Here is a 72,089-nt window from a genome sequence, read left to right as displayed (position 1 = left end):
ACAAACTCAGGGTTATGCTGTTTAATGCTAGGAGGCTAAATTAGAAAATGCACTCACATGAAGCACTTCTCACCCTGGAAGACACTGATGTCTACATAGTCAGAGACATGGTTCAAGGCCTCAGAGAGTACCCTAGCCATGCAGGGTTGTAATGCCTTCCAGACATTCAAACCACACAACAAATGTGAAAAAAACAAGGGAGGAAGAGTATCCATGTTCATTAAAGACAAATACACCTCTAGACTGGTTAAACAGTACGACTCCCTAGAGTTACTCCAAGTCCAATTAACTGTAGAAAAGATCCCCCTCCACGTCATTGTTAGCTATAGGCCCCCCACCATGATCCATGAAAATCACACAGCCTACCTGAACCTATATGAGTCACTCTCATTACAGCCAAATACCCTGGTCATGGGTGATGTTAGCTATTTTTCCATCAATTGGGTAACATATATGAGCACAAACACGCTTGCCCAAATGTTCCTGGAGTTTGTTAACACAAGTGCTCTGGAGAAGATAATCAGCACCCCCACAAGGAGCTCTAACATCCTTGACACTCCCACAAGGAGCTCTAACATCCTTGACATAGTGCTTACCAACTTAAGGATGTCTACACCACCCCATGTGCGAAGCCCTACCTGTTAAATCCAATCATAAATCAGTCTTGTTTGAAGTAACGATTGTACCTGACCCACCCTCACGAGCAAAACGGTTAAAAAATTTCTCCAAAGCAAACTATAGCCTACTGAGCGATGGCATCAATAGTTTCAGATCTCCTGCCAGCACTGACAACAATGACCCCTATACTGAGGTGTACACAGATGTCCTATATAAGCACCTATATAAATGTATAGACTCAAGATCCTCATAGAAAAATAAGCCACCCTGCTGGGCACCCAGCATAAATAGGTTATACAATAAGAGAAAGAAACTGCAGTCAAAAAACAAGAGGGAACAGTCCCAGCAAAGGAAGAACTCCCCTCCAAAGCATAAACAAGCAGATTAGGCATCTTGTAAAGTCATCTAAAGCTAATTATGAAACTAAATTAGCATCCCTAGCTAAGGAAAACCACAAAGCATTCTTTCGCTACATCTGAAATCTATAAGGGAAGGCCCAGCTTTATGCCAAACTAGCTGTGGATGGTAAAACTTATACTGAACCTGAGGACATCACCAACCTGCTAGCAGACAGGTTTGGTGAAGACTTCACTCCTCTGTCCCCACCAGTCATACCCCATATCATACCTGACACCACTCCTCTGCCAATATCTCCAGAGAAGAGGTCATAGCTGCACTCTCCAAGACCAAAACACAGCCTCTATGGGACTGGGCAATGGTCTAAAACAGGAGTTAGCAGAACCACTGAGCAAGCTCTTCAGTCTCAGTCTAAGCACTGACTTTGTCCCAGCTGAGTGGAAAACAGCAACTGTAATCCCCTTGTACAAAAAGGGACCCTCAACCAAACCTGGGAACTATAGACCCATAAGCCTAACCAGCCTTATATGCAAGGTCATGGAGAGATTCATCATGGACCTTATCAACAAGGATCTAGGTGACCCTCAAACTCTTGATCCGACCCAGTTTGCTTCATTAAGGGCAGATCTTGCCTGCTAAAACTGGTGGACTTCTTTAAGAATGTCATCAAGGCCCTGGATGAAGGCAAAATAGTTCACACTACCTGTCTCAACCTAGCCAAGGCCTTTGGCACAATCCCTCACTCAGGCATCATTGAGAAACTCACCTAGCTGGGTATTAACCCTTATGTCACTAGATGGGTTGCCAGCTGGCTCACAAACAGAAAACATACAGTCAGAAGTGGGGATGCTAACTCTACTAGCAGACCTGTTACCAGTGGTGTTCCACAGGGATCTGTCCTAGGCCCCCTACTGTTTGGTATCTATTTTTTCAGAAGTCCAGGTGAAAAAAGATGGCCTATGGCTTACCAAGTTTGTTGATGACTTCAAACTGGGTGCAATCATTGAATCCGCCAAAGATGTCAACATACTACAAAATGGGCTTACATAGACAAACAACTACTGTCAAAGCAACCGACTTAAACTAAATGCATAAAAAAATGTGTTATCATCCCCTTCGGTAAATGAGAAACCCCTGCTAATTACAACATTAATAATACGCTCCTAAGTTCAAACACAGTGGTGAGAGATTTAGGAATGCAAGTTGATAGCAGCCTTAATTTTGATCATCAGGTGTCCACAGTAGTAAGGAAGGCCTTCTATGTTGCATACCTCATAAGCAAGGGTATAGCATCCAAAGCTAAGGAGGTTATAACTCCCCTATACTCAGCTCTCATCAGACCAATAACAGAGTAACAATGCTCCCTTCTGTATGTACCTCACCAGACATCTGCGGCAACTGGAGAGACCTCAGAGGTTTCTCATCAAGAAAATTCAGGGCCTACAGTACATGACCTACACAGGCAGACTAAAGGCCCTATCACTTTACTCAGTATGGTATAGACTGCTTAGCGGTGCCTTGTGCCTGACCTACATAGCAGTCTCAGATTCTGCCTTGATGAAGCTGTCTCCCAGAGGTTGCTACTCCTCTGGAACAAATGCCCAAATTCATGTAAAACAAAGCTCCTCAATGACCTTATTTAAGCGTAACATGACAATTGAATGGTAAACCGTAAATTTACACTAGGGGTTTCAACTATGTCCTTCTTAGACAGGGGCAGCTGGTGCTGATCTTAGATTCACGTGCAAAGATAGACTACATCTTGGTCCCTAAGGGAATATTGGTATAACATGGCTAGGCTTGTACAGGCCTTAGTGCCAATAGATAGTAACCTCCTATGATCCTTGTGTTAATCATTTAACATGTCAGATAATTTACATTATTACTTATAAAAATATTCAATACATCAAAAAATGACAGAAACTAAAAATAATTAATTCTAATTATGTCAGATACAGTGAACACACAAAATGACAAGCCAGAACCTGAAAGAAGCTCCATTCTTAGACAGATGCAGGAACTTCCCACCAAGTTCAGAATGAAAGGAAATAATATAAAACCTGTAAAAAAACCTTCCCTTCTAAGCCAATATAATTAGGTTGAGAACCTTTAAGAAAAAAAAAAAAAAAAACAAAATCTACATTTATAGTGCAAACAAAAATCTCAGTTATGATAAATACACTCCTGCATTCCCAATTCTATCTGCCCTAAAGAAGGCAGACTAACACCAGAAATGAAAAATACACAAAAGTTATACATATTCGCTTACATAAAAAGCAACATGCTTAAATCAGAGAATGAAGGAGAAATATTACCCAAAGTCCTCTGCCACCCCCTGAATGATCAGGAGATCCAGTACTTACAAAATATATTGAAGGCCAAGAAACTATTCACAAAACATCCTGATTCAGTCACCCAGGCAGATGTACTCTGGTGCCAAATGATTCAAAGCCCCCACCTAAAAAAACACAACAACAACCAGAAACAAATAACCTAAACCAGACTCTTAACTAAAGTCTGCTAACCTTAGCCAAACTGTCAGTCACTCAAAAAAAATATATAATATAAATCAATCAATCAAAATAACAAAATCCCCAAACCCCACTGCCTAAAATATACACAAGTGATGATAAAAAAGTACTTTTATAGACTTTTGCCTATGAAAAATTAGCCACAATCCTCTACATTTTCAATTGAATGGGAAAAAAACCATAAAATAATAAATACTCAAAACAGCTGAATAAACTGGATATAGGGAGGTTAGGAATATAGTAACATGTTTTGAGCACACAAACTTTACTCATGTGGGATAAATCATCCAAACCCTCCACTTTCCCTCTTCACCATGTTTTATTAATTTAGCTGACCTTTGCATATCCCATACTCTCACACACACACACACACACACACACACACACACACACACACACACACATGCACACATGCGCACGTGCACACACGCACACGCACGCATCCACACAGAGTACATTCATAGAGATTCACTGAGTGTTTAAGATAATGTGTCATATGTGTGGGTAGCTGCTGATAGTTTAATGTGGATTGTGATTTACTACAAAATGATACACAAATCTTTTCCAGCAGAGATCACTTTAAGCAAACTGAGAATCAGGCAAATTATGCACGATTAAGAAAACCTACAATAAAGTTAAGAATGGAGTTATTGTTTTCGCTGAGTTCTACAAGTGCAACAAATGTAAATATTGAAGTGCTAGACCTACTGCACTAATCACAAGCATATCTGTATAGTGGCATTCATGGATATCAAATATAGCTCTCTTCTATAATAAAGAACAATGACCTAAACTGTACTGTCGAATCAACATAAGCTGTTGTCACCTCCCTCGATTCAATTTCACTCTCCTGCCTTCTTCAACAGTGATGTCTGACTGCTGCAGGTCTTTAATCACACAATCCAGTTAGATCTTTCCTGGATACCCTCATTTCCAATTGATTTCTTCCTGTCTCTCCCAAATCTTATTCATTAAATCATATTATGCTTTCTAGCACATGTGCCTAAACCACTGTAATCTCATATCTTCTCTATGATTGGAGCTATTTTTGCTTCTGCTATGATGTCTTCATTTTTTTATTTATCTCACACTGTGCATCCTACCACATCTCAAGCACTTCATCTCCATCACCTCTACTTTCCTCAGCTGCACTGCCTTTATTGCTGTGGTTTCTGTGCCATACAGAATTAGTGGTTGTGCCACTGTTTTGTACATTTTCAGCTTCTTTGGCAATCTTCTGTCACACACCACTCCAATAAATCTATGCTGATTGCTACAGCCCCTCTAATTCTAGCTTTGTCCTTCTCATTCAGACTTATGTTCTTCTCAACCATTCCTCCCAGATACTTGAAGCTGTTGGTTAACCTGTTCTATTTTTTTCTCTTCTATCTCAGTTTTCAGCTTCTTCAGATTTCCCGTGTTTTTTGCCATCACAAGTGTCTTGTCTTTACTCAGTTTCATTCCATGTGCCATCAGTTTTGCATACCATTTCCCTATCATATGTTGAAGTTCCAGCTCAGAGTCTGCTTGTAATCCCATATCATCTGCATACAACTGCTTTGTTGATCTTTCCCGTCTGACTTGTTTGCTAATGTAGTTTATCACTAGTATGAGCAATGTTGGGCTCAGAGTTGAACCCTGGTGCACACCTTCTCCCTCTGGGAACCCCTCTGCAAGTCTAAACACAGTTCGTACTTGTATCATTACAACCTTCTACATAGTCTGCACTAATTCTAGCAATGATTCTGTGACTTTTCACTGCAAAACTTTCCCCTCTGCAAGGCACCAGAGAGCTAGGCAATCAGCCTCTCCTCCTCTGATCTTACCAAATCATCCAATAGAACTACGAACGCTAAGTTTCAATTTTACTACTGCATTTATTGCATTGACTGTATTTCACACCAGCTGCTCCTTTTACTTATTTAAGAAAATATCTGTTCTGCTTTCATTCTATTGCTATATTTAATTTAGGAAAAAAACTGTGCTGTTTTTATTTTGTTGACTATTTAATTTAAGAAGAAAAAGTATTTTACTTTTATTCTGTTGTTGCACTTTTGTTGGCTGTAGTATAGATTGGATTCAGACCCACTGAATCTAGTTCTGTTTGGTTCTGTTTGAGGACTGAGCACTAAAAATCAGGACATCTTCTTTAGGACAGTGACTTTAGTCAGTCTGTGTAAGGCACATGCTGGAGTCCTTTGATCTTCTTTGTTAGAAACCTCTGAGGTTTCTCCAATTGCTGCAGGTGCCTTGTACGGTACATGTCAAACAGATCATTATACTCAGTTATGGGCTTGATTAGTGATGAGTATAGAGGGTTATAACCTCCTTTGCTCTAGAGGTGATGCCTTTACTAATCAAGTGTGCTACGTAGAAAGCCTTCCTTCAGAGTGATGTGATAAGCGTTACTGAGCATGCGTTAGATACGAATGGGATGTATGGATAGAAGAACACTGATAACAGGTGGAAATGATTAATTATATGTGAGTATAAAGTTATTTAAATGTTTTAAACAAAATTGTTCTTTGTTAATGGTCTGAAGAAGCCACCGGTTTGATGGTGAAAGAGCTTACCATTTTATATTCTGTTTTAAATAAAAGTTATATGGTTTTTGAGCCGTACGTTTGGCGACCACTTTATCTCATATATTTTTGCTTAACGGCTATATTCTCTGGTCGAGGATTTATCTGCTTAGTATTCTGCTGCTTTTTCTCTCTCTTTTTTTTCTTTTTTTCTCGTTTTTTTTAAACATAAAATTAAATTTCAAATGCGCTTCCCAAACACTTTAATTTTCTACAATAACAATGTGAAGTTTACTGTAGATTCACCTAAAGAGGCAAAAGCCACATTCCTCAAATGTTTTGGCAAAGCTCTGGAACCATGAACCTTCCTCTTGATGTGCAAAATGCCTTGTATATATCCAGGTTCTAGTGTTTTTTTTATCACACTTTCCCCCTTATATTAAAATAAGATCTCTGCTCCGATAATTATAAATATTAAATAACTGGAAGTGCACCCTCTAGCTGAGGGAGGAAGTCCAGGACGGAAGATATAGAAGATGTTGCATGGCAGGAGCTATTTTAAGCTACAACTTCCTGAGCCAGCACTTAACGTCACCTATGATTTCCTCCTGACAGCAGCATGACTAAGGGTTACTGAAGATGACTAGAGTACGAGCCATATCTCATCAAGGTAAGAGTTAACATTTTTAATTCATGCCCCCTTACCATATTGATGCATACCAACACAGACCGTGAAGCTTGCTTGTGAAGCTAGCTTATATACTACAATCTCTTTGACTAGTGACATTGATCAGAACCAGAGCAAAAAACTTATTTTATGTGACTCTAATGTACCGCTCTCATCCATGGAAGTCATTTTTGGTTGCCTGATCAATTGAGACATAAAATCTCACTTGTTAATGTGTTTAGTGTTTGGAGGGTCTACAAAAGGCTATAAAACAAGCAACAACCTACCAGTGTGGGTGCCTTTTGTGGCCTTTCAGTAAATTTTAAAGGTAGAGCTTATGCCTTTACTGGTCTGATTTTTAAGACATTTCTGCTAAACGTTCGTTCTGTTAGGAGAGGGCGATAAAAGCTGGAGAAGACATATCTTATATACATAGTTGTTTGGCTAGTTACTTTAGATATGGGCTGTGTTGGGTATGGAGAAAGACAGGACACATAGGACTGTAATTATTACTATGGGAACAGAATCTTTGAGACTACGTGAGGTCAGTACACTCCACAAGGATTTGTAGCCAGCTACCCCTATTCTCTAGCTAGTCAGGCATATTAAAGCAGCTAGAGACCTCTTATTTATCCATAAAACTGCCTCTATGGAAATGACATGAAGAGACCATAGCTGTAAATCTTCAGGATGTTATTTGAACTAACATATATATTGCCTTGAATATTTTGTAGTGAAACCATTGCTGCTCTTAATATTTTCAACAGAAGGATCGGGGGAAATATCTGTGTTTATTATCTTACTGTGGTGCATTTCTTGTAGTTATGTTCCTAGTTGTGATATAAGCTATTGAGCTATACTAACACCGGAACAGCACATCTGAACTTACTCTATATATCTTAAACTTTTTAGGTGATAACAGTGTCCAGAGAGAGACCATAAAGAATACATGTGTTTTACATTATACCAAGGCTTGATTAACACACCTTTGAATGTAATATCTATATCTTGTGTTCTGCAGGAGATAAGAATCGTCTTAGACAGATCAAATGAGATTGGTTGTGTTGTGTTAGCCAATGTGACCTCAAATGAAGCTTTAGTTTTAACAGACTTTTTCATACCATACTTTATTGAATTTCATAAAAGAACACTCTAGTTCTCCGCTCACTATGAATATGTTGCAAGGTTATCTCTGCTTGTGTTCAACTCAGGGCCATTGGAAATTTATAACTTTATTTATAAGCTATTATAATAAATTTAATTTAACAAAGGCTCTGAGAGACTTCAGTGTAGTTACGTTTTAGACTATATCGAGGCTAATGTGTAGGCTGAACTCTTACAACCCCTCAATATCCTAGTTATTATGATGTGAAGCCAGGATGTGGAGAATTTAAATCGTCCATTCTCAAGGTCTTCAAGCTGGATGACATGTCTTGTGCATGGCTTCCAGTTCATCATATAATTAATATTCTTTTAACTCCCTTAGTTTATTTTTCCCTAAATTAAGAACAGTCTTAGTGATAATACTTAATCCAGCAAATATGAATATTAGACAAGCGAAAGGAAAGCTACACTTCATTCAGACTTGGCAACATATGCATCCAGGGAGCTAGTGGACATTGTAAGTAGGGTATAGGATGACTACTCTCGGAGTAGATATAGCAATGTATATTAGTTCTTGGTTAATTAGGACAACATTCACAGGTTACACTCTTTATCTGTCATCATCTTATATTTTCTGAGTTTGTCTTGTAACCTTTCTTTTTCAAGCTCTTTCAAACAAGAAGGATAGGTGGATAGGCACAGGATTAGGTCTGAAAGAGCTATGTGCTACTAAACTAGGAATTGCTTTTAATTTACTTATAGAGAATGATATTGGAGCTTACAGAAAATTCAAGTTCTTCAAACCAAAGTTGATAATACATATGTTACAGTTTAAATTCTAGGGATGTGGACAATAGAGTCATGGAACATGAGAGTCCTACAAGAATTGTTGATGCGCCTAATTTTCAAATCTGAAGTGAATGTATGTTTGATTCAAGAAACACATATGGTTAAAGAGGACTGGAGGGGGGACTTAAATAAAAAATGGATAAAGAATATCATTGCAGATGGAGACAGTGCTAACTCTAAAGGAGTGGCAATTATAATACAAAAATAATTTCAGGAATCAATCATAGAATGTAAATCTGATCCAAATCAGTAGATGGTGTTTTGTCACAGCCCCAGGTCCCATTGATTGGAAGGCAATCCTGTTTCTCAATGTATATGGCCCATATCAAAGACAACAAGATTTTATTTTGGAAATATACAACATACTATGTAAGTTCCCAGATCATCTCTATATTGTGGGAGGAGACTGAAATGCAGTTTTTGACCTGGGACTGGACAGTACCAGCATTCCAGTCTCACAAAACCTGCAAGCATTGACCGCCATAGCTGAACTTATCTCAGACTTCTACCTTATTGATTCTATTTCCTTCAGAGATGACCTCAAAATAAGTAATATATATACATACTACTCTAAATGTCACAAGTCCTGGTCAAGGTTAGATTTCTTTCTCATTTCAGAGGCTCTGATAAAAGAGAAAGTTAAGTATTCCTCTGAACCCAGGTATTTTTAAGATTATTCAAAAATAACACTGAAATTAAACCTGTTAGATATATCATCAAGAAGTATAAATAGGGGCAATTGGTCTTTGCATGATAATTTACAACTTAAATCAGATGTAATGCAAGAGGTGCTAGATTTACTAACTGAATTAGAGGAGAACATAGAGAACACTAATATACCATATGATATCCAATGGGCAGCCCGTAAGACAAAGCTTAGATGGATACTAATTCAAAAAGCCTCTTACTATAAGAAAAGGGCAAAAGATAAAGAAAATAAACTAGTGGCGGAACTTAAGGAGCTAGAAAAGAGGTATCAGCTGAACAAAGAATCTAACCTAGAGAAATTAATAAACACCACACAAATACAATTATTTGAACTTCATCAGCATAACTACTCTCTTCATGAACTAAGGTCCATAGCCAAATACTCTGAGTGGACGCAAGTTCTGTCTAAAACTTTGGCATGGTTAATTGAAAATAGGCAGGAAGCCTCTAGGATATCATTACTTAAATACCAAGATAAGATTTACAAATCAGATTCACAAATAATAGAAATATTTCATCAAATATATTCAGGGATTTATGGGATGGAAGTTCAACAAATCCCTATGGTAGAAATTGAGGGATTCTTTAAAAATCTCACATTCCCTAAATTAAGCAAATTCCAAGTAGAGATACCCAATGCCCCACTTAAACAGCAGGAAAAAATTGAAGCCATTGAAAACTTAAAATCAGGTAAAGCCCCAGGCCCAGATGGATATACTCCAGATGTTTATAAAATTTTCAATCAAAAATTGTCATCTATTCTTTTAAAAGTCTACAACTACATTAAACTAAGGGGTATAACTGATCGATATCTAAATAACTCTAAAATAATCTTTACCCCCAAAAACAGCTTAGATAAATCTAACCTGAAAAAAGACCAATATCCCTGACTAATGTGGATGTTAAGATTCTATCTTCACTACTAGCTGAGAGACTTAAAAAAAGTTATGCCCTCCATTCTATCCCCTGAGCAATCAGGATTCATGTGTAATAGACATACATGGGACAATACTCTTAACTCTAGACTCTATAATTCATCTCACCAAAAATGAAAGGAAACCAAGATATGCATTAGTATTAGATGCCTGTAAAGCATTCGACAGACTCAACTGGAACTTCCTATTTTTGGTTTTATCCCAATTCAACATCCTCAAAGAATTTATTAATTTAATAAATTCATTATGCAACAACTCATATACATGTCTTTACATTAACAAAACACTATCAAAACCCATAAAAATAGCTAATGGAATGAGGCAGGGATGCCATCTCTCCCCTCACCTCTTTAATTTATTAATTGAACCCTTCTTTCTCTACATCTCGCAAAGAACTTATCAGTCAATCTCCAGATTCCTGAACACCAAAGTAACTTTATCCACCTTTGCAGATGACTTAAATATATAATTTGGACACCCAAGTATGGACCTTAGGAAAATAGTTACATCGATAAATGAATTCTCGAGGATATCAAACTATAGAGTCAACCAAAAGAAATCTCCCATTAAACCATAAAATGTCTCTTTCCAGATCTCTCCTTTAAAGTAGCTTATTCTTTCAAATATCTAGGGATAATTTATGAGCATAACCACTCATCCATGTATCAGAATAACCTACTTAAAGTATGGTCAAATATTACACAGGATCTTCATAGATGGCAACAATTGAAACTCTCCATGCTGTCTAAAGCAGCAATCATCACGATGAATATCCTATCTAAATTATTAAATCATTTTAATGCTTCAAATTTTGTCATTCCAAACAACTTTTTTCTAACAGTTGATAAAGAACTAGCCAAATTCTTTTGGTATCCCAAATCAGTTAGAATAAGCTATATAAAATTATCCTATCCCAAAGAAAAAGGGGGTCTCAATCTACTGGACTTTCAGCTTTATTACTGGATCATCTGTGCGACTAGAATAATTTCAATTTCGAACTTTGGTCCAAAGAAAATACATCTGGTCCCCAGCATGGGTTAAAATTTGGCACAAACATCTGATAGACAATAACATTAATCCCAAAGCCCTCCCATACATTTCTCCAATAAACCTTAGGAACATCAATTTAAGTAATATTCTTAAGCAGAGACTAAAAATCTTTCAAGATCTAATAAAATCCCTCAAACTGGACAAGGCCTTACCATTTCTCCAACCTATCCATATGAACCCTAACATTAAAATTAACAATAAACTGTTAAATTTCATAGATTACCCTTTAATAAAGCACTGTATGGTGTGGTATATCTATAAACTTAGATAGAAATTGTTGCAAGACCTACAAAACATCTTAAATGTGACTAATAAATACACTATTATACTACGCCAGATCAGAGAGCTACTATTAACACTAACCAAAGAAGTGGCCTCTAATGAAGATGAGTTAACCGAATAAGTTGCTACCACTGAAAGTCTTTCAAGTAAGAAAATAATGTTATCAAATACTTACAAACTGGTTAATACCATTAAATATGAATCTCTACTGTTATTCTCTAAATACTGGGACCAACAGGGAAGTGAACTCAAAGAAGAACAGAAACTTAAATCAACTGAATCCACCACTAAACTATCCCCACTTAAAAAACTTGTCTACACCCAATTAATGATTAACAATAATACGTACTATACTCCTTTAATCTTGAATAAGTTTGATACTAAAGTTTCCCCATCCTGCCTATGCTGTTCCTTTCCTCAAGCTGACCTCCTACATGTCTTCTTATGGTTCTCTAAACATGCGCATAAACTTTGGTGCTCTCTAAAGGTGTGCTTAGAGAAAATGGGTTATCAAAAGTCGACCCTATCTTGGTAGCTAGCTATCCTTCATATTACAAAGTTCGAGTTTTCAGAATTGAAGTATCATGTCCTAATTACCATGTGTCTGCTAACTAAACTGTATATAACAAAAAATGGCTAGATCATACCAAACTTTCTTGGAATGAATTTAGAAATATGGCAACTAAATACATTACTACTCAAAAGATTATTATTAGAAATATAAAAAAACAAGTCTATTACCAGATATTCCGGAAACTCATCTTCAAACATATTTTAGATGATTAGATGTAGGCCAGAAAAGAACATCCATTTGATTTTATGTTTGTACTCAATAAGATTCAAATAACCACTCTATATTGTCTTCCTCTGCTTGCTTATTCTCCACAATTGCATATCTTCTCCATGCTCACAATGTTATAATGGCTTTTAAGTGCTTTTTTGGTTCCTCTTTCCTTAGAGTTTGGTAGCACTGTATGTAAATAGTGTATTTAGTTACTTTGAGAGTTGATTGTTTTCTAGCAGTTATATTGGAATCACACCTGTTATTTTTTTCTGATTCATTCAAATGTCAGATTGCACTTTGTATGTTCCTGTGCAGAAAATAATAAAAATTTTATTGAAAAAAAAAAGTTTTTGAAGGAGTTACAATCCTAAATCCACAGAATCCACTCATTCTTTCTTTGAAGAAATAGGGGTTTCCTGACTTGATTGTGAAATGGATTTCTCAGCAGCATGTGAGCCCCTATCTAAGCATGTCTGGAAAGTAGTAAAGACAAGAGCTTATTAAATCTGTCTTTAAGGGAAAGGGGAGTAGGACACACATGGAGTCATATAGACCCTTAAGTCTACTTTCATGTTGTGGAAAAATAATGGATAAGGTAATATTGGATAAATTATTGCCAGAATTGGATAGGTTGGGACTTGAAGCCATATATCAGCATGCATATGCTAAAACCATATCTATTACCACCTGTAACATGATGTTCTATAACAATATAATAACAGCTATGAATAAAAAAATGTACTGTGATATAATTTATATAGATTTAACTTCAGCATTTGACAGGGTCATACACAAAACACTGATCAATAAATTAGAGCAACTAGTTATTGATGTACTCTTGTTTAATCTGAGCTGAACTGAGGTGGGCTACCAGCCACAACTCTGAGATGAGATACCAGATGACTAGAATCTTCTGAGCTTCTCAAAAACAATAAGTTGACTGTTTTTTTTTTGCTTGATAATACTATTTACTACACTTTTTATTATGTCTTGCTTATTTAATACTGTTTTTTTTTAATACCGTAAACTAAACTGCATTGTTTGTACTGCATTTGTCTGCTTTACTGTGCCTGTTAAAATGTATTTTGTTGCTGTTTTTTACTGTTTACAAAGCTTTTTTTTGCTGTTTTCACAGTTTGTAAGTAATTGTTGCTACTTTTCACTGCTTGCAAAGCATCTGTTTGGTTTGTTCTGTTTTCCCGCCAAGCAGTGTCTTAAATAACTGATTTGTTTGCTGTTTAAAATATTCTTTAATGTCTCTTTGCTGTTTTTTCTACTGTTTAAAACATTTTTTAGTGTCTCACTGATGTTTTTCTGCTGTTTAGAATATTTCTTTAGTGTTTCCATCTAAATTAGGGTAGCCAGTAGCTGAAACATAGTCCAGATACAGGTTTGCTGCATCAGAGCCTGTTTTTTAGTGGCTGTTGTATTATGGGCACATTTTCCAGCCATCTTTGATTGGAAGGGGCCCTTCTGCACCCTTGTAAGAGAAGTGTGTTGATTGGAACCTGTCTGGTGAAGGATGAATGGTCTAGGGCTTGAAGTAAGCACCCTCATTGGTTCTTTTATGTTTTTCTAAATGTTTTAAAGTTTTTAGCTTCTGGTATTTAAGCCCCGAGTTTGAGAGGATTTCTGCTTGTTTAATCTGAGCTAAACTGAAGTGGACTACCAGCGACAACTCTGAGCTGAGATGCCAGATGACTAGAGGCTTCTGAGCTTCCCAGAATCTATAAGTTGTCTGTTTTGTTGCTTGATTATACTATTTACTGCATGTTTTATTGTGGTCTGCTTATTTAATACTATATTTTAATACTGTAAACTAAACTAAACTGTTTGTACTGCATTTGTCTGTCTTATTATGCCTGCCAAATCATATTGTGTTGCTGTTTTCACTGTTTGCAAAGCGTTTTTGCTATTTTCTCTATTTGCAAAGTAATTGTTGCTACGTTTCACTGCTTGCAAACCATCCTTTCTTTTTATTTTGTTTTCCCACCAGCAGTGTCTTAAATAACTGATTTGTTTGCTGTTTAAAACATATTTTAGTGTCTCCTTGCTGTCTTTCTACTGTTTATAACATGTTTAGTGTCTTACTGCTGTTTAAAACTTTTTTTAGTGTTCCTGTCTAAATTAGGGTAGCTAGTAGCTGTAGCATAGTCCAGATACAGGTTTGCTGCATCTGGGTCTGTTTGTAGTGGGTGTTGTATTCTGAGCACATTTTCCAAACCATCATTGATTGGAGGGGGCCCTTCTGTACCCTTGTGAGAGAAGTGTGCTGATTGAAACCTGTCTGGTGAAGGGTGATTGGTCTAGGGCTTTTAGTAAGTACCCTCATTGGTTCTCTTGAGTTTTTCAAAGGTTTTCTTTTTACGTTTTTAGCTTCTGGTATTTAAACCCTGAGTTTGAGAGTGCTTCTGCTTGTTTGTGCATTATGCAGCACCACCCACTGCTGCACAATTGTGTGTCATAGCCAGACAGATAATTTCAACAATTTTTCCCTTAGATACAGCTGTAGTACATTAGTGTAGGCTTCATCTTTAGTCCATCTATGGTCTAAGAAATATTTCTAGTGAGCTGTGACCCATTTAACCACCAGCCAAAAACCCCATCAGAAATACCCATCTACGGTGCACCTTCTAGATCAGTCCTGAAAGCAGCCCCTTTGTGATAACAGTTCTTCAAACCTAGCATTATGGACAGTTGGACTGCCCTTGTTTCTCCTGCCAGCCTTGTTGACTTGGGTCTTCTGAGACAGTGTAGCAACTTCCTTATGTACACTGACAGCCCTCTACTAATAACTCACGCTTATACAGAGTGTGAGAGATGTATCTACACCAAGAATCTTGAATACCTGCTCTCTTGCACTCGAAATAGTAACACTAATGAGGTTGTCAACTCATCCACCACTACTCATGCACATAGGACCACTACTCATACACATAGCATGCAACCAACACATAAATCAACATATGCGGAGGTTCTTTCAAAAAACTTAGTGAAACACCAGAGACCTCCAAAACAAAAGACTGCTACAGCTAACAGAATTACCACAGCACCCATGATATGCAATAACACTAGTATCTCACCTGCCAAGCCCTTAATGTGTAACACTCAAAAAATACATTTTCTTGTCATTGGAGACTCCATAGTGAGACACATGGATATCCCACTCACCAGGTTAGATAAAGAGAAAGTCACCGTCAGCTGCCTGTCTGGTTCCAGGATTTGTAAGATCACACATACACTCAAGTCTCTCGACAACAAGTACCATTATGACTCTGTCATAGCTCATGTTGGAGTGAATGACCTGAGATGTACCTCACTTGGCTATATGAAGAGAGAAATGATTGAGCTCTCTGAGTATGTTTCCCAGGCAGATATGTCCTTAGCCTTGAGCAGCATATTACCCTCACCTAGAATGATGCCACAATATAAATAAAAAATTATCAATTTCAATAATTGGCTTAGTTTTTGGTGTCATTCAAAGGGGATCCAGTTTCTGTCAGCCTGTGATAATATGGTCGACAAACCTCACTGCCTTGCCAGAGATGGTTTGCACCTAGCACCACTAGGCTTTTGGTTGCTGGCAAAGGTTTTTGCCTCCCCTATAGTGCCTTTTTTAGGCAAGGTCTCAAAAACAAAATTGCCGATGTGCAAATTGCCAACCGTAACAAAATAAGGGTTATGCTGTTAAATGCTAAGAGCTTAAACCAAAAACTGCACACCCTGGAAGCACTTCTATGATTAGAGGATGTAGATATTTGTGCAGTCGCAGAAACCTGGTTCAAGGCCTCAGACAGTACCCCGGCTCTGGAAGGCTACAATGCCTTCCACAACTTCAGACTGTAAAATGAATGTATGAGAACTGAAGGAAGCTGTGTTTTTATCTATATTAGGGACTAGTTAGACTGGACAACTCCATGGAGTTACTCCAAGTTCAGATTACTGTGGGTAAAACCCCCATTCAAGTCATAGCTAGTTATAGATCCCCCTTCATGGATCATGATGTGCATAAGGCTTACTTGACCAAACTGGGCTAGATCTAAATACTGTAAAACACTTTGGTCATGGGGAATTTCAATTATCCTACCAGTAACTGGGAAACCTATTCTAGTGCTAACTCACAAGCGCAAAAGTTCCTTGACTTTCTTAACTCAAATGCCCTGGAACAAATTGTTCAAACCCCAATAAGAGGAACAAGCATACTACATCTGGTTCTCACTAACATGACAAACAGATGCACCACTGCAACTATCGGACCATCATTAGTCAAATCTGACCACAAATCAGTCATCTTTAACTGGCACTAACACCAGAACTCACAAAGGGTGAAGTCAGAATAAAAAACTTCACCATAGCAAACCATATCTTCCTAGGGGAAGGTATAAATGACTTCCAAGCCCCACCCATGGTTGGAAGTGGTAACTACACCAAAGTTTACACTAAAGCCCTGTACAATCACTTGTATAAGTGTATAGACTCAGCTGTTCCAGTAAGAATCAAAGCCAGAGTCCCAAGTAAAAACAAGCTGCCCTGGTGAACATCCAGCATCAACAAACTTTATAAATGCAAAATGTTGCTGTCTAAGAAATCTAAGGCAAAGCCCCCAAAATGGAAAAGCACTCTCCTCAGCCTCAACAGACAAATAAGACATGTCAAATCCTCTAAGGGTAACTTTGAGAAATATTTAGCAATCATATCCAAGGATAACCATAACACCTTTTACAGCTACGTACGTAGCCTAAAAGTAGCACCCAAACATGTGCTGAACTAGTGACTAATGATATCAAACACACTGATCCTGCAGTGATAGCAAACCTGCTAGTGGACACATTTGGTGAAAATGTCACTCCCTTATCCCTCCAAACCTATCACAAACCTTGCCCCAACTTCCTCCCACCTTACATATCCAAAGAGCAGGTTATTAAAAGTCTTGTCTAAGGCAAAAAACACAGCCTCTATGGGACCAGACAGCATCCCAGGCTGTCTTCTAAACAAACTAAAACATGAACTAGCATCACCAATAAGTACCCAATTCAATAACAACATAACCATAGGCTTTGTTCTTGCAGAATGGAGAACAGCAACAGTTATTCCCCTCCACAAAGGTGGCTTAGCAACAGACCCAGGGAATTATAGACCCAGAAGTCTGACCAGCCTCATCTATAAAGCCATGGAATGTATCATCATGGACCTCATAAATAACGACATAGGTGACCCCCAAACCCTGGATCTGACCCAATTCACCTTTGTCAAGGGCAGATCCTGCCTGTTAAACCTGTGGATTTCTTCAAAAATGTGACCAGGGCCATTGACGAGGGCAAATTTGTGCATACAACTTACCTCGACTTGGCAAAAGCCTTTGACACAATCCCACGCTCAGGCATTACCAATAAACTTAGCAAACTGAATGTAAACCCCTTTGTTGTAAAATGATTTGTCAACTGGCGTGGGTGACTCCACATCAACCAGCAGACCTATCACCAGTGGGGTGCCACAAGGGTCAGTTCTGGGCCCCCAGGTCTATTTTACTTTATCAAACATTCATTCCCACAAATATCTATATATCGACCCCTTTACATTGAACATCCATTCATCGAATGTTAAACGCAGTGAATGTTTTTTATAGGGAAGGGAGTTAGTTTGGCTGTCATTGGAAATTTGCCCTTTCTCCCACTGTAGTGCAATCTCAGAGTTGGTATATATAAGTAGGGGGGTGTGGGGTGTATCCCACCACACTAGGTGTGTGGGGGTGCAGCCCCTCACCTTGTTAGGTTTGAAATAATATAGTGTGTATGACAATCACTGTGGTGAACAATTATCTCCATTCCCTATAAAAACTGTTTGCGGATTTTAACATTCATTGAATGGATGCTGGATGTAAAGGGGTTGAATGACTAGGTATTCATAGGAATGAATGTTTGATGAAGTAATATAGACCTGGGCCCCCTACTGTTTGGTATATACTTCTCAGAAGTTCAGTCCAAAACTAAGGGGCTGTGGTTGACCAAGTTTGTGAATGACTGCAAACTGGGTGCAATTACTGAATCCCCAAATTATGTTATTATACTTTAGGAGGGTCTTACGCAGACCAATGACTGGTGTCTTAGTCATGGCCTCAAACTTAATGCAAAGAAATGCATCCTCATTCCCTTTGGTAAAAATAATGTCCTTTCACACTATCAAATTAACAACAATATCCTATATACCAATGAAGTGGTAAGGGATCTGGGATCACAAGTAGACTGCTCCCCTAACTTTTCTGAGCAGTAGTATTTATTCAGATAAAAATCTCTCTTAGCACTGCAGCAACTTTACTACTATAGGTAGGAGATAACTATGTAAGAAGGTAGCTAAATTATGTGTAAACAAATTTTTGTAAAAAAATTGGGTAAATGTTTTGTAATGATATAATTACTTTAGTTATTTTATTGAATAATTGGGGAAATTGTTTTGTATAAAAAGGATGTGTGTTATTTGTGTTTTTTATACTCTGAAAAGGCTTTTTAGCCAAAGTGCTAACAGAGATTTTATCTGAATAAAATACTATTGTTTAGAAAACTGCTTGGTGGATTCCTGGTCGTGTGTGATCTGTTGTTGCTGCATCTGATATTTGGTTCTACTGTGGTCTCTAACTGCAACCTTAACTTTGACCACCATGTGTCTACTGCAGTAAGGAAGTTTTTCTACATAGCACACTTGATTAATAAAGGTATTGCTTCTAGAGCAAAGGAGGTTATAACCCCTCTATAGATGGCACTAATCAGGCCCATAATCAAGTATAAGGCCCCATACACCATACAAAGCACTTGCAGCAACTGGATAGAATTCAGAGGTTTTGAACTAAGAAGATCAAAGGACTCCAGCACATGCCTTACACAGACCGACTAAAGTCCCTGTCACTATACTCAGTATCATATAGACTTCTTAGGGGAGACTTATGAGTGGCTTACAGAGCAATCTCCGACCCAAACCTAATGAATTTGCTGCACATCCATAAATCAAACTGGACTAGAGTTATCCATTCCAGGAACCTAAATATGGCCTGCAACTTGAATAGGAAGTGCTGAAGGGACAGACCATGTGTCTGCTAACTAAACTGTATATAACAAAAAATGGCTAGATCATACCAAACTTTCTTGGAATGAATTTAGAAATATGGCAACTAAATACATTACTACTCAAAAGATTATTATTAGAAATATAAAAAAACAAGTCTATTACCAGATATTCCGGAAACTCATCTTCAAACATATTTTAGATGATTAGATGTAGGCCAGAAAAGAACATCCATTTGATTTTATGTTTGTACTCAATAAGATTCAAATAACCACTCTATATTGTCTTCCTCTGCTTGCTTATTCTCCACAATTGCATATCTTCTCCATGCTCACAATGTTATAATGGCTTTTAAGTGCTTTTTTGGTTCCTCTTTCTTTAGAGTTTGGTAGCACTGTATGTAAATAGTGTATTTAGTTACTTTGAGAGTTGATTGTTTTCTAGCAGTTATATTGGAATTACACCTGTTATTTTTTTCTGATTCATTCAAATGTCAGTTTGCACTTTGTATGTTCCTGTGCAGAAAATAATAAAAATTTTATTGAAAAAAAAAAGTTTTTGAAGGAGTTACAATCCTAAATCCACAGAATTCACTCATTCTTTCTTTGAAGAAATAGGGGTTTCCTGACTTGATTGTGAAATGGATTTCTCAGCAGCATGTGAGCCCCTATCTAAGCATGTCTGGAAAGTAGTAAAGACAAGAGCTTATTAAATCTGTCTTTAAGGGAAAGGGGAGTAGGACACACATGGAGTCATATAGACCCTTAAGTCTACTTTCATGTTGTGGAAAAATAATGGATAAGGTAATATTGGATAAGTTATTGCCAGAATTGGATAGGTTGGGACTTGAAGCCATATATCAGCATGCATATGCTAAAACCATATCTATTACCACCTGTAACATGATGTTCTATAACAATATAATAACAGCTATGAATAAAAAAATGTACTGTGATATAATTTATATAGATTTAACTTCAGCATTTTACAGGGTCATACACAAGACACTGATCAATAAATTAGAGCAACTAGATATTGATGTACTCTTGTTTAATCTGAGCTGAACTGAGGTGGGCTACCAGCCACAACTCTGAGATGACATACCAGATGACTAGAATCTTCTGAGCTTCTCAAAAACGATAAGTTGACTGGTTTTTTTTTTGCTTGATAATACTATTTACTACACTTTTTATTGTGTCTTGCTTATTTAATACTGTTTTTTTTAATACCGTAAACTAAACTGCATTGTTTGTGCTGCATTTGTCTGCTTTACTGTGCCTGTTAAAATGTATTTTGTTGCTGTTTTTTACTGTTTACAAAGCTTTTTTTTTGCTGTTTTCACAGTTTGTAAGTAATTGTTGCTACTTTTCACTGCTTGCAAAGCATCTGTTTGGTTTGTTTTGTTTTCCCGCCAAGCAGTGTCTTAAATAACTGATTTGTTTGCTGTTTAAAATATTCTTTAATGTCTCTTTGCTGTTTTTTCTACTGTTTAAAACATTTTTAGTGTCTCACTGATGTTTTTCTGCTATTTAGAATATTTCTTTAGTGTTTCCATCTAAATTAGGGTAGCTAGTAGCTGAAGCATAGTCCAGATACAGGTTTGCTGCATCAGAGCCTGTTTTTTAGTGGCTGTTGTATTATGGGCACATTTTCCAGCCATCTTTGATTGGAAGGGGCCCTTCTGCACCCTTGTAAGAGAAGTGTGTTGATTGGAACCTGTCTGGTGAAGGATGAATGGTCTAGGGCTTGGAGTAAGCACCCTCATTGGTTCTTTTATGTTTTTCTAAATTTTTTTAAGTTTTTAGCTTCTGGTATTTAAGCCCCAAGTTTGAGAGGATTTCTGCTTGTTTAATCTGAGCTGAACTGAAGTGGACTACCAGCAACAACTCTGAGCTGAGATGCCAGATGACTAGAGGCTTCTGAGCTTCCCAAAATCTATAAGTTGTCTGTTTTGTTGCTTGATTATACTATTTACTGCATGTTTTATTGTGTTCTGCTTATTTAATACTATATTTTAATACCGTAAACTAAACTAAACTGTTTGCACTGCATTTGTCTGTCTTATTATGCCTGCCAAATCATATTGTGTTGCTGTTTTCACTGTTTGCAAAACGTTTTTGCTATTTTCTCTATTTGCAAAGTAATTGTTGCTACGTTTCACTGCTTGCAAACCATCCTTTCTTTTTATTTTGTTTTCCCACCAGCAGTGTCTTAAATAACTGATTTGTTTGCTGTTTAAAACATATTTTAGTGTCTCCTTGCTGTCTTTCTACTGTTTATAACATGTTTAGTGTCTTACTGCTGTTTAAAACTTTTTTTAGTGTTCCTGTCTAAATTAGGGTAGCTAGTAGCTGTAGCATAGTCCAGATACAGGTTTGCTGCATCTGGGTCTGTTTGTAGTGGGTGTTGTATTCTGAGCACATTTTCCAAACCATCATTGATTGGAGGGGGCCCTTCTGTACCCTTGTGAGAGAAGTGTGCTGATTGAAACCTGTCTGGTGAAGGGTGATTGGTCTAGGGCTTGGAGTAAGTACCCTCATTGGTTCTCTTGAGTTTTTGAAAGGTTTTCTTTTTAAGTTTTTAGCTTCTGGTATTTAAACCCTGAGTTTGAGAGGGCATCTGCTTGTTTGTGCATTATGCAGCACCGCCCACTGCCGCACAATTGTGTGTCATAGCCAGACAGATAATTTCAACAATTTTTCCCTTAGATACAGCTGTAGTACATTAGTGTAGGCTTCATCTTTAGTCCATCTATGGTCTAAGAAATATTTCTAGTGAGCTGTGACCCATTTAACCACCAGCCAAAAACCCCATTAGAAATACCCATCTATGGTGCACCTTCTAGATCAGTCCTGAAAGCAGCCCCTTTGTGATAACAGTTCTTCAAACCTAGCATTATGGACAGTTGGACTACCCTTGTTTCTCCTGCCAGCCTTGTTGACTTGGGACTTCTGAGGCAGTGTAGCAACTTCCTTATGTACACTGACAGCCCTCTACTAATAACTCACGCTTATACAGAGTGTGAGAGATATATCTACACCAAGAATCTTGAATCCCTGCTCTCTTGCACTTGAAATAGTAACACTAATGAGGTTGTCAACTCATCCACCACTACTCATGCACATAGGACCACTACTCATACACATAGCATGCAACCAACACATAAATCAACATATGCGGAGGTTCTTTCAAAAAACTTAGTGAAACACCAGAGACCTCCAAAACAAAAGACTGCTACAGCTAACAGAATTCCCACAGCACTCATGATACACAACAACACCAGCATCTTACCTGCCAAGCCCTTAATGCGTAACACTCAAAAAATACATTTTCTTGTCATTGGAGACTCCATAGTGAGACACATGGATATCCCACTCACCAGGTTAGTTAAAGAGAAAGTCACCGTCAGCTGCCTGTCTGGTTCCAGGATTTGTACGATCACACATACACTCAAGTCTCTCGACAACAAGTACCATTATGACTCTGTCATAGCTCATGTTGGAGTGAATGACCTGAGATGTACCTCACTTGGCTATATGAAGAGAGAAATGATTGAGCTCTCTGAGTATGTTTCCCAGGCAGATATGTCCTTAGCCTTGAGCAGCATATTACCCTCACCTAGAATGATGCCACAATATAAATAAAAAATTATCAATTTCAATAATTGGCTTAGTTTTTGGTGTCATTCAAAGGGGATCCAGTTTCTGTCAGCCTGTGATAATATGGTCGACAAACCTCACTGCCTTGCCAGAGATGGTTTGCACCTAGCACCACTAGGCTTTTGGTTGCTGGCAAAGGTTTTTGCCTCCCTATAGTGCCTTTTTAGGCAAGGTCTCAAAAACAAAATTGCCGATGTGCAAATTGCCAACCGTAACAAAATAAGGGTTATGCTGTTAAATGCTAAGAGCTTAAACCAAAAACTGCACACCCTGGAAGCACTTCTATGATTAGAGGATGTAGATATTTGTGCAGTCGCAGAAACCTGGTTCAAGGCCTCAGACAGTACCCCGGCTCTGGAAGGCTACAATGCCTTCCACAACTTCAGACTGTAAAATGAATGTATGAGAACTGAAGGAAGCTGTGTTTTTATCTATATTAGGGACTAGTTAGACTGGACAACTCCATGGAGTTACTCCAAGTTCAGATTACTGTGGGTAAAACCCCCATTCAAGTCATAGCTAGTTATAGATCCCCCTTCATGGATCATGATGTGCATAAGGCTTACTTGACCAAACTGGGCTAGATCTAAATACTGTAAAACACTTTGGTCATGGGGAATTTCAATTATCCTACCAGTAACTGGGAAACCTATTCTAGTGCTAACTCACAAGCGCAAAAGTTCCTTGACTTTCTTAACTCAAATGCCCTGGAACAAATTGTTCAAACCCCAATAAGAGGAACAAGCATACTACATCTGGTTCTCACTAACATGACAAACAGATGCACCACTGCAACTATCGGACCATCATTAGTCAAATCTGACCACAAATCAGTCATCTTTAACTGGCACTAACACCAGAACTCACAAAGGGTGAAGTCAGAATAAAAAACTTCACCAAAGCAAACCATATCTTCCTAGGGGAAGGTATAAATGACTTCCAAGCCCCACCCATGGTTGGAAGTGGTAACTACACCAAAGTTTACACTAAAGTCCTGTACAATCACTTGTATAAGTGTATAGACTCAGCTGTTCCAGTAAGAATCAAAGCCAGAGTCCCAATTAAAAACAAGCTGCCCTGGTGAACATCCAGCATCAACAAACTTTATAAATGCAAAATGTTACTGTCTAAGAAATCTAAGGCAAAGCCCCCAAAATGGAAAAGCACTCTCCTCAGCCTCAACAGACAAATAAGACATGTCAAATCCTCTAAGGGTAACTTTGAGAAATATTTAGCAATCATATCCAAGGATAACCATAACACCTTTTACAGCTACGTACGTAGCCTAAAAGTAGCACCCAAACATGTGCTGAACTAGTGACTAATGATATCAAACACACTGATCCTACAGTGATAGCAAACCTGCTAGTGGACACATTTGGTGAAAATGTCACTCCCTTATCCCCTCCAAACCTATCACAAACCTTGCCCCCAACTTCCTCCCACCTTACATATCTGAAGAGCAGGTTATTAAAAGTCTTGTCTAAGGCAAAAAACACAGCCTCTATGGGACCAGACAGCATCCCAGGCTGTCTTCTAAACAAACTAAAACATGAACTAGCATCACCAATAAGTACCCAATTCAATAACAACATAACCATAGGCTTTGTTCTTGCAGAATGGAGAACAGCAACAGTTATTCCCCTCCACAAAGGTGGCTTAGCAACAGACCCAGGGAATTATAGACCCAGAAGTCTGACCAGCCTCATCTATAAAGCCATGGAATGTATCATCATGGACCTCATAAATAACGACATAGGTGACCCCCAAACCCTGGATCTGACCCAATTCACCTTTGTCAAGGGCAGATCCTGCCTGTTAAACCTGTGGATTTCTTCAAAAATGTGACCAGGGCCATTGACGAGGGCAAATTTGTGCATACAACTTACCTCGACTTGGCAAAAGCCTTTGACACAATCCCACGCTCAGGCATTACCAATAAACTTAGCAAACTGAATGTAAACCCCTTTGTTGTAAAATGATTTGTCAACTGGCGTGGGTGACTCTACATCAACCAGCAGACCTATCACCAGTGGGGTGCCACAAGGGTCAGTTCTGGGCCCCCAGGTCTATTTTACTTTATCAAACATTCATTCCCACAAATATCTATATATCGACCCCTTTACATTGAACATCCATTCATCGAATGTTAAACGTAGTGAATGTTTTTTATAGGGAAGGGAGTTAGTTTGGCTGTCATTGGAAATTTGCCCTTTCTCCCACTGTAGTGCAATCTCAGAGTTGGTATATATATATATAAGTAGGGGGTGTGGGGTGTATCCCACCACACTAGGTGTGTGGGGGTGCAGCCCCTCACCTTGTTAGGTTTGAAATAATGTAGTTTGTATGACAATCACTGTGGTGAACAATTATCTCCCTTCCCTATAAAAACTGTTTGCTGATTTTAACATTCATTGAATGGATGCTCGATGTAAAGGGGTCGAATGACTAGGTATTCATAGGAATGAATGTTCGATGAAGTAATATAGACCCGGGCCCCCTACTGTTTGGTATATACTTCTCAGAAGTTCAGTCCAAAACTAAGGGGCTGTGGTTGACCAAGTTTGTGAATGACTGCAAACTGGGTGCAATTACTGAATCCCCAAATTATGTTATTATACTTTAGGAGGGTCTTACGCAGACCAATGACTGGTGTCTTAGTCATGGCCTCAAACATAATGCAAAGAAATGCATCCTCATTCCCTTTGGTAAAAATAATGTCCCTTCACACTATCAAATTAACAACAATATCCTATATACCAATGAAGTGGTAAGGGATCTGGGATCACAAGTATACTGCTCCCCTAACTTTTCTGAGCAGTAGTATTTATTCAGATAAAAATCTCTCTTAGCACTGCAGCAACTTTACTACTATAGGTAGGAGATAACTATGTAAGAAGGTAGCTAAATTATGTGTAAACAAATTTTTGTAAAAAAATTGGGTAAATGTTTTGTAATGATATAATTACTTTAGTTATTTTATTGAATAATTGGGGAAATTGTTTTGTATAAAAAGGATGTGTGTTATTTGTGTTTTTTATACTCTGAAAAGGCTTTTTAGCCAAAGTGCTAACAGAGATTTTATCTGAATAAAATACTATTGTTTAGAAAACTGCTTGGTGGATTCCTGGTCGTGTGTGATCTGTTGTTGCTGCATCTGATATTTGGTTCTACTGTGGTCTCTAACTGCAACCTTAACTTTGACCACCATGTGTCTACTGCAGTAAGGAAGTTTTTCTACATAGCACACTTGATTAATAAAGGTATTGCTTCTAGAGCAAAGGAGGTTATAACCCCTCTATAGATGGCACTAATCAGGCCCATAATCAAGTATAAGGCCCCATACACCATACAAAGCACTTGCAGCAACTGGATAGAATTCAGAGGTTTTGAACTAAGAAGATCAAAGGACTCCAGCACATGCCTTACACAGACCGACTAAAGTCCCTGTCACTATACTCAGTATCATATAGACTTCTTAGGGGAGACTTATGAGTGGCTTACAGAGCAATCTCCGACCCAAACCTAATGAATTTGCTGCACATCCATAAATCAAACTGGACTAGAGTTATCCATTCCAGGAACCTAAATATGGCCTGCAACTTGAATAGGAAGTGCTGAAGGGACAGACTTGTCTCCCAGTGACTGCCATATCTTTGGAATAGGCTGCCAATTCATGTAAAGCAAAGCACCTCTATGACATTGTTCTAAAGGGGCCTAGATGAGTGGATGGGACACCATAAATTGTTATGGGAGATAGTGCCCACAACCCTCCTGGACATGGGCAGTCATTACCAAATACAATCCTGGGTATTGACTAGAGGGGTTCCTATTATATAATCAAAGATGCAATCCTTTGAATGTGTCTTGACTGAACTTGAAAGCACGAAACAGCAAAATAGCGAAACGGCATATAAGTGATTTCTTTCCCTGGGAAACTCTGTTACTTTGCCATTTTTGTCACTGTAGTGCAATCTCAGAGTTAGTATATTTAAGTGGAGTGTGTGTGGTGGACATAGCCCCCCACATCAGGGGGTGTGGGAGGTGAAGCCCCCCACTTTATGTAATGTTTTGATGTCTTTATTTATTTATTTATTTTTGTGGAACAGCGATTTTTTTTCCCCTGGGGAAAAAATCGCTGTTCCAAGTGTTCGGGGTTGATACATCAGTGGTCGCTTTTTTAAGCCTTCAATGATTTAGTATAGACCCGACTAGAGTATCTCTGGTATTACATTGGGATGAAAAGGCTAGTCTTGAAATGACCTCTGGGTTGATAGACTAGTAACCTCCTATGATCCTATGATCTTGATAAGATGGATAGCTGCATGACTTACAAATAGGACAAGGCAAATATCGTTGGACAGCTGAAATACTTGGTTACAGTCAGCATGTTCCACAGGGCTCTATCCTAGGCTGTTACTTGTTTAGATTATATCATTCAGATCTAACTTTTTCATCTGAGGTGTTCTACAGTGTATATGCAGATCACCTGAAACTGGGTAAACTGATTATATGTGTTACAGATAAGGTATGTCTGCAAAAGAACTTGACTAAATTGACCATTTGGGCACAGGAGACTAATATGCTAATAAATACATCAAAAACTAAGCATGTGAAGTTTGGGAGACAAATCTAAAGGTGAATGTTTAATACAGCATACAGTGATTGCAACTGTAAAGGACCTGGATATCCGGGTAGATCCTGCTTTGAGGTTTTCCAATCGTATCAACCAATTGGTTAATGATAATTTTAGAACTGTGTGTTGTATAAAAAGATTTATAAGGTCTAGGAAATCAAAAATGATGAAGTCATTGTTTGTTAGTTACATTAGACCCAAACTTGAGCATGGAATAACAATATGGAAACCCTATAAGAAAACAAGCATGAGTAAACTAGAAAAAGTACAGCAGATATATACCAAGGGCATCCATGGATGTGAACATTGAAGTTATTTTGAAAGACTAAACTATCTGAATATGTACAGTGTCTCTTATGGGGCATTTAGGGAAAACTATGCCTGGAATGTTTGGGGTTATCAAAAAGTACTAGAGAATCATCAGATAACCTATGTAGAAGATTCTATAGGAATGAGAAGTGCACTAATTGGTTCTCTGACAGAGTAGCTGATGCTCGGAACAGACTACCAAATTACATTAAAGCAAGTACTAAGCTAAATATTTTTAAGAACAGCCTGTACACTTATTATTGGAACAAATGTTTGGTATATTGGCAGGCTAGAAGGCCTTTAATGCCTGTGCTTGAAATATTTGTATGCATGTATGTATGTATCTATGCATGCATTTTTATCAGACAAGAAGTATTGTTAGCTTCAGATTTTACAGTATAGATCTTAATTAATTCACTTATCACAACATAGATGTTAAACAGATTGCACTATATTGACCTGAAAAATTGTCAAAACTCTAGGATCAAATATTCAATATGCACTAAGCTTTAGGGAAGCATTTATGTATAACCAAAGCTAATTCATTTGAACCTACAGCATTTCCACTTTCTTAAGTATGTATTTTTTGAGTACAAGTAAATGACTGGGGGCCAACCAAGATGGAGTCATTAAGTAAAATAAAGGAAAACATATTGTAATAGTGTTGACTAACTGAAGTAGGTTTAAGCAGTGAGGTTTTAATATTCCTCCAGATGTTAAAACTATATTACATATAAATTTACTGGAAAAGCTACAAGTAGGTTGCAGATACATTGTTACTCAGGGCTGTGGCTAGGTTGTCTGGGTTGTTTGGCACCCTGTGCTGTTCACCAAACTACTGGCCCCTCAACTCAAAGCTGAGGTCCAAAAAAGTCTACTCAATTAAAGTTAAGAACCAAAAATGAATCTGTAGCAAGCTGCTTGTACAAAAGTAACAAGTCACTTACTACACTTACAATTAACACACACAATCTATGCATGCAGTTCAAGTATTGTTGTTCATTTCTGAATTTAGATACAACACCATCAGGACCTTCCAATCATACCCCTAACACAGTTCCAATATCTTGTTCCTGGGGCAGTTACCCTCTTTGTCCTGTCCAAGTTATGCCTACTTATTGCTAAACATTACTGCATATACTTAGGGCAGAATTAATTAAATTCAGTTCAGTTAAAGCTGTCCCACCAAATTATGACTTTAGAACAATATGTTGCAGCTCACTTTGAAATATCTGTGCACCAAAATGGTATGACATACATGTAACTATCTAAGAGGCATCAGTATTAAAAATCACATTTTTAGCATAACAGCTAATAATTATGAATTGGATTTAATTACAAATTCATAAGACATCATATGGTATACAGTGACAGCAAATCTTTAGAATTGTCACTATGTTAATTTCCAGCCACACTGTAATGTACAGTAAATGCCTGGATGTAGCTGTGCTTAGTAAATATAGGGATTATGAGGGTACCAGTGTGCAGAAGAGTAAGACTATGAGTTATAACAAGCCCCATTTTGTAGTCCAGGATTTGAGTTCCTCAACCTTTATTTGCCTACAGTATGATGCTAAGCAAGTCACTTAAGTAAATAATGCTTTTGTGATGTGATTGATTGAGGCTATGAGCCTATCACTGTAGATCACTGCAATGCCCTTGTTAAAAAATATAGATAGATAGATAGATAGATAGATAGATAGATAGATAGATAGAGAGCTAGATAGACAGATAGATAGATAGATAGATAGACAGATAGATAGATAGATAGATAGATAGATAGATAGATAGATAGATAGATAGATAGATACAGACATACGAATGTGCCTATGTGCTTTTATAAGTGTTTTGTATGTGGAATATGCCTTTATAATGTGCAAAGTCAAAATACACAGCCTCTGTAAAAGTCAGAAAATAAGATATCATGATTCCTTCATCTGAGCTTACCTAATGTACTCCAGTGCTTCACCCTCATTAAATGCAAATGACTTTCAGTAGAGGACACAGTCTCTTCCTACACAGTATGCTAAGCTTTAAATTACTGAATAAATATTATTCTCGTCCACTTAAACAATGGTTCCAATTCCAAAACAATTATTGCCTCAGAAATATTAATATTAATCGCCTTATCAGGTCTCACTACACTTTAGCAACACTGAAAGGTCATATTAAAAAACAGGACCAGAATACTGGAACAAAATACTTCAGGGCATCGTGTGCATCACATCACTACAAGATTTCAGAAAATCTGTACAAAAACACATCACAAAAATCAACCCAATATCACTTCTCTGACAGTCATGGCTGATTTCCTATTACACAGCACAAGCTTCACTGTCATCATTACAAGCATATTTCTATCTGCCTTATTGCAACAATTAATTCTTTGCTCTCCATTTTTCAATCACACTCCTTATTCTTATGGCTTGACTCTGCACTGATTATCCCTTCCCCACCCTCCCCATCTTCCGACTTATTCCTTAATACTTACCAATTTTTTCTTTGTTCTCGTCCCTCTAACCTCCTCTATTTTATTACGTGCCAGCATGCCATATTACCCACCATTTCTGCTACTTACCTTATACCATTTCTGCTACTTACCATATAACCTTACTCATTCTCTTTACTTTTAATTTCAAAATTCTACCTGTTGTGCTTTTCAGTTATGCTTCTACTATAATTACATTGTTTGCACGTTTTGTATTCACTTTATTGCAGATACTGTAAACAATGGGTCATTGTTTGTTTTACTATGCCTATTGTAATTTCATATCTGTTTATTGTAAATTACTCTATTTCATTGGCTTTGTGGCCCTGAGGGTCGTTGGACCAATATTTCTACATTGGTTAACACATGTATGTATGCATATCTGTATAAATAAATAAAGAGATTTATGTTGGTAAAATTCTCACAGCACCTTAATTAGTCAATCAGTTGTAATGGGAAGTCAGTTGCCTATTTAATGCTATACTTATTGATGTGAATTCAGGAAGTTAATTCTTTATCCCGAGATGCATTTTGGGTCAGAGATGAGGACTATGGCCAAAAGATTCATTGAGTTCAATGGCCTAGTCAATGCTAGTCAGGGCTCATTGTAGATGTAGCCTGAGATAAACTAGGGTGAAGACTTTTTTGTGTTTAATGAAACAGAAAGGAGGGACATGACAGAGTGTGCAATTGTGATTTAACTGAGCCCCTTCAGAAGATTGAAAGCTCAAAAGACTGAAAATCAAAATACCTAAAACTCAAAATACTGAAAATGGAATTTGCCCTTTCTCCAATGTTGTGCATTTTTGGAGTTGGTATATATAATTAGCAGGGGGTGTGGTGGTACAGTCCCCCACATAAGGGGTGCAGGGAGGCTTTCCCCCTGCATTAAAAATATTTTCAATATTTTGAGTTTTAGATATTTTGATTTTAAGTCTTTTGAACTTTCAATCTTCTGACGTAAACATGACTTAGCCTTAGGACAGAGAAGCTGATAGTGTACTAATTACAAGGACTAAAAAGCCTTTTATGAAGGTAGTTTTCAGACTGTATAAACACTATACCAAGTTTTGGTACAATAAATCTGTTTTTTATTTTATTTTATTTTTTTACAAATGGAAGCTTACAATACTTTGTTAGGTTTCCAATGTTAAATAAAATACACATATCTATGTGTGTGTCTGTGTGTGTGTGTGTGTGTGTGTGTGTGTGTGTGTGTGGATGTACACTTACATGGTGACATGTACATTAAAGCAGTAAAAATTCACCTATGTGAAATTACTTGTGCTGTAAATGTTACCGGATTGTTTGCAAATTGGGTATAGACAGTTAATTCTGTAAGTTGCTAGTTGAACACATTATCAGTGCCCAGTGCCACAAACTTGGATTGTGTCAAGCAGATAAAAAGAAGGCAAATGGCACACTGCAAATGTATACTATAGATAATTCTTGACCCATTGTGTTTTTATGATGAGCTGCAGCTTGTCAAATGGAATAGGAATCGAGATTTACCAGTACAAACAGCCGTCACCCATAACTGATACAGGAGTCCCATACACCCCAACCCAGGTCCAGGCACACCATTCGTCCCAGACCCCAGTCAGCCCAGTCCCCTACTCTACAGACAAAAACCTCTCTCCTTTTTCTTAACCTAAATGTAGGAAGTATTCTTAATGAGGTCCATGACCTTTATCCCCTATTAACCCTGTATAAACCAGATATTGTCTTACTAACTAAGACATGGCTAAAAACAGAAAACCACAATAATGAGATTGCAGCTCCAGGGTATAATATCATTCATAAAGCTAGAGCATGCAAAAGGGGTGGGGGGTAGCTATAATGTTCAAAAACCACCTTATCCTTGAACAACTTGATATTAATATTCCAGACTTTAACAATGCAGAACTCATCACTGCCAACTTAAATCTGAACCCCACGAAACACATACATATCACTACCTCCTACATCCCCCAAGAAAACAATATTACAATCATGGAAAACCTACTAGAATGGATCTCAAACTCCCTGCCTCAGGAAAATATCCTGCTAGGTGACTTTAACATTGATTGGCTTAACTGTTCTAGCCACAATCCATCCACCCACATTAACCTCCACGAGTTTACCCAACTTATCACATCCCCAATCAGAAAAGGCAAAATATCCAAATGCTCGTCCATATTGGACTGGATTCTTACATCTCACCCTTCCATCACATTCCAAGCTGGCTGTCTGCTGGACATACTCAGTGACCACCGACCAACCTACCTTTTGAGAACCAAAACTCCCCAAATGGGCCAGAAAACGCTAAGAGATTACAGGAACAAAAACAACTTTAACCCTAATGACTTTATCAACAACTTAAAATGTTGCAATTGGACTCCTCTAAAACAATTATCTCTTGAAGATGCTGTAAAATACTTTAATACAACTTTTTTACAAATATTAAACCATCATGCTCTCTCTCTCTAGAACCACTAGAATAAAAGCTAATTATGCCCCCTGGCTTACTAAACCTACCAGCTCTTTTCTCAAAGAAAGGTGAAAGAGCATGGGTACAATTCCACAAAAACAAAACCCAAACAAAACTACTTAGAACTTTGTACCTAAGCCAAAAAGCTCATTAAAGTAGACAAAATTAGCTATTACCTAAATCTACAGGAAAACATACTAAAAATTCTCAAAAATTCTGGGTTGCAATAAACTCTATACTGCAATCAGGAAAAACTGCTACCCCTACACCTATAAAAGGAAACAACCAAGATAACATCCCCACTCAGTTTAACAGATGCTTTACTGAAACAATCCAGGCCCTAGCTAATAACCAAATTAATGCCAGTCACCTTACCCCAACAACCACACAAACTAACACTGAAACAAAAGATAATATCTCCCACATTAGCTATCAGCCAGTGTCTATCAAAACCATTCTAAAACTCCTCCAGAAACTTAAATCAACCACCCTGGCTGCTGATAATCTACCAGCAGAATACTTCTAGATAGCAACAGTAGCTGTAGCTTATCCTGCTGTAATCCTCATTAATAGATCTATTTCAGAATGTAAAGTACCCTCTATATGGAAAACCTCCCATATCATACCACTACACAAAGGAGGCAACTCCTTTGAAATCAATAACTATCATCCTATTGATATTTTATCTCCCTTATCAAAAATACTAGAAAGAGTCATACACACTCAGCTCATGGACTACCTTCAAAAAAACAATCTGCTATCTAAAAATTAACATGGCTTCAGACCCTTTCATAGCATTACCACCGCATTTATCTCCTTCACTAATACTGTTAGCCACCACAGAAATAATGGAAAACTAGTCTCAGTCATATTTTTAGACCTGTCTAAAGCTTTCGATATGGTAAACCACAATAAACTCCTCAATACACTATCTACCCTAAACCTGTCTCCTCTATCACATGGTATCACATGGGTAAGAACTATCTATCACATCGTCAGCAGGCAGTAAAATGGTAGAACCAACTATCCTCTCTACTGCCAGTATCCTTAGGAGTCCCTCAAGGCTCCATCCTAGGCCCATTGCTCTTCTCTCTATTCATCAACCAACTCTCATCCTCCGCACCCAAGGTCTCAGTTATTCAATACGCAGATGACACCACCATCATATGTGCAGCCCCCACACTAGCTGACCTCCACTCCCAAACACAAGCCTGCTTTTCATTAGCTGAATTTTGGTTTACTAACCACCAGCTTATTCTTAACCCAAATAAAATGAAATTACTCCATTTCAGCCCATATAGATCCTTCTCCCCAACTGATAAATTTACTATAATCTCCAATAACAAAACTATGATCACCCCAACCACCCACACCAAACTCTTAGGCATTGAAACAGACAACCACCTAAGATTTACTTGCACATTGCCCAAACTATCAAGAAAGTTCACAAAAAAACTAGGACTGCTCTATCGCAACAAGCAATTTCTCTTAAAGCACTCTAAAACCACAATAGCAAGGACACATATACTATCCACCCTCCTCTATGCATCCCCAGCTCTAACTAACCTTCATAAAGCCAACCTAAACAAATTAGAATCCTGTTATAATAAGATAGCAAGATTTGCTAATGAATCGTCATGTAGAACACATCACTGTGATTCTCTCAAAAAGGTAAACTGGTTGGAGCTCCCTCTGCTACTTCAACTTGATCAATTGTCACTAGCACACAAGTTATACTAGCCCTCTGACAAAACCCCAGCTCTCCAAAATCTCATACTTCCTTGTACCACAATAAGAACCTTGAGATCTAGCACCCAAAACCTCCTAGAAGTCACCAAACATAATAATCTCTCTTGACAGTCTACCTCATGAACAACTGGTTATGCTCTTGTGTCACCCCTGGGTAAAAAGGGCATACATTCAATCATTCATAACGTAACCATATGTCAAATCTTGTTACTCACCATGTTAAAATACAGCCATGAACCATCCATCTTCAGTCTCTGTTTCAGGTGCAACCTTAACATATTGAATTTATATGCGTACTAAAATACTGCATGTTGAAAAATGTGTCATGCCTCAAAACTGTTGAATAGTGTCATGAACTTTTAACTATGTACTGTCTGAAAGCTATTAATACTGTTCTGCCTGACCTGTCTGTATTTATTAGGCTGACTATGTATTTAATCTGGAGCTTTTCTCCCCGGGCCTCTGCTAAAAATGGGCATGTCCAATCGGACTTTCCCAGTAAACAAACGTAAATAAATAATAAATAAACTAATACACTAAACACAGATTACCTATTTGTTTTACAACTCAAGATCCTTCTTTTATATCAGTCCAATTTACTCAATCAAGCAGGTTGAAAGACCACGTGTTGTTAAATATTTAAATTGCATCTTTCCAAACTTATCACAGCAGACCCAAATGGTGTGGCTGTAGGCTGAAGCTGCATTTTTCTATGCTACTGAAACTTATGCATGAAGTAACCTAAGAAAATTTCACACTTTTTATGAACTTGAAATAAAAGAAAAATATGATTATTGTTTACATATAACTTATTTTATTCAGTATATGTGAACCACATATTTTATAATTATTATGCATATCAATTATATATTTTATAACATCATGTAAAAATAATGTTCTTATATGGCCGTGCAACTCTGATTGTTTTAAAACAAAGAAGCAAAAAAAAAAAAAAAAAAAAACGGGAAAGTGTGGTGGGCATTTTTTTTAGAAATCCTGCAAGAAAGATGACATGCAAATAATCTGGTGATTGTGATTATTATTGTTTTCCTTTGAGAAAAAAATGGATTGCATTTTAAAACCATTGATTTAAAAATTTAAAATACACTTTCAGATGCTTATTTTAAAATGCTAGGCCTAAACTAATACTCAGGAGTTGTGAAGGTGTTCCTGTCATGACCAATTTGCATATATTTAAATTTTTTACAAAATCATTTAGTTGAGGTAAAAGGAACATTATTTATTCAAATAAGAAAGCAGCAGGAAGATATAACTCAAAACTGAGAAAAATAAACAATTTTAGAAAGCCAAAATGATATTTTACTAGTTAAATATTTATTGGTAGTTTATCAGTCCCTTTATGGACCTGCTAGGTGTTCTGGATTTTTCTGTTGCTGAAACAAACAGCTACCATGCTAATGTTTATGATAGCCTCTAGAACTTCACTTCTTTTACTTTTAAATTTTTTTAAATGACTTCCTGTTTCGATAGCTATTGTACATGATTTTAACTTCATTTTGTCCAGGCAGGAGAATAAGACTGAATTTTACATTCTTGCTCTTTTTTATGACACTTTAATGAAGGACTTGACTTCTGATGGGAAGGGGATACTCATTCCATAATCTTGGAAGATGTATAAAACATATATTATTTATTTTGTATTACTGTTGTTTATTTTATTAGGTTCCTTAATCTGCTGTTTAGAAGAAAGAATGTTGCAAAATTCAGAAGGGAAGCTACCCACTTAATAAACCCAAACTATTCCATACCAAACATAAATGGTTGTTTTTGCTGGGCAGTATGTGTATATTAACACCCTGCTGGAAAACTTTCATTCTCCAGTAGAGAATAGATGTACATTTTGACCATTATCCAAATACAATTAATAATTTTGTCATTTTTATGATTTTTCTATTCATTCATTTATTTATTTCCTAAAGATAATTTAGATTCATTTACCAGTTCTCATTATGCTACATTTCCCAATATTAAAATTATTAGGGATATGTGTTTTCTTTAGACCATCTTGGAAAATTCAGTATCATTTAAAGAAGCACTTATGTGACCAACTTTGCAGTCATTAGCTTATTGTTTACTCACTTTCAATTCCCAGGTTTACATCTGAGAATCGTAAGATTGTAGGAGAATACTAGCCCAATGAACCTAAAGGTCCTTTTTTAAGCCTAGCCATGCTTTGCAGAAATATTAGACATGCATTGATCCCTTTGGTTTGTGTGTGTGTGTGTGTGTGTGTGTGTGTGTGTGTGTGTGCGTGTGTGTGACTGTGTGTGTGTGTGTGTGTGTGTGTGTGTGTGTGTGTGTGTGTGTGTGTGTGTGTGTGTGTGTGACTGTGTGTGTGTGTGTGTGTGTGTGTGTGTCTGTATGTGTGTGTTTGTCTTTGAGGGGGATTATAAAACTTAGGCATTAGTAGTAAAGCATTTACAAGCTTAGTCTTAGCTTAGGTGCCAGTTCCGGTGTGCATTTATGATTGTTTATTCACTGATGGAAGTTTCACCTGAAAAAGTGCAGGGAAGAACTTTGTTTCACATGGATGGGAAGCCTTTTCCAGAGAAGAGATAGCCTCAGAGACATATATCTGTCACTTCAGCATATCTGTTTTGGCTGCAAGTATGGCTTGGGTGTTTCTGATGATATTTGCTTTGTGGACATGCAGCAGATCCATAAAGGCTGAATCAGAAGATGCTTTATAGGCCAGGCATAGGTCACCTCTAAGCAGCCTGTAGGAGAATGAGTATAAGGGGAAGGGTTTAATGCAGTCTGCATAGGTCTTGCTTTCTAAACTGTGTATTCTTTTTGTGAAAAACCTGTGTGGATAGTCTAGTTGTTGCATATGCCTGGTCAGATACATGCCAAAGGGTGCATTGTACTCAATCATTCATCTTTTGAGTGCAGAGTATAATGGAACAGTGAGATCACTGGACCAGAATGAATGACATACTTTTGCTTATAGACTGAGCAACATAGAATGAGTTCCTTACTGCTGTAGACACATAATGGTCAAAGGCTAAGTCACTGTCTGCATGCATTCCAAATCTCTGACTACGGGTCTACTGTTAGGGATGTATTATCAATTGGAGTGGCTGTTTTGCCGAAAGATACTATTATACACTTCTTGGCATTATGTTTAACAGTGTGACTCTGGCACCAGTTTTTAGTCTGTGTGAGGTCTTGTTGTAAGGTATTTGTGTTTTTTTATTTTTATTTATTTATTTTTAACAAGAAACATTTTGATTGAATTATCACTTATGATATAGGCAATTTGATATTTATATAAATGAAAACAAACCATGCTGACATATTTTCAGTGGCAAACATTATACGTCACATATGATCTACTATATAGTCATAGTTATTGGAACATTACATAGCTCATTCACTTCCTGCTTTCCGTCAAACTTCAGTCCTCCTCTATAACCTTATTCTGCATGTATTCTTCCCAGAACTCCCATTTTTTTTCTGTGTAATTTGCTCCTACCCTTTTCTAAAGGTCCCACTTTGAGTTATTTTATCTCTATTACTATATTCAGTACTTCTAGAGTCAGGGGTGCAGGCAGCTGTTGAAAGCTGGAGGGAGCAGAGGGCAAGAAGGGCATATGATGATCTAAAAGCGAAATTTTTAAGACTATTTACTATCATGACAGAAGCCAGCCAATGTTAATCTAGTTTAGCATTCTGAGCAATCCACTGATATGATTTTAAAGAATTGATAATGGAGAAATTAGCTGGCAACAGGAGTCAAATAATTTGACTTCTACATGTTATTTGGTTGCTGTAGTACTTGACTGGCATTATAGAGAAAAAAAACTGCAATTGCTTTGTAACTAGTAACTTAGTAAATCTGGTTCTGACTGTAGTCCCAAAAGCAATCCATACACTTTATATTGTGCGTTGAAAATATGCAAGCTCTTGAACTTCTAAAATGTGGATATTTCCAGATTCACAATAAAGAGTACATTGGGCTCACAGTTCTGTGGTCCGACATGAACAAACTTCAAAGCCTTATCTTATTTTTTTTGGAATGTAGAAATAAAAGCTGGACAGAATGAATGCTACACACACACACACACACACACACACACACACACACACACACACACACACACACACACACACACACACACACACACACACACACACACACACACACACACACACACACACACACACACACGCACACGCACACACACAACACATGCTATTGCTACTTAATTCACGATTGTGAAAGTTTTTCAGTCCAGTGATTTCTATCTCCACTGAAAGAAGCAATACTGAAATAAAATGCAAACTTACACACAAACATGTGGAAACAAAGAAGTCAACCACCATCTGTTGAAGTAATTAGTGTCTCAGCAGAACTCCATAGCTACATTGTTCAGGATGCCCATGTCTATCAGGCTGGCCAGAGAGATGATGGGAAACTGCTTGTCTATGATAGCAGGTTCACTGCCAGCTATGCCTGTCGATAATAATTTTAGATTCCAAACACGGTGTCCTGGGAAGTCATTTTTGGATCATTTACTCTTTCATTCTGTAAGTGTGATTTGCACAATTATTGCATGTTTCCCCAAAATCTTGTCTGACTGCTGCCATATCACATTTGTAAATGAGGTGGTGCCTTCTATATATATATATATATATATATATATATATATATATATATATATATATATATATATATATATATATATATATATATATATATATATATATAAATGTTATGGGTTCAAGTTTCCTCAGGGCTGTGTGCTTTAGTCTCTTTTATTCTTGCATTTTGCAAGTGTGGGTCACACAACTACTATGTGTTTCCCAGAAGGCTTTTGGTTGACTGATGCTGCTGTAAAAGAAATGCTTGAACTGGACAGATAATGAAGGATGTGAGTTCATGTTTCCTCTGGACTGTGTGTTTTAGTCTCTTTTACTTTTTCATTCTGCAAGTGTGGGTCATACAACTACTATGCATTTCCCAGAAGGTTTTTGGTTGACTGCTGCTACTGTAAATGAAATGCTTGAACCAGACAAATAATGAGAGATGTGGGTTCAAATTCCCTCTGGGTTGTATGCATTTTGCCTTGTTCATTATTTACTTCTGCACGTGTAGGATATACAGGTACTGTGCTTTTCCCTGAAGGCATTTGGCTCCCTGTCTGCTACTGTAGCCCTACCTACAAATGAAGTGTATTCCATAAAATAAGTGATGAAGATTATGGGTTCAAGCCCTCTCTGGATTGTATACATTTTGCCCCATTTATTCTTTTGCTTTGCAAGTGTGGGACACACAACTACTGTGTGTTTCCCAAAATGAGTTTAACTGACTGCTACTGGCATGTAGGTTAAGCACTTTAAGTAAAATAAGTGATGAAGGGTGTGGGGCCAGCTCCTCTACAAGTTACAGGCACATCATTGTTAAAGTAGGGTGGTTGTTTATTTATTTATTCATTCATCCATTCCTGGTCTTTTTGGTATAATACAGATAAAGGGATCAGATTCTGATGATGATGATAATGATGATGATAATGTACCTTCATTTGCTCAATGTCTTTGTTCTTTTATTTCCCCCCACCCATGTATGTGCATTTTTTTTAAATTTAACATTTGTATGCAGCAGCACACAGACTGGAGCCCCTGGCACCACCCAGTCCTGTGATACTACCAACCAGTGTTTCTTACATCACTGCCAGCAACAACACTGCCTGTTGTGTCCCAGCTGCTGCACTCAAATGTACCCCAACCACACCCTCAGCAACAGCACCACTGTCTTTCCTTTGTGGCTCTGATGCCTTTTTTCACTTACTAGGCTAATGACCTTTGTGGATCTTAAGAAGTCTAACCTTACATTCCCATGGTAGTTTTTAGCCTTTATATTTTGTGTACAAATAACCCAGAGATGGGCTGAATGAGAATATGCTGGAAGATTTACATGTTGCTCATATCCATGAGAGACAGGGGTGCTACATTTGGGTGAATTTGTGGTTACCCATCCATACATCCAAAATAGACTGGAATACAGCTCCATAGAAGTGGAATTTAAGTAGATCTTTATCTACATTTTTTTCAAATAATACAGCATTTAAATTGATTTATTTGTATTGCATTAAATACTATCTAGTTAGAAGTTGTGGCTCTGTTTTTTCAGTTAATGCGTGTTAGAATTTAGTGCTTGTTAGAATTCCTGCATAGCCAGTGATAAGTGGGGTAGTTTCACTTCATTGATATTCGATTTCTGCCTTATATAAGTGGTACATTTTGGATTATTTTCTGCTTAAACTCTGAGCTTTGGCCAGCTAAGACCTACCTGCAATCAACTGGACTTATAAGTGAATTTAAGTAAACCTTTATCTGCACTTTTTTCAAATAATACTGCATTTAAATTGATTTATTTGTCTTGCATTGAATACAATCTAGCCGAAAGTTGTGGCTCTGTTTTTTTCAGTTAGTTCCCCACCTGTCCTCCCTGTTTTTATTTTGGTGTTAATCTTGATGGCTTTGAAACTGCCTACCCCTCTTGTAAATTTGCATTTGGATACTCCTCCTGGGCCCATCTCATTTGCTCACTCAAAAAAAAAATGCACTTTATTCATCTGCTTTTACTGTATTTGTGTTTCTTCCTACTTTATTACTTTATTTTGCGTCATCTTAAAAGTACTCAATTGTATTTATTACTGCTTGACTGCTTAACTATCATTCTAAGGCTTTTGGTTTAAACACTTGGGCTTCAGACCAGTTGTTTTACACTAAGAAGGTTTCTGGTCTGCACTGTTGTGGCAGGAAAGGTAGCTTACATCCTTCTAAGTTGGGAACTGCTGATTGAAGGCTCAGTGTCTGTTATTCTAAAAGTGTATTACTTCTGGTTTAAGCACTTGGGCTTCAGTCCAGTTATTTTACATTAAGAAGGTTTGTGGTCTGCACTCTTGTGGGAGGAGAGGCTGGACTCTGCCCTTCTGAGCTGGGAATTTCTGGTTAAAGGCTTACAGTGCCTGCATATTTCAACTGTTTCTTACTGAAATTGGTGCACCTTGTTTGCTGTAGCATAGACTAGATCTAGGGCTGATGAATCTACCTTTGTTTGTATAACTTGAGCACTAATCCAGGCCTTCCTTTTTGGAAAACGTTCCCCTGCACCCCAGTGGCAGGAGTGTGCAGTTAGAACTTGTCTGATTGAAGACTACAGGAACAGGGCTCAGTTTTGAGATTTTTTTTACTGGTTAATTGGGTAATTTGTTTAAAAGCCTTTTCTGATTGCTTGCAGTCATCTAAAGCTGTTTTAATTGTATTTTTTACTATTTGTAGTTGTTTAAAGTTGTTTTAAGTGTATTCTTTACTGTTTTTGCCTTAACTTTTCAAAAAAAAAAAGTCCTTGTTTCCCACCTTTCTAAGCTGGTATAGTCCAGTTTTCAGGCTAGTGCTGAATTCGGGGCTGTGTTACAAGTTTCTGAGTTGCCCATACCTTACTTGGATAGAAGGAGGTTTCTCTGTTCACCTGCGAGAGAGGGAGCTTTGAGCAGCCATCTGTCCCTGGAGGAGTGGTTCCAGCCCAGAAGTTAGTAGTTTATAGGCCATTTTGGGCTCATTTCTATCTCTTTCATTTCCCTGCTGTAAAAACCACATTTGCATGGTTTTGCACATCCGGGGAGTGCCAGTTAGCTAGGACTAAATTATTCCCAGCTCCACCAAGTCTCCTCTTCAGTTTTTCCCTTGAAAGTAGTCTAACTCTCAACCTAAGCACTTAAAAAGCATCCTACAGTCCAGCACTAGCTCAGACTTAATAGCAAGCACTAATATATCCCGACACTTGATTGCCCAGCAGGGCAAGGCTCATTATTCACCCTTCACCAGCCAAGTGACTAAGCAGCTCACCCTACTATTCAGGCATGACCAAAGGGCAATTTCAGGTATATTCTCCAGTCCAGCTGGTGAACCTGGGTATCCTGAGGCAATGTTACAACTGCCTCATGTACACAGACAACCCTCTCCTCCTACCACAAAACATTAGCTAATGTGAGATATGCAATTATATAGCTAAATTGGAGGCAAAGCTCTCTCCACCCAAGAATGGAACAGGCAGCCATGAGGAGAAGGTTAACACTTGCACCACATCACCAGCCTCACATAGACATACTAAACCAGCACTGGCAAAAAATACACATAAATACACTAAATCATACTCGGAGGCTCTAAATAAAAACCTGCAAAAGCATCAGAGACCTCCAAAGCAGACACCCAAAAAACCTGCACCTCCCGTCACAAACCAGATAACACATAAAACACAAAATCAGTGTGCCGCACAATCACAGCCCTTAAGGCGAAATAACATACCTAACACACTAGTAATAGGTGACTCTATAGTCAGGCATACTGATGTCCCACTCACTAGGCTGGACAAGGAGAAGGTTACTGTTAGCTGCCTGTTGGGATCCAGAATCTGCCACATAATACAAGCACTCAGGTCACTCCAGAACAAGTACAAATATGACACTGTCATTGTTCATGTTGGTGTGGAAATGACCTGAAATGTACCTCCCTGGACTACATGAAAAGAGACATGGAAGAGCTCTCTGATCATGTAGCCCAGGCCGGTATGACCCTGACCATGAGTAGCATCCTTCCCTCACCAAGAATGATACCGCAGTATAAAGGAAAAAATTATCAATTTCAACAATTGGCTAAGCTTCTGGTGTCATTCAAAGGGGATCCAGTGTCTGTCAGCCTGGGATGACATGCTCGACAAGCCTCGTTGCTTTGCAAGAGACGGCTTGCACTTGTCACCACTAGGCTTTCGAATACTGGCCAAGGCTCTTGCTGTCCCCATAGTGCCTTTTTTAGGCAAGGCTCAAAAGTCAAGCCCACCTCTGTAAACAGCACAAATAAAAAATGAGGGTTATGCTACTCAACGCCAGGAGTTTAAATCTCAAAATGCACGCGCTCTATGCACTCCTCAGTATGGAGAACATTGAAATCTGTGCAGTAACTGAAACCTGGTTCAAGGCTCCACAGAGCACCCCAGCATTACTGGGCTACAACTCATACCACACATTTCGGCCACAGAACATGGACCGAAACACAAAAGGAGGGGGTGTATCCATATTCATCAAGGATACCTACACCTCCAGGTTAGTGGCACATCATGATACCTCTGCGATCATCCATGTGCAACTAACAATGGGCAAATCTGCAGTGCAAATTGTGGCCTGCTATAGATCACCCTCCATAATCCAGGAACACCACTTCGCCTTTCTGGAGACACTGGAAAACATGAAGATCCTACCGAACACCCTGATATTGGGTGATTTCAATTACCCTACCATTAACTGGGAAAACTACTCAAGTACAAACTCCCAGGTCCAGCGTTTCCTGGAATTTATCAACTCAAATGTCCTGGATCAGCTGGTAATCTCCCCTACCAGAGGTGAAAATATACTGGACCTGGTCATCACCAATGGGGGAGACAGGTGTTCTGCACCAGAGGTCAACCCGTCACTGGTTAGATCGGACCATAAACTAATCACTCTGGATGTCCACACCACACAACCACCCTCAACCAAGGAAACCACAGTAAAAAACTTTTCTATAGAAAACTTCACCTTACTTAAGACAGCGGTGGTAAGTTTCATAGCCCCCACGCTAAAGGATAACAGTGTACAAGATGCAGTAACCTTTAAAAATGCACTCTATGAGCACCTACAAGGATGCATGGATTGTGTCATCCCTAGCAAAACCAAGACTCACTCCCCTAAGAGAAGGAAATCAGTCTGGTGGACCCCTGCCATAAACAGGCTATACAATAGAAGGAGGAAACTAGTTCAGAAAAAAAGCAAATCCCAAGAAGGAAAGACATCCCTGATCAGTATCAGTAAGAAACTAAGGTCCCTCATAAAATCCTCCAAGGCTAACTTCGAAAGAAAAATATCCAGGGATTCTAAAGATAACCACAAAGCCTTCTTTAGCTATGTCAAGAATCTAAGTGGCAACTCGCAGATATGCTCTGAGCTAGTGCAAAATAGCACAAAATATACTGAACCTACTGATATTGCCAACATCCTGACAGATAGATTCAGTGCGGCAGATAGATTCAGTGCAAACTTCACCCCCTCTCACCCCCAAAAGGGCCCACAACAATACCAGAAAAGTGTAGTGTCCCGGAAATCACAGACGCTCAGGTGAAAACAGCCCTTTTAAAAGCCAAAAGCACAGCATCAATGGGGCCAGATGGTGTCCCAGGCTGCGTCTTGCATGAACTACAGAATGAACTAACCCCCCACCTAAACACACTGTTCAACCTCAGCCTCTCCACAGGCTATGTGCCCATAGAATGGTGTACAGCAACGGTTATTCTGCTCCACAAAGGAGGGGCCAAAACTGACAATGGTAATTATTGCCCCATAAGCCTGACTAGCCTGGTCTGCAAGGCTATGGAGCACATCAGCATGGAACTCATTAACAAAGACATTGGGAACCTCCAAACACTTGACCTGACCCAGTTCGGCTTTGTTAAGGGCAGATCATGCCTACTAAACCTGGTTGACCTCTTCAAGACAGTCACCAAGGCCATAGATGAGTGGAAGGTGGTTCACACAGCCTACCTTGATCTCGCCAAGCCTTTTGACACCATTCCCCACTCAGGAATTATAGAAAAACTCACCAGCCTGAACATAAACCCCTACATCACAAGATGTGCTGCCAACTGGCTTATAGACAGAACTCACACTGTAAGAATAGCGGGCTCCAGGTCCGATTCTAAACCAGTCATAAGTGGTGTCCCACAAGGCTCGGTCCTGGGACCCCTACTGTTCGGCATATACTTCTCAGAAGTACAGGTAAACACAGAAGGACTATGGCTAACCAAGTTCACCGATGACTGCAAACTGGGAGCCATAATTGACTCTCTGGCTGACATGGACATTCTTCAAAAGGGCCTTACTGAGACGGACACCTGGTGTCAAAGTCATGGTCTCAAGCTAAATGCCAAAAAATGCATAATCATCCCATTTGGGAAAAACAAAACACCCATGAATTACCACATAGATGGCAGCCCCCTTAATACAGAAGAGGTAATAAGAGATCTGGGGACCAAGGTAGATAGTAATCTCTCCTTTGACAATCAAATTGCCAAAGTAGTTAGGAAATCCTTCTATGTAGCCCATCTAATTACTAAAGGGTTCGCATCTAAAAATAAAGAGGTTATAGTGCCCTTCTACTTGTCACTCATCAGACCCATCATGGAGTACAATGCCCCATTTGGGATGTACCTCACAAGACACTTCCAACAGCTGGAAAGACCACAAAAGTACCTCACCAAGAGGATTACTGGCCTCAAACATATGTCCTATGCAGCCCGACTGAAAAATCTCCGACTGTACTCAGTGGCATATCGCTTACTCAGAGGTGATCTCTGCCTGACTTACAAAGCCATGCCCAACTCAGAATTGATGGACATGCTCCACCTAAAGAAATCCAAGTCACTGTGAGCCACTCACTCTAGTGAGCTAAACCTCACCACAACAATAAATAGAACATGCTGGAGGGATAGATTCCTGTCACAGAGACTCCCCATGCTTTGGAACAAAATTCCTAACTACATTAGGCAGAGCCCCTCACTATTACTAACTCTCTTCAAGAGAAACCTTGACGAGTGGATGGGTAACAGAAAATACACCCCTGGGATCACTTCATTGGCTCTTCTTGACAGAGGCCCAGTTAATTAATCAATGGGGCAGCGAAAGCTGACACACTCTGGCTAGGCTTATAGATGTCCTCGGGCAGATAGCCTAGTACCTACCTATGAACCTATGAACCTAGAATTCTCTATGATACATCCTTATTCTTCCAACATGTTCTATTTATGCTGTGGAAAAGATTGAGCTTTCTTTAGTGATTGTTTATGCCACTACTGGATTGTGTACGTGCAAAGGGTCTGATATCATAGTGTCTTTTGAAGTTCTATACATGAGGTAGAGGTCATCTCTCAGTAGCCTGTATAATACCAAGAAGAGGAACAAGATTTTGAGCCAGACTGCATAGTCTTTATGATTTAGGCCAATGATTTTCTCAGTGAAGACGTATCGTGGTCATTCCAGTTGTGACAAGTATTTGGACAAGTACATACTGAAAGGCGGATATTATTCAATGATCATCCTGATGAGTGCTGAGTACAGTGAAATCACTGCATTTCTGGACCTGGATGCCTTACCTTTATATATAAGTTGCATGATGAAAAATGACTTCCTTATAATCATGGATACATGGTGATCAAAGAGTTTGTAGTCACCATAACTGCCCAGGTCCTTTAAGGAATCAATTTTCAGGGAGTGTTGTCAATGTGATAGTTACAAGGGGGGTCATGTCTGCTGAGGGAAGGATACAATTATAAAACCCTTAGCATTTAGTTTTAGTCCATGGTTTTGACACCAACTTTTTCTTTGGGACAGGCCCTCTTGGAGGATCATAGTGTCACCTGGAGATTTTATGATGGCACCAAGTTTGCAGTCACATGCAGACTTAGTCAGCCACAAACCTTTAATATTAGCTTTGCTCTCTGAGAATTAAATGCTAATGATGAGTCAGCCAAGGACTGAACTCTGTCATACATCACTAACAATAGCCATTTTTTTGGAGGCAGAACAGTTTATCTTTATTTCCTGGGTACCATTTGCAAGCTAATTTGCTATTCAGTGAGTTACATAGGGATATGCAGTTAGCTTAGAGAGTTTATCTATGATACCTGAGTGTAGGATGGTGTCAAATGTCTTTGCAAAGTCTAGATATGCAGTGTGTACTGATTTGTCCTCATTCATATGATCATAAGAGGTTAGTACACTAACAGCCCAACAGCTTTTTAAACTTAGCCATTCATGTCCCTGTTTTCCAAATTATCTGTACCCAGGGTCTAGCATGGCTTTGGTATATGCCTGTGCATTAGGGCATGTATAAGCTGCCCCTACCCATAAGGGACATAGGTGACAAGTCAGGGGTGACTTTATGATTTCCCATCCATTGGTCCAAATTGCTTTTCATAGGCTTAGAGAAGAGTTCTGCTTCACATAAATGGGAAGCCTGTTCCAGAGAAGGGGTAATCTCTGAGACACATACCTGCTCCTCCAGCATGTTTTGTTTATGTCACAGATGAGGTTTAGATCCTTAGACTGGGTTACTCTAGTGCTGTTTGTTTTGCAAATATGTAGCAGATCCAACAGGGCCAAATTGGAGAATGCCTGGTACATTAGGTATGGATCACCCTGTAGTAGTCTGTAGGAGACCGAGTGCAGGAACAAGGCTTTGATGTGGTCCTCATAGGATATGTTGTTTACACCCTGTATTCTTTTAGTGAGGAACCTATGTGGCCACTCCAGCTGTTGAAAATGCCTGGTCAGGTACATGCTGAAGGGTGCACTGTACTCGAATATTGCTGTAATGAGGAATGAGTATAGTGATACTATGATGTTCTTATATCTGGATGCCATGCTCTTACTTAGAACTTGTCCCACATAAAAGGATTTTCTCACCACCTTGGACACATGGTGATAAAAGTTCAGATTACCGTCGAGCTGAGTTCCCAAGTCCCTTACTACTGGGATTACACTTAGTAGAGCGTTATCAGTGTTGTAATTTGCAGGGGTGGTTGTCTTCCAAAAAGGAATAATTTATGCATTTTTTCATTGCATTTTAAGCCACGGCTCTGATGCCATTTATTTTGTCTGTGTCAGACCCTCCTAGAGAATATCTACATCTTTGGATGATTCAGTGATTGCACCCATTTTGGTGTTATCAGTAAATCTGGTCAGCCAAAGGCCCTTTACATTTACTTTAACATCAGAGAAGTATATTCTAAACAGGAGATGCCACAGTACCTAGCCCTGTGGGACACCTGTTATAACAAACCTCTTAATGGAGATATATTCCCCCACCCTAACATCATGTGTCCTATTCATGAGCCATTTGGCTATCCATTGGATGACATAGGGATTTGTGTCTGAATTTGTGAGCTTGTCTATTAATACCCAAGGAAGGCATTCTTTCAAATGCTTTTGCCAGGTGAAGGTAGGCAATATGCACCATTTTGCCATCATCCATGGCTCTAGTGACCTTCTCAAAGAAGTCCAACAGTTTTCGTAGGTATGACCTGCTTTTAATGAAACTGAACTGGGATGAGTCCAGTGTTTAAAGATTTCCTATGTCTTTCTTTATCAGGTCCATGATGATTTTTTGTATGGCCTTGCATATAAGACTAATCAAGCTTATGGGTCTGTAGTTCTCTGGGTATGTTGATAGTTCCCCTTTGTGTACAGTGATGACCATTGCTCTCCTCCATTCCCTAGGGATGAAGCCTATCTGAAGGTTGTGGATGAATAGAGATTCTAGTGAGCTTGACAGGTCATGTTTCAAGCTATCTAGGAGCCATCCTAGGATATTATCAGGACCCATCAACACAGTGTTTTTAACTCTGGAGAGTGCAGTGAGGGCCTGTTCTTTAGTGATAGTTGGGGGATACATTGCTACAGTTACTTTTTTGAAGAAGTTGATCAGGTTAAGTAGGCAGGATGCTTGACTCAGGAGTTTGTAGGTTACCTATATCCTTATTTACTAATTCTATAATGATCCGTTATATAGCATTACAGATGAAGCTTGTTAGGTTTATAGTTCTATAATCACCAAACTCTGTTGAAGCTCCATCCTCATGCAAGAAAATGACTATTTTTGTCCTCCATTCATTTGGCATGAAGACTGTTTTGAGGCTGATATTGAAGTGGGGGGGGGGGGGTCTGACAAGTCTTGTTCCAGGCTGACCAATAAGCAGCCTGGTATGTTGTTCATTTCCATAGAAGTAGTGTTCTTGGCCTTAGGTAGCACCTTCCTGAATTTTTCTTGGGAGATTTGAGGGGGAAGTGTAGTTTCTGGTATGTAATCTAAGAATATTGGAGGGGGACTAAAGTATGAGCTAAAGACATCTGCTAGTAGACTGGCAATGTCCTTTTGGTCCGAGTATGTGATGTCATTTACTGCTATCACTGCATAATGCTGGGCATTGTTTCTGAGGTTTTTAACTTAGTTAAAGAAGGCTTTGTGGTTAATCCTTACCTGGGTAGTTATTTTTAAATCATATCTAGCTTTGGTTGTCTCAATATCCCAATATCCCAGGATGCAAAAAACTCCCTCACCAGCCTCAGTAAGAAGCTGAGATCCCTCATAAAATCCTCAAAAGCTAGTTACGAAAAGAAAATTGCCAAAGATTCCAAAGACAACCACAAGGCATTCTATAGTTATGTCAAGAATCTAAATGGCAATGCTCAGATCTGCTCTGAGCTACAACAGAATGGCATTAAATATACTGATCCCAAGGATATTGCCAATATCCTGGCAGATCGATTTAGTGCCAACTTCACCCCTCTCTCACACCCTAAAGGGCCCATCTCAATACCAAAAGATTGCCAGATTCCGATAATCATGGCCACACAGGTAGAAACCGCAGCACTCTCCAAAGCTAAGAATACAGCATCCATGGGACCAGATGATATCCCAGGCTGTGTACTACATGAACTACAAAATGAACTGGCACCTCACCTAAGTGTCATGTTTAATCATAGCCTCACCTCAGGCTTTGTGCCCACTGAGTGGCGCACAGCTATAGTTATCCCACTCCACAAGGGAGGATCCGCCTTGGATCCCGGGAACTACCGTCCCATCAGTCTGACAAGCCTGATCTGCAAGGGCATGGAACGCATTATCATGGAACTTATAAACAAAGACATATATCTGGCATGGCTTACTGGTAAATCACTTTGTCTATAGTATGCAGGGTCCTGGGTTTGAGCCTTGCAGAGGCTGTCTAATTTGTTGAAGTGCAATAGTGTAGTGATTAGAGTGTATGCCTTGCATGTAGTCAGTCATGGTTTGAGCCTTACCAAAGCCATTTCCATTAAAAATTCACCCCGGGCATCATATCAGTCACCCTGCTAGACAGGGGCCCAGAGAAGTAAATATTGTGGGAAAAAATTTCCAGGGAATTATTATGACTAGGCTTGCATAGGCCTTAGGACCGATAGCCTAGTACCAACCTATGAACCTATGAACATTGGCAACCTTCAAACACTGGACCCCACCCAGTTTGGGTTTGTGAAGGGCCGATCTTGTCTCCTGAATCTAATTGACTTCTTCGAATCAGTCTCCAGAGCTGTGGACGAGGGTAAGGTGGTCCACACAGCCTATCTGGACCTCGCCAAGGCATTCGACACCATCCCCCACTCTGGAATCATAGATAAACTTACTAAGCTGGGCATAAATCCCTACGTCACTCGATGGGTTGCCAACTGGCTTACTGACAGAACCCAGACTGTAAAAGTAGCCGACTCCAAATCCATCTCCAGACAAGTGACAAGTGGAGTACCTCAGGGTTCAGTCCTGGGACCACTCTTGTTTGGCATCTACTTCTCTGAAGTACAGGCCAACACTAAGGGACTCTGGCTAACAAAGTTTGCAGATGACTGCAAACTGGGAGCCATTATTGAATCCCCAAATGATGTGGATATTCTACAAAAAGGCCTTACAGAAACAGATGCCTGGTGCCAGAGCCATGGGCTCAAGTTTTATGCCAAGAAATGTATAGTTATCCCCTTTGGAAAAAAACATGTACCCATGAATTACCACATAGGTGGCAGGACGCTAAACATCGAAAGTATAATGAGAGACTTAGGGACACAGGTGGACAGTGGTCTCACTTTCGATAACCACATCGCCACAACAGTCAGGAAATCCTTCTATGTGGCACACCTCATCAATAAGAGCTTTTCATCCAGAAAAAAGGAGGTCATTGTCACACTGTACTCATCCCTCATTAGACCCATTATAGAGTATAATGCCCTGTTTGGTATGTACCTCACAAGACATCTGCAAAGCTGGAAAGGCCATAGAAATACCTCACTAAAAGAATCACAGGCCTAAAGCAGATGCCATCTGCTGACTGTCTAAAAAAACTCCAGCTATACTCTGTGGCATATCGTCTACTCAGAGGGGATCTCTTCTTAACATACAAGGCCATGTCAAACCCTGAGCTGTTGGACATGCTTCACTTAAAAAAATCCCAATCCCTCAGAGCCACATGCTCCAGGGATCTAAATCTTGTCATCACAATGAACAAAACATGCTGGAGGGATAGGTTCCTGACCCAAAGACTCCCCATACTCTGGAATAGACTGCCCATACATGTCAAGCAGAGCGCCTCATTGGCTCTCTTCAAAAGGAACCTTGATGATTGGATGGTAGATAGGAAATCCACCCCAGGGATCATGTCAATCGCCCTGCTAGACAGGGGCCCAGAGAAGTAAATATTGTGGGAAGAAATATCCAGTGAATTGTTATGGCTAGGCTTGCATAGGCCCCAGGGTCGATAGCCTAGTACCAGCCTATGAACCTATGTTCCCATGATTTGATCAGGTCCAGATTTCCTTTTATAGTTTAGCAAGTGTTTTTTGTAGTATCTTGACAGTTGTATTTATTTTTGCATGCAATGAGTATTTTACATCCTGCTTAAATCCACAGTGGTGGTGCTGCGGTAGTGTTGTCGCCTCACAGTAAGATGCTGACCGGTTCGATTCTCAGCTAGAGTGTCTTCTGCGTGGAGACATGTGTGAATGTGCGTACCTTCGTTGAAGGTTGTGAGTTAGGGCTGGCAACTCAGCACGTAAAAATCAACTGCCAATCATTAGCGGACCGGAGTTCCGCTGTGGCGAGCCCTAACCGGGAAAAGCTGAAAGACACAACAACAACAACAACATTATACATCCTGCTTAGGGTTCCATAATAGGATTTTATTTTTAAATTTGGTGTTACATTTATTTCTAAGGAGACAGATACATCTATGCATCTATGTGTATTTGCATGGAATATAGCAGTAAAGGATTCCACATAAGCAGTGAGGTTGTGAAGATGGAAGGGGCTTTTGAATTTAGCTAGATCACACAGTTACAGTAGATTAACATTTGTATAATCTCTGAATACCAAGGTATTGAAAGATGTTTCAGGCTTCAGTCTTATTGTGAATGTGACTGGTTTGTGGTCTGATTTGATCAAGGAAGAAGGTACAATTTGTGGGCAGCAAAGCAGCCCCATATTGGTAAGGACCAAATCCAGGATTTTGTTCCTTTGTTCCCTATGGTTGGGGTGCAGATTAATTGGTATAGAATGTTTGTATTGATAAAATCCAGAAATCTCTGGGCATAAATTGAGAAGAATGTATAAGTCTCACAGTTTATAGAGAGGTAGTTGAAGTCTAGGAGAATGGTGCTTGGCTTAATACATAGGGACTCCTTATTAATTAGATAGGTGGTGTGGGCTGAGGGGGACATAGAAGGTGTCCTATAGTTAGCTATAGCATGATAGCAGATTTTGTTAATAGTAAGTTGGACATGGAGAAGTTCTAGGTTGTTATCTTGTCTAACTCGTCAGGAGGCAAATTTTTTTTAAGAATATGCAGACACCACTGTCTTTAGTGCCTTCGTCTAATCAGGTGGCCCTAAATGTTTGATAGACATTGAAACCTTGCACTGATGGGGTGCTTTCATTGGTCTGGCAACAGGTCTCTGTGGTGATACATATATTGATGTTTTCAAGGGTAAAAAATGCTTGTAAGATGTGGATTTTTTGTTAAGGCTCCTAGCATTTAGCAGCAATACTTTTTTTTTTTCTATTTTGTTATCTTGGAAGATTTACAAGACTGATAGTGCCTAAAAAAGGCACTATGGGCTTCTGAAAGCATAATGCAAAATTCACACTATTACTTCCTGACTTATTTACTCATTGTCTCACTCACTCAATGACTCACTCACTCTGTACACAAACTTATGGGTAATTTGTCCATCCTGGATGGATGGAGGCTGCCTAGGTCACTGCAATAGCAGCATTAAGAGCCTGGTGAGCTCTGCACTGCAAATGGTATACCACTTGGTATGGAGGTTGCATATGCTCAGAAGCATGCATGCACCTCGCATAGGCAGTAATTGCAGAGTTTACACAGCTGCAGTAGGGTGGGAGTGAACTAGGGTATATTCCCTGGCAGCGCTATGATACTGCACCAGCATCTTCTATTGCCTCATCTGCCATGGACATGGGTCAGACTGAGCCCATGGAAAGCTGACGGGGGCCCATGAATGAGGAGAAGAACTGGTGACAGCTGATGGTCAGCTGTGGGGAGGGCAGCAAAAAAAAGTAGCTGTAGTGTATTTATGTGGATTATATTTGTGTATTTATATGCACACAGCCTATGAAGTTTATTTTTTATTTAAGTGTAAATGGCATTGAGTAATTATTGTTTTGGCTGTGATGTTTAAGTAGTTGAAATATTTGGTTGTGTACCTCAAATGCTGAGAAATGCTTGAGGAGGCTGGTACATTGGTGGTGAAATGCAGACTGTACCCAATAAACATATTTATCACATATTTATCATACCTCTGTTTCAGCACGCATTGTTTACAACACACACACACACACACACACACACACACACACACACACACACACACACACACTGGCAAAAAGTAAAAGCAAACCTCAATGGATAGTGAGAATTTCTAAGGGGTAAACTTAATGTATGAAGAGGTTTACTAAAAAACAAAACCAGCTACTTACAACACTAAATCCACAAGCTAGAACACAAATCCCTTCATAATGGCACCATTTTCATTTGCTAACTAGTAAAACTGACACAGGAAAACTGCTGTAAGAGTTACTAAACTATATTAATTTTCAATATAATAAATCCTAATTTGTTCCCAGCGCACTTCTTCAAAATAAATATGAGCTCCTGTTGAAATAATACTGCTGTAAAATCCCTATGTTAAAAACCACACCACGTGATCTTGTAATTTCCAGTAATCCACACAACAATGGGGATTTTAAATTAAGCAAATCACTTGAAATGTCTATATGCACAGAGATGTAAAAGCATGCGAAGTCTCGCCAATGAAAATAGTTCAGTTAATGTGTCACACTGTGCAAACCAGAAAGTACTTGTGCAGAAAATCACCCAGATCTTTGGACCTCAGATCCATTCATCCTCACTAAAGCTTCACAGCTTAAATTGCTTTAAGTAATATTCATTCTGTTGCGAAAAGGTATTGAAGTACTGTTGGTATAGATGCAGGTACCATATTCCATCACAAAGACTGTGATCCTTCTGTACCAGTACACATCAAAACTACTAAAGCACTACTGACATGCAAACCTGAATTCTTACAACTAACATTGTGGGGTTTCACAAGTCTGTCTTCATGTAACATTTAACTTCTAATCATTTTAAATCATAGCTATGTCAAATATTTAGATTTCTTTCACTTTAACATTTACTCTGTATGTTGAATGAAGTGAAAACACCTGCAGCTAAATAACAGGTGTCTGTATTTAGTACACATACTACAAATAATCTTAAAAGAACTGCTATAATATATACAAGTAACATGAATCATCAGCTGTAGGAGCTGTGCTGTCCAGGGCGAGGGTTCAAACTCAGATTAATCAAAAGCAAAACAACTTTCAGTTTCCAGCATATGATTCATTAACATACATGAGGAATATCAGTAGCTACATCACTGCAGTTATGATATGGAAATATGGAAACTGAGCCTTGTGAAGTACGCTTACTGATGTGGTAAAAAGCTGCCCTTTTTACTTTTTATTAAGAAAAATAAGCAAAAATTACTTTATTTAAAAAACACATTCTTCACTTAATAAAAAATAAACACTGTGACATACTTTTCATAGAAAGCAATCTCCAAAAGTTTTTGGGGGTTGATAGTTGCAGGAAAGTGTCCAAAGATACCATTTCAGAAGTATTAAACCACAGATTATGTAAGAATGTCCATCTGTTTGTATTTTACTGAGCTTATTTAGTACTTATGATTTGTAACAGGCAATACAGCAGCTTATTTAATTTTCTCTTGAAACAGCCAGAGTTAGAGCCAGGCAAGCAACCATGAATGGCAATGTGGGAAAGGGAAAGCAAGCAACTGCGTAGCCACGAACATGGAAATTATGTCGATCGACCGCAAGGTTTGAACATGGAAGTCTCATTCTTTTCTTTTTTTTTTTTTTTTTAGTGGGTGAGCTGCTTCACTACAAAAGCAGAAAAAATTATTTAATCTTTCCTTCAGCAAGGCAGGAGGCAGACAGTTATCAAGATGCAAGCCCCCCTGCACCCCCCACACCACCCCTACTTAAATATACCAACTGTGAGACCACACTTCAGTGTAGAAAAGGGAAATTCTCCCATTTTGTACCGTACAGCACCGTTAAAAGTCAACCTTCGAACACTTGAAATGTCAAACATATGGTCTCGACCATATAACGTTTGACATTTTAAGCGTTCGAATAATTGACATAGACCTGCACTCACAGGCTTTAATTACTTATAATGAAAGTTATCCATGCTAAGATGCATGGTACAGCCATACTTCTACTTATATTAAGTGCTGTCTGTTTTTATATTATCTTCATTCTTCTCCCAGATGAGATGTAGAAAAAAACTTGAATGCTTTCAAGAAGCATTCTTTTAGCCATTGAAATGGAATGTATTCTGTTTTTATTGCCTCTTATCAGATTGTCTTCATAGAAATATGAGAGCCAGATACACAATTGCCTTTAGCTACAAGCTTCTCATGTTGGACTGTGAACATGTATTTGCTAAAGGATAACTTTTCATTATATTCAGTGTTCTTTTATCTACTTGCTTCTATTCAAAACCTGTTGTTAGATCATGCCAAGAGTTGTAATCTGGTCATTCCCCTATGCAAAAGTAAGAAAATGTATATGAATTTTACTTATATCATGCTCTGTATACTTTTACAACATGTCTCTCACCTCAGCAATTTAATATTACAGCCGATTATCTTAAACATACTTTTGTCTAGGGATTCTTCTCTTTTTAAATTGCAGTGCCTACATTTCTTAAAACAAAACAAGAAGAATGAAAGAAGAAGGTTAAAAAGGCACTTGTTTACTTTATTATCCCCATGACACACAAAAATAACTGAAAATGCTTTACTATATAACATGCAGTATATGTCATAATTTATAAAAATACTGTCAAGAACAAAAAACATTTTACTTACAGTTACCTCTTTCTTTCATCTTCCCCTCTCCTTAACATTCTGCCAAACGATAATGACATGAAGTAGGGCATATTGTTTGGAGTCCCCTACAAGTATAACAAAGTCAAAAAAGTCAAAGGATATCCAAGTTTTCTTGTTCTGCCATAGTTCACAAATGTGATCGATGCTCTGTAATCTCACATTTATTCATTAATTTCTGGGGTGCTGCTTTTATTTCTGTTGATCATCATCTGCCAAGTCCAGTCTCTGGTTAATTTCCAATGTATTCCTGGTTCTTCTAGTCAACCCCGGTGATTTTCTTTTTCACTCAAGCATTTTCCTTTGGAACATTGGAAAAGGTATCACTAGCATAGTCTGTCTATGAGCTTTATTATCAGAAGAATAAGAAGCAGAGTCCCCTTCTGTTTGACAGCTCACTTTTGTTGGACAAACCTTTGTATTTCTTTCTTACCATGTTCTACGTCAAAAAGTGACTTTGATCCCACAGAAAAAACATTTGAAAGAAAGCTGGATACAGCAGCTTGAATCTCACACCTGCCTCTCGATATTCCCTGATTGATGAAATAAATTTACTCTTCTTCTGCCTGATGTACAGAGAGAAATCATTCTCCACACTCTACTGTCTCCAACCTTTAGTACTTTGTCCTTCTATCATGTTTTTATCCAAATCAACTCTTTCTGCTGGTAGGGTTTCATCTTTACTATTAGAGTCTTGACTGCTTTCTCATTGCCTGGTTTGGACCATACACAAGGTGTGCCCTTTCAATTAACTGTTCCTGATGTGGAATATCAGTCCAGTTGATTATTTGTGCTTTCATAAAATTAATACAGTCTATTCTTTCCAGTTTCTCTGGTACGGCAGAAAATCTCAGGTTTTCACTGCGCGTCCTGTCCTCTAATTCTGCTATTTTTGAAACATTGCTTCTTGAACAGTTTCATACTCAGCCTGCCTTTTCTTCATTTTCATGTCTGATTTGTGCAGTTTTATCAGCTCATCTGAATATCTGTTTAAAGCTTTTTCCATTTTTCCAGACTTTTGCTTTTTGAGTTGATATACTCCTTCAGTGTTTCATTTATTTTAATCAGCTCTGAGTACATTTGACTTATTTTTTCTTCTAGATTACTGGAAGTCATGTCTTGTACCATAGCTAGAACTTGAACTGCTTTTTGCTGGACAGCTGCAGGAGTCTTCCCAGTCAGTGTTTTCTCTTCACCTTTTGTGATTCAAATCTTTTTACTGGCATCCACAGTGTACTTTTTAACCAGTAACTGTAATTTACTCGAAAAAGACAAATTCACTGGTTCTGTTTTCTGAGTTTCTGTTTTCAGACTGGAAGAGGTGAAATAGCTGAAATTAAGCTGGTACTCAGTCTGCAGCCATCTTAGAAGTCCCATAAGGTATTTGTGTTTTGGAGCAAATCAATGACTATACCTAATCTGCAATCATCTGTGAACTTGGCCATCCAGAGGCCTTTGATGCTAGCCTTGACTTGAGAGAAGTAGATGCCAAAGATGAACGGCACCAGCATTGAGCCCTGAGACACTTTTCTAGTGACCATCCTTTTGTGTAGAGAGACTTCCCTATCCTAATTTCTTGGGTCCCATCTATGAGACTATCTAGCAGATGATGTAGGGGGTAATACCTAATGAAGTGCGCTTGTTTACAATGCCTGAGTGGGGTACTGTGCCAAATGCTTTGGCTAGTTTCAGGTAGGAAGTATGTACCATCTTGTTCTCATCCATCGCTTGGGTGACTTTCTTGAAGAAGTCCACTAGGTTGAGCAGGCATGATCTGCCCTTGATGAAACTAAAATGTCTGTAGGTGTCTTATGTCATTGTTTAACATATACAGGACTATTTTTTCCATGTCTTTGCATATTACACTAGTCAGGCTTTTGAGTCACTAGTTTGCCAGGTCTGTGGATGGCCTACCTTTGTGCGTTGGGTTAACAGTTGCAGTTCTCCTTTCATTTGGTGCAAAGCCTGTTTGTGGTTTCTGGTTAAATAGTGATTCTAGTGGAGCCGATAGTTCATATCACATGCTATTAAGGAAGCATCCCAGGATATTACTGGGACCCATTGATGCAGTGTTCTTGGCCTTGGAAGGTGCCTTGAGGACCTATTCATTAATGAGAGTTGGAGAAGTTATGGTTTTCAGTATTTCCTGAGAGGTATTGGGGGTTAAAATTGGATCTAAATTTGTTATCCACTAGGTTTCCCATATCTTGTGGTTCTGTACTAGTTGTTACATTTACAATTAATTCATTACATTATGTGTCATTTATTTCTGGTTGCAGATATAGCTGAAGAAAGCATTGTGATTGTCTTGGCCTTGGACAGACTATTTTTACCTCAAATTTGACTTTGGTGGATTGATAAGCCCCCTGCATTGCTTATTTAGACCGAAGATGGAGTGTTTATCTTGCCTGACATTGCTCTTCTTCATTTTCACCATGATTTTCTTCCTTTGGTTGTACAACTTATTGATGTTTTGATCCTACTGGATTGGCTTGATTTTTGAGTTAGTCTGTTCCAAATGGATACAGCAGTCTTAATGCAACTATCAATATAATTAAACAGGGTTTCTATGAACAATTACACATAGGCAGTGATGTTCTTTGGATTGGGTGGAGGTTTGAAATTTTGTCAAAGTGTCACTTAATACTTGGAATTTTAACTTAGAATAATTCCTAATTGCTTTGGGGTTAGCTGGGGTCAGGGTTTTATTTTTATTTCAAAGGAGACAGATTTATGGTACAATCTCATTAGTGAGGATAATACACTAGGGTTGGTGCAATGTTTGGTCATGTTTTTGAAGACCAGGTCAAGAATGTTTGTCCCCCTAATAAGTATACAGACTAGCTGGTCCAAGAATCTCTGGGCATGCATATTACTAGATGCGTATGATTCCCAGTCTATACTGAGGTAGTTAATGTTGTCCATAAATATGGTATTGGGTTGAATGGGGAGTGTCTCCTGCATGTTAAAGAATATATTATGAATTTCCTGGGTCATGGAGTAGACCTGTAGCTTGTAAGGATATGATATGATATGATGTGATATGATATGGGACTTTTCCTATAGTAACTGGCATGTGGCGAAGCTCAAGGGTGCTGTACTGAAAGACCAGTCTTGAGATGTGTATATTTTTGACATAAACTGATATACCTCCAAATTTTAAGCTTTCCTGTACAGTGAGTGCTGTAAATGTATGGAAGGTATTGTACTCCAAAAGTGTTGGGGAACTCTCCCGGGCTTTGAACCAAGTCTCGGTAACTGCACAAATAATTACATTGTCCAGGGTTAGGAGACTCTGCATGTGGTGGAACTTCTTGTTTAGACTCCTAGCATTGAGAGGTAACAACTTTAGATGTTCTTGTGTTGGTTTTGCCATATTAAAAGTTTATCAGGCTGGCAATAACTAAAATGCTTTATTGGGAAGGACAAGGTCTTAGCCGTTATATAAAAAGTCTAAAGGGGACAGGGCAGATCATCCCTGGCAAAGGGTCATGGTTTGTCAACCATATCCTTCCAGGATGACAAATATTTTATCCTCTTCAAATAACACCAAAAACTAAGTCAAATTGTAAAATCAATTGCCTTCTGAAGAACAGTCCAAATATTAGTGGCTTCAGTGCACAACCGTTTGAACTCTACTGGTACCCCCTTTTGGATAGGCAATTAACCCCACATCCTGATTTCTTGTGACTTTATGCATACTTAAGTTTTTTCCCAATTTAGTCTGCATTTCTTTGACATTTATTTTTTTGTCAACTATCTTATGTGGAATAATTTTGAATGCCTTAGAAAATTCAACCCTTTGTCATGTTCTGATGTTAGGCCTACAAAACAATGTTGCAAGATTCAGAATGAAAGTTCTCCACTTAACAAGCCCAGACTGTTCCTTAACTAATAGAAGTGTGTTATTTTGGATAAGTTACATTATGAACCTCTCTGTTATCTTACATTGAATATTGTGCCAGGCTGATTAGACTAAAATTATTTGAGGCTGATGTGTAACCAACAGCCTTTGTAAATTGGTACCTCATGGCTTCTCAATATGTTCATGTGCTAGCATTTTGTTTAACATAATAATAGTTTACTTGTGAACCTTGATTTTGCATAGGAAAGTACCATGTATGTTGCCTGGTTACATGGAACTTCTATTTGTGGTCACTGCATTTCAGAAACGGTGACAAATGAGTCAGTGTAAATCCTGTTTAATAATTTCTACATGGGGATGTGAAATTGGTTTCAATTATTAAGTACATATATGCAAGCAACAACATCCTGCTTGTATATTTCAACTGCATAACAAAGCTATTAAGCCTTAGCAACTACCATGAAAACATTACATTTGTTTAGTTATTTTCCAGTAATATATTTTTTTACATTACTGTCTAAAGCTGTGTTTGTTACTATAAGTAGATGTGAGAACACGATTAAAAGTTTTGTTTTTTCTTTCGGCTTTTCCCGGTTAGGGGTCGCTACAGCAGAACTCCGGTCTGCTAATAATTGGCAGTTGGTTTTCTATGGTGTCGAGTTGCCAGCCTGACACCCAACCTTCAACGAAGGCATGCCCATTCAACACATGTCTTTCGAACGCCCACTCGACCGCGGGGAGGACATGCAGACTCCACACAGAAGACACTCCCAACCCAAGCCGAGAATCGAACGGGAGAACCTCTTGCTGTGAGGCAACAATGCTACCGTTGCACCACCGCGTAATAAATTAAAAAGGTACAGAGGTTTGCTAAGATGTTTACAGATGAATTGACATATCCTGAGCCTAAGTTTTCCATCAATAGAGAGTGTTCTAGTAATACAAGGGGTGGAAACAATGAGAAAGGACAAGTTATGTTTTTTAGACAATCTCCAGATGGGTGAAGATTCTTGTAGGTCAGCCTGATTGGCAGAGAAGAAACAGAAGGGGCCCCAAACAGGTCTGACAGTGTTGTTCAACCAATTAGAGTTCAGCATGTCCAATCAATCATTGGATGTGCAGGAGTTTTCAAGATTATACTGTGATGTAGTCAGGCAGCTCACAATAGTACAAACTTAAGGGGTGGCAGAGTGAGAGGTTGCCAGCAATACAGGGGCCAGATATTTCACAAAAGCAGAGGAGCAGATTGTGAATTCTCTTTCTGAAAATGTTAAATACAAGGTAGTGAACTTAAGTACTGTTTTTTTTTTCTGCCATTGAATTATGGATTTTGGAAAAAGAGTTCTCTTTTTTTTTTACCAAGCTAAAGAGTTAGTGTTAAAGACACCATATTGGACTTTAAATTATACATGAGTGCCAGAACCATAGAACCAGAGGGAGGGGGAGGGCCCCCCCCCACTTTTACAGCTGCAAGACCTGCCGTAAAAAGTTCATGAAGTGGAGTTTTCACACTAACGTGGATTTGTGCACTGAAGTTAAACTAACCAGCTGTTCTTGTTCTCTTATTGCTCTGTGTTACAGGAGTCAGTTATGCTACCACTGTTCTGTTGGTGCTGCCAGAGCCTGAGTCATGCCAGTAAGGAGAGTTTTGTTCTTTTATTTGTAGGAGTTATGCCGCAACCATGTGTGTGTATGTGTGTGTGTGTGTGTGTGTGTGTGTGTGTGTGTGTGTGTGTGTGTGTGTGTGTGTGTGTGTGTGTGTGTGTGTGTGCGTGTGTGGGTGTAAAATGCCCCAGTTAGGTATAATTTGAGGTTAGTGCTACTCAGGATCATAGAAGAGCCTAAATTCTCTACCCAAAGCACCACTTGTGATTCAGGGAGTTGAGTCCATAGCTCTCAACTGTCCAGATTTTCACAGAAGATTTGTCTCATACTTTTGGTCTGTTCCTCTTAAAATTTGTGGCTTTCTGGCAAATCAGTGAGAACCGACTTCACTAAATAATGATAGCCCTTTAAGTTTCAGTCTTCCTGTCTTTCAGGAAACACATGGTAACACAAAACACTTCATTTTAGCAACTTTCTAAGATTATACAAGCAATATTTAAAATGTCTCCCTGGTTTTGAGCCCCCCCCCAAATAAATTTTGGCTTTTTCCAGATTTCTTGGGCTGCAAAGTTGAGAGATTTAGTTGAGTGTCAAGTGGAGTTTGCAAGAAGCTGAGAGCTTCAGGGGAAGAGAAGTTTAGTGTTACTCATGCTAAATTGTGTGTATTGTTAGTAGCACAACAGGTAGTACTGCAGTCCTATAAATGTCCTCCTCTGGAGGAGTTACCTAGTAACTATGTTTCTGTTATCAGTTTGCCATCCATTAACCATTGCAAAATTACTAGCTTACCATTTTTTTAACGTAGCACAGGCACTTTTGATGAAACAATGAAATATAAAGTTGTTTGCTAGCAGCAACCTCTTCATTAGTTACAGATCCCTTTAATGTGGAATTATTTAGATGACTTACTTCTGCAGAGATTTTGCATATTTACTGATATTGTTGGATTGTAATGACAGAAGTTTGAGTGGCCGTTAATGGTTGAAATTTTCTGAAATGGGTAGTTTGGTCATTATTGGTTCATACATTTTGTTTCATTGCTTACTGGAAGACTGTTCCAAACTACAAATTTAAAACACATTCTATCAAGTGGTGCTGTATCATACAAGGAATATAATTTAATGCAATCAGGTTAATACATTCAGGAAGGTGAATCAAAGAATGCATACATGTATCCTTGCTCACAGGATGCAGGAGATCAAAATAGGGAAAGACCAGTCACCAATGAAGTCCCCCAGGGTTCGGTGCTGAGACTTTTTCTGTTTGGCATATACATCTCAGAAGTAGAAGGAAATACCAAAGGGCTTTGGCCAACTAAGTTTGAGATGACTGCAAGCTAGGAGCAGTTATTGAATCCCCAAATGACTTATCCATCATGCAGGAACATTTGTCCCAAACAATAACTGGTGCCACAATCATGAATTGAAACTAAAGTCCAAGAAATACATTATTGGATCCTTTGGGAAATCATCTTCTCCAGGGAACTGCCAAAGTGACAATGCTCCCTAAGAACTGACCTATTTGTTTGGCATTTGGGAACTTGTGTGTACAGTGGCCTAACTTTTGGCCAACATGTGCCCAGAGTCATAAGAGAGTATTTCTATATTGCACAGTTTATAAACAAATTGATTTTGACTAGATCTACAGATGATATTGTCCCCCTTTACAAAGACCTTATTAGGTCAATCATTTTGTATAATGCCTGCTTTGGCGTGTATCTGTCCAGACCCATGCAACAATTGGAATACCCACAGAGATACTTTACTAAAAGGATACTAGTCCTAAACAATAAGTCTTGCATGGACCACCTCAAAGATTTATCAACATACTCAGTATCCTACAGAGTGCTTAGAGGCGACATGTCTGGCATACAAGGCATCCTCCGACCTAATACAGATGGACCTACTGAATATTAACAAGTCAGATGGCATCATAAATACTCAGTCCAGGTATCTAAACTGAATGTTGTGGAGAGAGGGATATATATCACAAAGGCTACCACTGTTCCAGAACAGACTATCCATTCAAGTAAAACAAAGCTCATCCCTGTCCACATTCAAATGCAACTTGTATCTAAGGATGGGTAATAGAAAATGTACTACAGGATTGCCCCTCTTGCCACTAATGGATAGAGGCAGTTCCTAAATGTTGCATCCCTTACATTGGTCCCCTCAAATTATGTATAGTATGATCACATGTAGTCTCACTAGGGCAACTATACAATTATCCACCATGGGATAGGTAAGACCAGTCAGGAAATGTTAATTCAAGCACTAAAAGGGAAACTGGCTAAGCTTAAAATGTCTTTCAAGGGAACCTATGTTGTGGTAGTAAATAGTTTTAAAAAAATTGCCCTTTTTTGATCATTGAGTACCCCTCTCACCCTCTGCCCCCCAGTCTTCAACAACTTCTGGCGCTTCTGAAATTATATGCTAGAAAACTGAATTTAAAGTGCATTTTAGATAACATTAATAATCAAGAGGTTTTCCATGAGTTTGAAGCAAAGTAGTGCTTTATTCCTCCACAGCTACCATCTTTTGATGGCTTTCAATTAGCATGTGAAAAGGACATCAGGTGTCTTTTAAGTGACCCACCTAAATGTAAATATTTTAATTTGTCTGATTAATAAAGGCAAGCTTTATATAAATCAAATCAGATGAGTCAAGTCAGGTTTATGAAGGATGACAAAATAGGGGGTATGGTTATCATGAATAAGATTAAATACACTAATAAAATGTTATGAATGTTGACTAAGTAACTTTCATACTAATGTTTCTGCTAGAGATTTTAAGGTAGCCTGTCTTTATATTGACTTGATATTATTGTATTTATATTATAGTGGTCAAAAAATACTTATGACTTTGATTTTATATTGTTAGAACATTGTAAAATCACAAGTTATTGTGGTATTTCTAAATTAAATAAAATAACTTGGATCCTCTGTTTAGCCCCACTGTATAAACATGAGGTTCAAAAACTGAAATTATTTCTACTTTTCTAGATAGAAGGTTGAATAAAGTTACTCAGAGTACTTCATCTTATATGAAAGACTTAGGATTTTTTGTGTAAATGAAATAAGTTAACACTAAATTTCAGATTGAAAACCCCTGTGTTAATTGCTGCAAATGTTACATAATTATTTATGGTTATTCCGCAAAATGAGGATGTGGATGAACATGGTTAGGAGTTTTTTTTTTCTAGTAAGACTAATGTCACCAATACAGATATTAATATTTTGTATACCTTATTAGACATTGTATTAGGTAACAATTTTTTATGTTTGATGGTAAATTGTATCAACAGAATAAAGTAATGGAGATGGGCCCTAGTGTGACTTTTACCTTTGCTAGTTTGCTAATGAACAAATTGGAGAGAACTTGCCTTTATAAATATAAGTATTTTGACCATGTTTTATTATATGTTCAGTATATTGATGACTTGTTTTTTTTTTTTTGGATGTACATAGTGAATTGGTAAATTAACTTGTGAGTAGTTTTGAATATTTACTTAACATTAGTACAGATTTTTTTACATTTCCCTAATGTTATTGACAAGACTAGTGTTAAATTTTAAGACATTGAAGTCACTTTTAATAGGGACAAACAAATGTTTTGTTCTAGAATTTATAAGAAGCTTACATATGTCAACAATCATATCTATAGTAATAGTGCACATCCACATTTTCTTAAAAGAGAATGTTATATAATTACAGCTATTAGAGTGTCTAGGTTAACCGCTACTGATGAAGAATTTATTAATATAAATTTTTAGAGGGTATAATTTTGGAGAGGGGCTATGAGTTGAGTGCTATGTGTACCATTTCAGAAGAGGTTAAATAAGAAATAAATAGATAATATGCCCTAATTTTGTTTGAGTACATTATATATGGTGACATCTAATGGTATTGATAATGAAAAGAAAGATTTCACAATTTTTTTTATGGAGTCTTATAGTATTGATTGTGGAGGTACTAAAATATAATTAGGAACAACTGGATGTTCTTTAGACTAATTTTAAATTCTTAATAGAACTTGGCCAAAGTAGCTTTAGTAGTTAGTGTGGATATAGAAGGCATTTATAAGTGCTAGATTTACAGGTTATGTAGTTTTATTAATGATGGACAATTTGAGTTCATTAAATGGGTAAAGTATGGCATTAACTGTAGGTGTATTTTATTACCAAAGGTGTGATATACTGTGCTATATGTGAAACGTGACAATTTTTAAATTGTTAAGACTGCAGGAAGCTTAATGAATATATTGGTGAGCATTATTATTCTATCAAGAATGGTGACATTACTAGAGCACTAGCTAAACATGCTTTGGCATATCAGTCTTTTAAGTTTTCAGTTTTTTTTCTTCATACAGTAAAAAATTATGGATCTGGTAGTAATTTGAATAACTCCTCAGAGGTATTAAAATTAACATGTCAGATTAGGCTTAATGTTGTTCTCCCATCAGGGTTGAATGGTCATTTAAATAGCAAGTGAGATTTAAAGTTCTTAAGGAATAATAAAAAATATAAGTTTAATTGATAACTGTATTATAATTGTTATATATATTATTATTAGTTCTTCTTATGATGTACAATTTAATTTAGCCTTTCATTACAACTTATTTTAAGTGTGCTTCTTAAATTAAATTGTTTTATTGGCCATGTGACATCTAAGTTGCATATATAGTACTGATTGTTTACTTTGCCTTAAATCTGATGAAGTTAGTTTTTCAAGAAAGAAAGCACTAAGCTGAGGAACAAACACAATTGTTTCTCTGTTGCCTTGTTGCAGTTTTGTTTTGTGATGCTGTTTACTGCAGACTTTTTCATCTGTTTTATATGCTTGCTTTGTTGTTTTCTAGATTCTGACAGAATATTGACTTTGATGAACACTAAGTTATTTAAACAGTTATAGCTCCTCTGATTAAGTGGGGCAATATGTGAAGTTTTAGTCTAAAAGATTGAGCATTGTTGAAGAGCATTACTGCTACTGTATATGTAAGGCCAACCATTCTATTCTATATGGTTTAAACACGCAGTCTACTTTAGATGTACTTTACAGTAATGTTGAATGTAATATATTATATTTCACTGACATGAACTATTTTTTATTCATTTAACTGGGCAAGGCCACTGGACACGTGTCCTTTTTCAAGTGCAGTCTTGGAGCACTGTCTGGTTAAGTGAGCTGATAAGAGTCATTACAGCTTCAAGGCCTCCACTTCTTATGCTGATTGCTTTTCTTTGCAGTCTTTTGTGAGGGGATGGGCCAGATCTCTACCTGCTTTTTCTGGTTATACCTTCCCCCATTTTGTATCTCCCTCCTCCCCCATGCACATTGACTACTCTATATTAGTGGGTCTCCTTGAGCGGCGCCATTTTGAAAGTTATCTTTTGTCCTGTTGTGGTGAGGAAGCTTCCCCCGACCCTTTTTCAGTGTGCACACCTGCAAGTAAGTGCCTGCAAGTGTTTAAGCTCTTCTCAAATTTTTGTGGCGCACCTGGTTTAACAGGCATGTTTATGTTTTCCAACTGAAGTACTTAGCTAACTTTATGTAGTCTAGGGATCTAACTGACGTAGTGATTGCTTTTACTACAGAAACTGTTTACTGTTACATATGCTGTTATGCTCACAAACAGTCTAAGGGACTAACTGAAGCACTGACTGCTTTTACTACATAAACTGTTTGCTGTTAAATATGCTGTTATGCTTACAAGGAATTTGGCTGGAGATGTGTTATGTGATGCATACAACAACTACAGTAAACAAGTGCTACATTCTCCATACTTTTCTTACCTTTGAGCTTACCTACCTAACCACTGATTGTTCATCACAGTCTTGCCTTCTTCCTTCACCTTGGCTCTACCAGCTCTGTTCTCCCTGTGGGCTCACTCCTCTCCCCTACCCTACCCCCAATTCCCACCCCAGTGCTCCTACACTTATTCTAGCCATAAGTTCCCACCCCCTGTCTCACCCAATCCACTCTCATCACCTCACTATCCCCTTCTCTCCCATCCTCCCCCTCCCTCATCCCTAATCCTTAAAGCTCTAGATACACTTCCATACTCCTCCCTCCTATACTGTCACCAATAATCCTATTACATCCTCAAAACCTAACCCCAACTATTCCATTATACCTAAACCACACCATGTCTCTTCAAACCATTCTCATCCTTTCCCTTAGCCTACTACTCCTAATAATAAGCAACAAAAAAACAGATAAAACTGTTGGATAAATATAAGGTGAACCAGGAATCCAGGACGCCAATTAAATCTTCCAAAAACACTCCATCTTTATTAAACAACCAGTTTTAGCGCTTTCATCTCTCCGTAAGAGACTTCATCAGAAACAAATAGCTGTCAGAACACATGCTGTGTTGAAATTACAAGTGGGAATAAATGCATTTTTACCCATATTCTCTCCTGAAATTCCAAATGTAGTACCTGAACCTAGTAAGGGCAAATAACTATGCCCCCATTGGTTATAAATATCATGTAAAATAGAATTAATCAAATCTATGGGGTATCCTCTTTCTGAAAACATTTCTCTTAGTAGATTTAATTCATTGTCTAAGTCATCTTGATTCTAAGTCATCCTGGCAATCCTTATTGCTTGCCCTTTAATGATACTAATTTTTTGTACTAAAGGATGATTACTTTCGAAATGTAAATAGGCATTACAGAATGTCTTTTTTCTAAATATTTTGGATTTAAACCATTTATTTTGATTGGCCTTAATTATAAAAGTATCCAGATAACTAATACTTGTTATACTCTACTGGAAAGTAAAGGACAAAAATCTGTACTGGAATTGATATAATCTATGAAACTAGAAATGTCCTCTTCCAAATACAATAACAGAACACCTGCTATCAAGAATATTTTTGAAAGGAATTGGAACATCTTTAGAACTAATGATGTTATACATAGGAAGGTGGGCAACAAACCTAGATTTGTGAATAGGGTGGGTAAAAACATGAAACACTTGTTAGAATACAAGTCTTTTACAGAGAGATGAAAGCGCTAAAACCGGTTGTTTAATAAAGATGGAGTGTTTTTGGAAGATTTAATTGGCGTCCTGGATTCCTGGTTCACCTTATATTTATCCTACTACTCCTAATACCTCTATACCATGCTACCTCCTATTCCTCTTACAAACGACCCCCTTCTTTCCTATCCCCTCTTTACCCCATCATCACCCCTAACACACACCATAACTCTGCTACATCTTATTTCCACACTATATCCTCCTCCCTAGTGCTTCCAAACCCACGTCTCTGCTTTAAACTGAAACTCTATCCTCCTCAATGAAATGTCATATTCCTAAAGCACTATTGTACCTCCCACCAAACTCTAGAAGCAAATCTAAACCCCTGCTCTCATTCCCATTTAACTGCAAGAGACATACACCCCAGCCCAGGACCTAGTGCCAGCAACAATCCATCTCCCCCATTACCACCCATACTACCGACCCTAAATACCTCAAGATCTTGACCATCAATACCCAGAGTCTAAGAAACAAATTAGCCCACTTCCACGCTTGGCTATCCCATATCCAACCTGACATAGCAGCTGTCTCTGAGACATAGCTAAACCCCAACATTTCAGACTCTGAAATACTACCCCGTGTTTCAACTACTTAGACAAGACCACCTAAAAAAGAAGGGTGGAGGAGTGGCTTTAATCTACTCTAGCCTTCTCTCCATCGCTACCTACCAAAATCCTATTCCACAGTTCAACAACGCTGAAATAGTCATAGGAAATCTCAAACTAAATAACCCTTGAAACAACATTAACACACTTGAGAAAATTCTTCTATGGACCTCATATAATATCAAGCTTGAGACATACATCCTAGGAGATGTGAACATTGACTGGAACAAAATTTCTGCCAATAACCCCACCATTTCAATCAATCTATGTAATTTCATTCAACTCACAAATGCTATAACCAGACCTAATAAAAATAAACCCCCAGGCTCCATACTGGACTGGATCCTTGTCTCCCACCCAAACAAAATCTCCCACACTGGCACCTTACCAGACCCAGAAATAGCTACTCTGTTCAACTCCTTTATAAACTCTATAGCAGAACTCACTAAAACATTCCCAAACAACACCTCCCCCCAAATCAAATCCTCTGCCCTACCTTCCACCCCAAACTCACCTCCCATATTCCACCTCAAACCCATCTCCAACTTATATATAAAAAACTTCTAAGATTTAGCCTTGCTCCAATGTCCCTGACAATATCCCCTCACTCTTTTTAAAAATTGCAGCAGACAGCATCGCCATCCCCATTAGCATACTCATCAACAGATCCATACAAGAATCATATGTCCCCAAACTGTGGTGTGCAGCCTTTATCCTAACCCTCCATAAAGAAGCAAAAATAATAACATCTCCAACTTCCTACCCATAGCAATTCTCTCCCCTATTTCAAAAATTCTTGAGAAATGCATCCACCTCCAGCTCATGCCATTCATTACACATAACCAACTCCTCACCCCAACACAACATGGGTTCCATCCTGGTCATAGCACAATAACAGCTCTTCTCTCTTTTCTAGACATCGTAAACCATGCCCGTGACTCCAGAGAACTTGCATCCACAGTCCTCCTTGACTTCTCCAAGGCTTTCGACACAGTCTCCCATACCCACCTTCTTCACCACCTTTCCAATCTTAACCTCTCACAAAACACCATTACCTGGTTCAGCAGCTACCTCTCTGACAGATCTCAGGTAGTAAAATGGAAACTGGCACCTCAGCCTTCCTTCCCACCAAAACCGGGGCACCCCAGGGAACCATTCTTGGCCCTATGCTCTACAATATCTTTGTTAATGATTTCTTTGCAGCCATTCCTAACACTAAGATAGTACAATATGCAGATGATTCAACTTTAGTTTGCACTGCATCAAACCTCCCTGAGCTCCAAACAAAAACTCAAACTGCCTTCTCAACTACTGAGAACTAGATGCTCCAAAATCACCTCTCTTTGAATGCCAACAAATCAAAGATCCTTTTATTCTCTCCCTCAAAATCTATCCACCTGGACAAAACCTCTTTCAAGATTACAAGCCTTGCCAACTCCACTACAGAAGTTGTTCCTTTTGCTAAACTTCTTGGAGTTACTATTGATGAACACCTAAAATTCAATACCCATATTCAGCTAAATATAAAGAAAATCCATCAGAAACTTTGCATGCTGTATAGAAACTCCCACTTCCTCTCCCCCTCAACAAGATAGACCCTCACCACTACCTTCTTACTACCTTTACTAATGTATGGTGCTCTCCTACTAACCAACCTATCTTCCTCCACCTCTTCTAAAGTAGAATCCTGTTACAATAAAATCTCAAAGTTTGCCACCTCTTCCAAATACTCCACTCACCACTGTGAACCTCTCCACCAGCTGCAATGGCTAGAACTCCCAAACTACATTGACTACGTCCAACTCATCACCACTCACAAGCTTATTTTCAAACCAGCTAAATGCCCAGCACTAAGAAACATCTTAACATTATACACCCCAAACAAAACTCAGAGATCTGCCCACCAAAATCTAATCTCTGTTCATAAACCAAACCGTCCCACTGGTCAGCTTCTCCTATTCTTTTCCGTCGCGAAAAAATGGAATTCTCTCCCTCCATCTCTAAGAATTTCTGAGAACTCTGAACACTTCAAAACCCAGCTGCATTCTTATCTCTCCTAAAAATGGAAATG

The sequence above is a fragment of the Protopterus annectens genome, chromosome 7.part0, assembly GCF_019279795.1.
Source record: "Protopterus annectens isolate FY-2018-M chromosome 7.part0, PAN1.0, whole genome shotgun sequence".
Lineage (NCBI taxonomy): Eukaryota > Metazoa > Chordata > Ceratodontiformes > Protopteridae > Protopterus > Protopterus annectens.
This window is presented reverse-complemented; position numbering follows the sequence as displayed.